The sequence below is a fragment of the Felis catus genome, chromosome X, assembly GCF_018350175.1.
Source record: "Felis catus isolate Fca126 chromosome X, F.catus_Fca126_mat1.0, whole genome shotgun sequence".
Classification (NCBI taxonomy): domain Eukaryota; kingdom Metazoa; phylum Chordata; class Mammalia; order Carnivora; family Felidae; genus Felis; species Felis catus.
This window is the reverse complement of record NC_058386.1, coordinates 33,779,288-33,851,092: the sequence shown is the minus strand read 5'-3', so window position 1 is coordinate 33,851,092 and position 71,805 is coordinate 33,779,288. Positions and strand designations below refer to the sequence as shown.

At 40.2% G+C, this 71,805-nt stretch overlaps 1 protein-coding gene across 6 annotated transcripts; it reads left to right on the top strand.

The window, feature by feature from the left end:
- Positions 1–15,992: 15,992 nt before the first annotated feature.
- On the top strand, positions 15,993–71,502 carry RPGR (retinitis pigmentosa GTPase regulator). 6 transcript variants are annotated; one of them, XM_006943651.4, is made up of 18 exons: positions 19,003–19,230; positions 20,945–21,070; positions 21,554–21,646; positions 23,098–23,160; positions 25,114–25,272; positions 26,569–26,718; positions 29,825–29,983; positions 34,491–34,646; positions 37,836–37,960; positions 39,246–39,431; positions 40,366–40,537; positions 45,731–45,828; positions 46,174–46,239; positions 48,600–49,532; positions 59,126–59,239; positions 60,486–60,543; positions 62,089–62,177; positions 64,686–65,790. In XM_006943651.4, exons 1-18 carry the CDS (start codon positions 19,068–19,070, stop codon positions 64,830–64,832), a joined length of 3,057 nt encoding a protein of 1,018 aa, XP_006943713.2. In that variant the 5' UTR covers positions 19,003–19,067; the 3' UTR covers positions 64,833–65,790. The 6 variants fall into 6 exon arrangements, with proteins under 6 accessions (XP_044907221.1, XP_044907220.1, XP_006943713.2 ...); XM_004000399.6 differs by lacking the exon at positions 64,686–65,790 and adding an exon at positions 70,859–71,502 and having other exon boundaries at positions 19,005–19,230; XM_045051288.1 differs by lacking the exons at positions 48,600–49,532; positions 64,686–65,790 and adding an exon at positions 70,859–71,502 and having other exon boundaries at positions 19,007–19,230.
- The last annotated feature ends 303 nt before the right edge of the window (positions 71,503–71,805 follow it).

The window sequence follows — 71,805 nt, the reverse complement described above, 5'->3', positions numbered from 1 at the left end:
ACCCATCACCATTTTAGCCCATCTCCCACCCACTTCCCTCCACCAACCCTCAGTTTGTTCCCTGTCATTAAGCATCTTTTGTGGTTTGTTTCCCTCTCTTCTCTCCCCCCTCCCTTCCCAAATGTTCATCTGTTTTGTTTCTTAAGTTCCACATATGAGTGAAATCATATGGTATTTGTCTTTCTCTGGTTGACTTCTTTCACTTGGCAGATACATTCTAGCACCATCCACTGTTTAAGTCACTTTGAATTGAGGTTTTTGTTACTTGCAACTAAACGCATGCTAACTCATACACAATTTGGCTTAGGTTTTTAAAGGTTTATTTCTCATATAACAATAGGGAAAGAATAATGTCCTTCAAAGATGTGGGTTCTAGTTCAGAACCAATCATTTATTGATGGAATGACGTGGGGCAAGTCAGTTTCCTCATCTACAAACAAAAACAATACTCTTTTTCTCTTCTTTATTTTTTTAAATTTTGGTTAAATGCACATACTTCATATATTTTGTAATTAAAAATTTAATTAGCATGCAGTGAACTTAATTTTTTTTTTTGGCACACAGAGCTATGAGTTGTAGTGCCTATATAGATTCGTGTAACCACTACCACAATCAGGATACAGAACATCTCCCCCCCAAATTCCCCCTTAAATTCTTTCGTAGTCATACCCTTCTCTCACCCCCAACCCCTGGCACACCGATCTTATCTCTCTCTCCTATGCTCTTGCCATTTCTAGAATGTAACTTAAATGGAATCATACAGTATATAATCTTCTGAGATTAGCTTCTTTCGCTCATGGTAATGCCTTTGAGATTCATTGTATTACTGTTTATCAGTAGTTTGTTCCTTTTTATTGCTGAATAGTATTCCATTGTATATACCATATGGAATACTATTGTATACACACACACACACACACACACACACACACAATGGAATACTATTCAGCAATAAATACACATGGATATGTATATATCACAGTTTGTTTATTCATTCCCCACTAAAGGATATTGAGTTGTTTCCTCATTTAGAACTTACAAATAGAGCTGTCACAAACATTTATATTTAGGTTTTTGTGTGAACATAAGTTTACTTTCTTTAGGGTAAATATTTAGGTGTAGAGTGGCTGGATTAGATGGCAGGTATACATTTAACTTTTGAAGAAACTGCCAAAATATTTACCGGAGCACCTCTGCCTGTTTGCTATTCCCCTGGTGACGCATGAGGGCTCCAATTGTGTTGCCTCCTTGTCAGCATTTGTTACTGTCAGTATTTTTCATCGTTGCCACCCAGATAGGTGTGTGGTCACTTCTGATTGTGGTTTTAGTCTGCATTTCTCTAAAGGCTGATGATGGTGACCATCTTTCCATGTGCTTATTTGTCATCTACATATCTTCTTTGCTGACGTATCTGTCAAATCTTTTGCCTACTTAATTTTTTTCCAGTTTCATTAAGAAATAATTGACATACATCACTGCATATATTTAATACAACATGATGGCTTGATTTACATATGTTGTGCAATGATGACCACAATAGGTTCAGCTCACATCCATCTTCTCATACACATACCATAAAAAGCATAGAGGGACGCCTGGGTGGCTCAGTCACTTAAATGTCTGACTTGGGCTCAGGTCACGATCTCACAGTTCGTGAGTTTGGGCCTCTGTCCTCTCAGAGCCTGCTTCAGATTCTCGTCCTCTCTCCCTCTCTACCCACCCCCCTGCTCGTGCTCTCTCTCACTCTCAAAAATAGATAAACAAGCATTTAAAAAAAAGAGAAATAATTTAAAAAAAGAGGGGAAAATTATCTGTGATAAGAACTCTTTTCTACATCTCATATAGAATGCCTACTTTATTTTTTAATTGAGTCATTTTTTATTTAGTTTTGAGAGTTCTTTATATATTCTTAACACAAGATCTTTATTGGATATGTGATTTGCAAATATTTTCTTTCAGTTTGCTGCTTGTCTTTTCATTCTCTTGATGGTGTGTTTTATGGAACGAAAGTTTTAAATTTGGATCAAGTTCAACTTGCCGGTTTTTCTTTTTATGGGCTACACTGTTGGTGCTGTATGTATGAGCTCTTTGCCTCACCCAGGGTCACAAAGATTTTGTCCTATGTCTTCTGAAAATTTTACAACCTTACAAATTACATTTAGATCTATGATCCATTCTGAGTTAAGTTTTGTCTGCGGTATGAGGTTTAGGTTGAGGTGTTTTGGGTTTTTTTGCGGGTATGGGGGGGTGGGACACATCTAGATATCCAATTTCCCTTTCCTTAAAAGTCTTCTATGTTCTAGGTCATATCCAATTTGCTGAAGAATCCAAAAACTCCATTTATGTCAATGTCCCTGGAATGCCCTATGAACTAGAAAGCTATGTCCTATTGTAAGAATGTATTTTTATGCTGTTTGGATCTGCATGGGAATTGACAATAGAAAATAAGTTAGAATTATGAGGGGTACCGGGGTGCCCCTCAGTCAGTTTAGCATCTGACTTTTGATTTTGGCTCAGGTCATGATCTCATGGTCATCATCTCAGGTCGTGAGATCAAGCCCTGCATCCAGCTCTGAGCTGGCCATGGAACCTGCTCAAGATTCACTCTCTCCTTCGCCCTCTGCCCTTCCCCCTCTTGTGCACATGTGCTCTCTCATACATAAATAACTAAATATTTAAAACGAAAATAAGCTAGAATTATGATTGTGGAGGAAATCATCTATCAGCTGGCTACTGTTTTTCTCTCCACTTGTATGTATGTCCCCCCAGAGTTCCTGCTTTACAGCAAATTTGGAATATTACTTTGTAATTAACAGATAGTAATAGGACTTTGTCAAAATATTGATTCAGGGGTGTTTTCTTGCTGCACCACTACTAAGTATTTGTTCAAACATGCAGGCCCCAGGGGAGATTGTGAAATCAGTGGAGATTATCTCTGACCCCCTCTCCACCTCTTTTCCCACCATATCCTTTCAAGTGAGGCATGTGAAGAAGGTAGACAGGGTCCTCCATGAAAACCAAAATTCTGAACCAGAGCGTGAAATGCTGATTATCAAATTCAAGTGTAATCTCTCTTTTCTCTTGTCATAAAATCACATTTCCATTGAAGTCAGTCTTCTGTTAATCATTTACTCTGGCAGTTGGTGATTTTAAGCAGGACCTAGCATTTTTCAGAGCTTGGATAGGGACAAAAATCTCAAGTTTTCCTACCTGGTGCTCTTCATTTTGCGGTCTGGTAAATGCTGGCAATGTTAGGAAATGCACACACAATTTGTGAGGTAGAGGAAGGACAAATAAATATGATTAATGATCCAACCTTAGTGTCAGAGGCACATGAGATGCAAAAGGTGAGTTTATCTTTCATGGGTGCCCTTTTATTTGCTTAAGCTCCCACCCAGAATCCTAGAGCCATCTGTTTCCCCATAGGCTGATTCTAATTCCTCCCCTTGGAAGCACAGAGGTCAATCTGTGCATAAAGAAGATTTATTAACAGACCAAGGGCTATTGGGAATTAAACAAACAGAGAAATCACAGAGGCTGAAAGTCCACCCAGTGCCTCGACAATAATACCTGATGCTCCTTAGGACTGCCAGGTACTTCTAGAGTTTGAGTGATATGGGGGCCCTGAGAGGCTATTGGCATTGCTTCCTGCTGCCCAGTGTTTGGTCTAGAAGCACTGTCCCAAGAGTAATTTCCATGGCAATATTCTCACTTGAGCCCAGGACACATTTCCTGGATGTCCTCAAAAATCACTGTGTGGTGAATGCCTTCCCCACCCTTTTCTGGTTCTTGATGAAAGCTACAGTCTTCTTTGTGGTTGGTGTCTCTCCCCAGACACAACCTGTGAAGTCCTCTTTATCTGCTCATGATTGTTTTATTTGACCACATCTTCTAAGTAGGGGCTGTGCTCTCACCTTCAGCGACAAGCGAAACCCAGCCTTCTTCTCTTAAGGCTGCTCTCCTGGTAGCAATTCTGTGGCCTATAAAACTAGGACCTAACCAGGGTCCAGAAGAGAATCTCTGAGAATCCTGTCTCAAAAGTGAGAAATAAGTCCTTTCCCTGGAGCTTTGTTGACTATTTGGAGTCTGGGTCATGGGGATTAGGCACTCCCCATGACCAATTCCAGCCTCCAGAATTCTTCCAACATCCTTTCTTCCAAAGAATCAAGGAGTTCGTGGGTTCCCAGGTCATCCTCAATTGTTACCCAGTGTGTTCCCATTAAAATATAAGCAAATTAGGGGCGCCTGGGTGGCTCAGTCGGTTAAGCATCTGACTTTGGCTCAGGTCCTGATCTCAGGGTCCGTGAGTTCAAGCCCCGCGTCGGGCTCTGTGCTGACAGCTTGGAGCCTGGAGCCTGCTTTGGATTCTGTGTCTCCCTCTCTGACCCTCCCCCGTTATGTTCTGTCTCTCTCTGTCTCAAAAATAAATAAACATTGGAAAAAAATTTTTTTAAGATAAGGAAATCATCTGGGAAGCCATACAAAGAATTAATCCAGAGATGGGGATGAATATGTGATAATGGATGTAGAGTACATATGCTACTGAGTACCATACTAAAGTACTGTACCTGGCTTTACTGAACAATAGTGTTAGCTTTTATTAGTTACTGGCATTAGAACATGCAGTGAGAACCCCCACACCTTGTCCCAGTTGTTGGTTTATTGTAGTCACTTTCCTGGAAATAAAAGAGAGGTGTCCTGGTTTTTCTTCCCAACATTATCCTCTAAACTAATCAAAATTAAGGAAGAAGCAAAACTGATGTGTCTCAGTGAGGACCTATGATGTGTTTTCTTCTCTCCTTTCCTTTTCCCCTTAAATGATGGGAAAACCAGGGAATTTGTTCTCCCTCAGTACTTCAACTGACTGACTTTTCATGTTTCTAATATTTTACTGTCTGATAGTATTTTCCTTCTGTACCCTGCCATGCTCACCAACCTATTCCATTTGAGATGGACATGAGATAAAGTAATTAATGATTAATACAAAGGACTCTGTAAATGCCAATAGTCAGTGTTGCTCTCCAGTATAATTGAAACAGTGGAACAAAAATGGATCATTACATCTTTTTGCTTCCATGGCCACTACTCTTCTGCCAGTTAAAATTTATAATTATTGCCTGTTTGTTCAAAGCAACGAGGGACATGAAGACAAGGCAGTCACTATTTTGAAGCAGGTGTCCCCAAGCAATTGAACACAAAACGAGTCTGGAGACATCAGCAATACATTTTGCGAAGTTCACGTGATAATAACACATCATGATCACCTTCGGTTTTCAATGACATGACTGACTCTTCCCCCCCACCCACCCACAAGCTCTTTTTCTGCAGTGAATGTGCCGTTCACATCTCATCTCTCCTATGAGTTAATTTATATCACTACCAGGTGTTTTTATGCACCTTGTGTCATAGCACAGGACACTGGACAGAGAGGATAAATAATCCAGGTAACTTTAGGTTAGGTAGGGGGCAAAGAGTAAATGCATTATTGAGTTTAGAACAAACTGTCTGATCAGCTTGAAGTAAATGCTATTTGCTAGTTTTCCTGTTGTAATTCCAAATGGGACAGCACTTTGGAGTTGCTAGGTGTAAGTGCCATACCTGGAAGGCCACCTATTTCTTTGTGTTTGGGGAAGCCTGGGGACCTTAGTATTATTCTACAAATGATTAAGACATAGCAAAGGATCCAAAGAATTGGGTTTCCATTAGAGGGTCTGGGTCTATTCACCACCCAGAATTCAGGGTTATTTTGGAACCAAACTCCTATAGAAGTGTGGAACAATTTTGAAATTGACCACAGTTTTCAGAATATTCTGTGCTATTTTTTTCTTCTTCATCCTGACACTACCCTTTCATTTAACAAAGTAATGTTGGCATCTGACACTATTCCTTAACTTTATTAAGTAAGTATAATTAAAAGTTATTTACGTTCAATTATTTGCTTATCTGCTTCTTTGATTGTGCCTTCTCTTTTCATCAATACCAATTTTAGCTTCATCTAATCAAAGTGGTGAAATAATTAGATAGATAAGAGATTTAAAGTAAAACTGATGCATCAACCTTGATAAGACCCTAAGGCTTCCCAGAATATTAACTTGCTTTACCACTGTTATCCCTAAGGTTCACCTTGATTTTTATGTGCCTCTTAACTTGGGTGGGAGATATGAGGAAGCTATTAAAATCAATATGAAATGTTGGGGCACCTGGGTGGCTCAGTCGGTTAGGTATCCAACTCTTGATTTTGGCTCAGGTCATGATCTCATGGTTCGTGAGTTTGAGCCCCGCATTGGGCTCTGTGCTAACAGTGCAGAGCCTGCTTGGAATTCTCTCCCCCTCGCTCTCTGCCCTTCCCCAGATTGTACTCTCTCTCTCAAAATAAATAAGTAAACATTAAAAAATCATAGGAGGAATTCCGTAAATATGATGACTTGCTGATATATGTTGAAGTTTCACGTACAGTGAGAAACTGGGTCAAAATGACCACTTAGAACTACTCATTAGACAAAAGGAAAGATTTGAGACTATGCATTTATTAAACTTTAAAAAAAATTTAATGTTTACTTATTTTTGAGAGAGAGCACAAGCAGGGGAGGGGCAGAAAGAGAGAGGGACAGAGGATCTGAAGCGGGCTCTGTGCTGAGAGCAGTGAGCCCAATGTGGCACTCGAACTCATGAACCATGAGATCATGATATGAGCCGAAGTCAGACACCTAACCATCTGAGTCACCCAGGTGCCCCAAAGATGCTCTTTTACTGAGGAGAGTTACCTTGTAAGATGAAGGCAGTTGTCTTCATCCACCCCCACCAATCCCCAAGATCATCAGATCTCATCATAATTCTGGGAGGGGGATGGCAGTGACAAAGTCTGAAGCAAAGAATGGCAAAGAACTTGTGGATCTAGTTTATATTGGAAAAACTCTGGCAAGTGACTATGAGAATAGAGTAAAAGTATGCTTGATCAAGGATGAGACGGGCAATTTTGGATTGGTCTGGATCCAACAGCTGAAGAGTCACTGTGGATTGAGCAGCTATATTGAATCTGAGGAATAAAGGAGGGAAATGCTCCCAAAGGGCAAAACTTCAAGTGGTATACCTTGACTCGCATTTCACTCGGAGGGAGAGAAGCCTTGAGGCATGGATCTATACGCATTCATAAGCAGTGGTTAATGGTTTGGCCAGATGATTAAGGACATGGAAGGGACAAGATTAAAGACTGAAGACAAGTGTTTTCCACATGAAGAGCAGCTGAAAAACACCAGAGTTGTATTGAGAGAAATACGTGTTCATTGAAGTTTTGATATGAACAGCCCAAGAGGTTTACGTGTTCTATTAGGAAAACAGTGATTAGTGCATTCTATTGTGTGGACTAATATATATCTTTGGCTTCCCAGCATTTGAACCCCCAAGTATATTTAAAAATCTTGTTCCTTTCCTACTCTCTCGTGTAAAGATCTAGAGACATAAAGGGAACTTCCTAAGATCAGGGAATGAGGGAAGGAAGGAAATGAGAGCGAGAGAGAGAACAGAGAACTGGAAATAAAAACCAAATCCATATACTCCCACTGATAGTCTTACTGTTACAAATTAATAAATGATACATAAGAGGTCATTTTTTAATTGAGATTTGTCTTTTTTTTTTAAAGAGGAGACAGAATTGTCTTGTGAGCTCTTTCCAGATACCTAGAAATCCCCAGGTGTGTGAGTTTTGAAAGAAGGCAGCAGCCCGGTTCCCATCAAGGAAGCCAAAGGAAGCAATACTCCCTATCCTCCCTCCCCTCGGCGAAAAGGGTTAACTAGTAGGTGAACTAGCCCTAACCAATTGGATGCTTCCACCCAGGACTTTTCTCTCAAGAGTGTGACCAAAAGACAAAGGGACAAGATTAGAAGCACGGTGAAAACAGTGGCTTTGTCTAGCAGTGAAATCCTAGCCAGATTGTTCCTGCTGGGTAGCTTTCCTTGATCTATGCCTTTTTTTTTTTCACAAGCCTCATTCCCCAGTCTTCCATTGATTCTCTGCACTAGTTGATAGCCTCAGGTGCTAGCTATCTACCCAGGAAAGTTGATTTGCATGGGCCACATCAGTGAGCTCAGGTCTTCTAGCTTCTGGTTGGATTTGGCCATTGGAACCCCAGCTGGAGAATGGAGGGAGAGAGTAGAATGAAGTCAGAAAATTTATGTGTTTAGATATGTAATACGTAATATTTCTGGCTTCCCATGAGGTCACCTTGGGTTGGCTGTTCCTCAACAGAAATGAACTGTTCCTCTCAAGATGGCCTACTCTACATAACTCTCTCTCCTTCCAAGTTTTTTTTTTAATGTTTATTTATTTTTGAGAGAGAGAGATCCTTCCGAGTTCTAATAAGCTCACCATGCCTTCAACTTCTGGGGCCAAGGGATAGTAACAGTTCTATTGCTGTCAGCACTATGCCTTGTGTTTGCCCTAACCCCCTTCCGACCCTTTGGAATTAGTTCCTTTGTAAATAAACCTTTCTCCAATTATCCTAATAAGAGAGTGCCATCTGTTTGTCAGCAAGCTGATATGCCTTCAAGTACCTTCATTTTCTGGTTAACTTTGTGCCAAAGAAACCCAACAGACTTAGCGTTCTGACAAGAGGATAGAGAAGGAGCAAAAGCCTAGAGTTGGGGTCAAAGGTGAAATTTTCAGTGAATGGTAATAAATGAGAGTGAATGTAGCCAAGGGACTCTGTTAGGAAAAAGTCACCCATGGAAAGGCATAGATAAAAATAGCTCGGAATCCACTTACAGTCTTCAAGCCTGACCCCCAATCACAAAGGGCAATGGCTCACAGTTGATGTAAAAGGAAGCTTCTGTTCATAAACGTACAATTGCTGAATAGTCAGGCCATTCATTTTTAAGTGTCTGGACAGTCATTAAGTCTGCCCTCCCTCCCTCCCAGTTCCTGTGGTGTTTTACACAAAGGAAAATGCACATAGGTTCTTCCACACGTCTCCTGTAGAGTTTTCTTTTCTGTGAGAGAAACACAGCAGCGCCATGTTTGCAATGATGAGGGTGAAAAAGCTATTAATCTAGCTCCACCTAGATGCACCAAGTCTAACTGCAGGGCTGCCTCCAGCTTCATTGTGTACAAAGTAATGAAATTCTAAAAGCACGGACCGTGAAACAAAAACCGGGAATTCAAGTTATGGGAGAAAGCAAATAATATGTGAAGAGCTTACTGAAAGCCAGGCACCACAGACTGTGTACACATAATCTCATTTAAACCGCACAATCCTGCAAATTAGGAGGTATTCTCCTGATTTAACAGGTGAAGAATCAAAGGCAGAGTAAGCAACTTTCCCAGATTATTCATGGAACAAGCGGTAAAGCCATAATTCACAGCCGTGCTAGTCCAAGCCTAGCTTTGAAACTGAGGTGCGCGGCCCCCAGGGGATGCTCGAGACAACCCATTTTGGTGGAGCAAGCCAAATATTAGAACTTTCGGTTCTGTTTCATTTTCATCAGCTTATCTGAAATCTTTTTGTGCATATTTTACAACGTACATAATAATATATGAGTACAGCAGTACATGCAGACAAATAGGTAAATACACATGTATTTCTTCTGCTGGGTAGTTTTCCTTGATCTTTGTCTTTGTATTTTCTGAGCTTCATTCCTCAAACTTCTCACTGATTCTGCATGCCAGCTGGTAGCGTCGAGTATAGGTATAAACCCAGGAAAACTGATTTGCATCGGCCACATCAGTGAGCTCTTACATCTTCTGGCTTCTGGCTGGCTATAAATGATGTGCGATCTAAAAGGTTTGAAGACCACTGCTCTGCGCCTCTCAAAAGGCAGTATAGTGTAGTTGTTAGGAGGATGGATTCTGGAGCTAGACTGCATGTGTTCCAACCCCAGCTACCACGTTTTAGCCGAGAGACGTTGGCTAACTTCACCTCTCTGTACCTCAGTTTCCTCGTCTACAATATGCGGATTTAGATAATTAATACATAGAGTGCTTTGGCCAATATCTGACAAAACTAAGAGTACAAGCCATTATCATCACATTACATGATCCTTCAAAGTAGTCATCTAGGAAAGTACCTTGTCATAGAACTCCTGCCATATTTCCCTTACAACTCTTCTTTAGGAACTGGCTCTTGAGTTAGTCTGTGAGCCACCTGAGATCACCAGATCCCTTTCTTTTAAAAAAAAATTTTAATGTTTATTTATTTTGGGGGGAGAGAGAGAGAGTGGGAGAAGCAGAGAGAGGGGGAGACAGAGAATCCAAAGCAGGTTCCACACTGTCAGCACAAAGCCTGATGTGGGGGCTCAAACCCACAAACTGAGGGATCATGACCTGAACTGAAGTCAGATGCTTAACCGACTGAGCCACCCAGGTGCCCCCCCAGATCCATTTCTTAATAGTCATCCTTTATTTGTCACCCCAAAGGATATTGTTCTTCTTGAAAATGTTTTTTTTACTTTATATCAACTTAAGTTTCATATTATTTTTGAAAACAAATCTATTTTCTAAAATCTAATACAAATGCAAAGATTAAGGGTTTACATTTCTGTAGTTTTTTACAGAAACATACTCTCAAGTTTCTTCCAAGACTATCAAAGCATGTTCTCAACAATTTCAGTGTCCTCCCAAAGAAGGGGAAATGTCTCATTTGGATGCCTAGTTATGTCTAGCGAAAATAATGGTCATTTTACTGCAAAAAATTAACCATTTTATTAGAGCATGGTGTAATATAGGGAGTCCAATCATCTACGTCAAATAAAACTAGGTTTGACTCCTGGCTCAATATTTGCTAATAGAATCACTTACAGATCATTAACATCTATGAAGTGATTTAATAATTCCTTGCTGCAGGTTTGGGGTGGAAAATGAGCTCAGTGAGGTAGAGAGCCAGATGATGTAGTCTGTTGTTAGGACTATGGCTTTTTTTTTTTTTTTTTTTTTCCAGTGAACAGGGAGGGTCTGTTGGAGGGTCTTGAGAAAGAAGAAGGCGTGTCATTTTCTTAAAAGGATTGTTCTGATTCCTGGGTTGTGAATAGTGTTAGGATGGAAGCAGGGACACCAATTAAGAAGTGATGGCAATGGTCCAGGTGAGAGGTGATGGCGTTTTAGGACAGGGAGGTGATAGTGGAGGTGATGAGATTGTAAGGAGCTTAGACGTATTTGATAGAGAGATAGAGATAGAGATAGAGATAGAGATAGAGATAGAGATAGAGATAGAGATAGAAACAGAGATAGAGATGGAGATAGAGACGGATCTCAATCAGGTAGATGTGTATAAAATACAACAAAGGGACACAATCATTACTACTTTATGCTCAAAACTTGTGCAATAATCGATGGATGGCTAGTTCAGGATTGGTGTGAACTAGAATCTTATATTTTTTCCTTCCAGTCAATTTTAATTTTTCCTCAATAGGCAGATAACATAGTCTTCCTGAGAGTTAGGGTTCTGTAGCCAGACAAATATGGGTTCAAATCTTGGCTCCACCTCTTACTAACTGTTTGACCTAGAGGAAGTTACTTAACCTCTCTGTACCTCGGTGTCTTTATCTGTAAAACGAGGACACTCAATAACATGTATCCTAGACAGTTTTGTGAGGATTCACTAAGTTAATGTGTCTAAAGTCCTTAGAACTGTGCCTGCCACATAATAAATGCTCATTGAATGTTAGCTATTATGATTTTCAGCTTCTATTATTGTTTGATTTCTTATTTTTTATTTTGAACCCTTTTGTTTTGATCAAAAAGCAAATTGTGTTAATTATATAAAAAAAATTAAAACCATACAGATAGGTAGGGCTTAGAAATTAGAAGGCCATGGGGCACCTGGGTGACTCAGTCAGTTAAACGTCCAACTCTTGGTTTCAGCTCAGGTCATGATCTCATGGTTCATGGGATCAATCCCCCAGGTCGTCTTCCATGCTGACAATGTGGAGCCTGCTTGGGATTCTCTCCCGCCCCTCCCCCGTGCGCGCGCGCTCTCTCTCTCTCTTTCTCTGTGTCTCTCTCTCAAAATAAATAACTTAAAAAAATTTTTGATGACCTCTCTAATTGCACACCCCAGAGGAAACTACTATTAAACACTGTAGTAAATATTTTTTTTAATTTGTTTAATGTTTATTTATCTTGGAGAAAGAGACAGAGTGTGAGCGAGGGAGGGGCAGAGAGAGAGGGAGACACAGAATCCGAAGCAGGCTCCAGGTTCCAAGCTGTCAGCACAGAGCCCGACGTGGGGCTCCAACTCATGCACGGGGAGATCATGCCCTGAGCCGAAGTCATAGGCTTAACCGACTGAGCCACCCAGGCCCCCCTAAAGAGTATGGTAAATATTGATCCATATTTTTACCTATGTGTTTATTACACCTATCCATATATGCATATATGTTAATTTAGTTTTTATGAAATGGGATAATACTCTACATGTTATTTTGCAATTTGTTTTTGTCACTTAAAATTTGATCTTAGATATTTTTCCATTTAAGTGCATGTAAAGCTATTATATTGATTTTCATGATTGCATAGTATCCTATTGTGTGGAAGCCCAATAATTTACTTATTCAGTAGCTTATTGAAGTCATTTATCTGTCTTTATCTATTTATTTATTTATTTTATTCTAACAAACAATGGAGTATTTTTGGTGCACATATTTTTGGTGCAAATTTCTATATTTCTGTAGGAAAAAATTCTGAAAGAACTTATTATAGAAATGGTTTTGATGAGTAAGAATGATATGCCTTTTTTAAAAAATTGTAATTTATATTGCCAAATGACCTTTCGAAAAGATCATATTTTTGTTGAATTCCCACAAACCGTGAATAAATGTGCTTATTCTTCTGCTAACTATATCCTGGCAATCTTTTTAATCTTTGCCAGTTTAATAGGAAAAGTAAATAAGTGTTATGGTTTTATTTACACTTTTAATAATACAGTTAACTGTCTTTTCAAATGATTAAAATTTGAATTTTTTGGTACAAACTTCCTATTTTGTCCATTGATTTTTTTTTTTTTTTGGCTGAGATCTTTTTTATTTATTTTTTCCTTTTCTCTCCTTTAAGATTAGGAAAAGGCAAGCTATAGGCTTGGAGAAAATATTCATAATACATAAAACTGACGATAGACACTGGATATCTATCCAAAAGAAGTTTTGGCATTTGTCCGAAAAAAAAAAAAACCAAAAAACAAAAAACCATGAATAGCCAAAGCAGCTTTATTTATGAAAGCCCTAATGTGGAAATGACTCAAAGGTCCACCAATAGTTAAATGGATAAATACATTAAGGTATATCCATAAAAATGAACAAATTACCAATACACACAACTTAAAATAATTTCAAAAACACTATGCTGAGCGAAAGAAACCAGACCTGAAAGAAGCTGTACAAAAGACAATACTAATCTATGACTGATGAAAAAATCAGAATGTTTTTTTTTTTTCCTCCTAGGAGGGGGGAGTGGGGAAGGAAATGTTCATCTGGCTTAGGCTGGTGGTTACATGGTATAATGGTATAAACATCTGCCAAAGCTCATCAAAGTATGCACTTAAATGGGTGCATTTATTCTATTTCAGTTATGTTCGATCAGGTTGACTTAAAAAGGAAAACTTGTTTTGTTTCTAATTACAAACACTTCAATTGTGCATTTAGGAAGAGAAAATAATATAAGTCACTCACATATCCACCACTCTGATCGAAAAGATGTCAACATTTTGCCATATTTGCTTTATTTTTTTAATGTTTATTTATTTTTGAGAGAGAGAGAGAGAGAGAGACAGAGCACAAGTGGGGGAGAGGCAGAGAGAGAAAGAGGGAGACACAGAATCTGAAGCAGGCTCCAGGCTCTGAGCTGTCAGCGCGGAACCCGATGCGGGGCTTGAACTCACGAACAGCGAGATCATGACCTGAGCTGAAGTCAGACGCTCAACCGACTGAGCCACCCAGGTGCCCCTTGCCATATTTGCTTTAGATCTCTGTTATTTTTAGAGAAGCAAACCATTACTGATGCTTGTTCCACCATTCATCCCTTCTTTCCTGTTCCAGAAGACATGACTCTCCCTAATGTGATGTACATCATTCCCATGAATGATCATATTGCATGTATGTCGCTCTAGAAATATTCTATTTTTCATGTTTAAATTCTTTTTCAACAGGGGTACCTGGGTGGCTCTTGATATCAGCTGAGGTCATGACCCCAGGTTCATGGGATGGAGCCCCATGTCGGGCTCCATGCTGAGTGTAGAGCCTGTTTTAAGATTCTCTCTCTCTCTTCCTCTGCCCCTCTCCCCACTCATACACCTCTCTTTCTCTAAAATAAAATTTAATAAAATAAATTATTTTTGATAAAATAGCATCATATAGTGCATACCATTTTGTAATGTTATTTTTCTCAACATTACATTTTTGAGAATTCTTCATGTCCATACATGTATAACTGGCTCCTTTGTTATACTGCTATATAATATTCATTCCGGTGTGAATAAACAGCCTTTCCATTCCTCTACTGGTGGACATTTAGGGTCTTTCCACTTTTTTCTAGGATAAACAGTGCTGCTGTGAACAACCTCATGTATGACACTTTGGGCATAGTTACCTTTTCAACTTTATTTAGTTTGGCAAATTATTTAAATAATGTGATCATACTAATTTGCATTCTCACTAGCAAGCGTCCCATATTCCTAAATACTCAAACACACTTAAAATTAATAATGTTATTATTTTTGCCAATAATATGAGTGTAAAATGTTATCTCATTATTACTTCTTTTGCATTTTCCTTATTTCCAATAAGGTTGAATATCTTTTTATATGTTTATAGGCTATTTGGATTTTTATTGCTGTGAATGAAATATCCTTTGATTATTTTATATTTCTTATTATTTTTGTCTTTTTCTTACTGCTTCATTGGTATTCTGTACATACTCTGAATACTAGATCCTTTATCCAACAAATTGTCTATAATCACATTTACCAGCCTGTTCATTTATTGCTTCCATAAACTACTTCTTATGCTTATGAGTTAAACTCTCGCTACATAAAGTGTGATCCATGGACCAGGAGCGTCAGCATTAGCTGGGAATTTGTTAAAATTGCAGATTCCTGAGGCCCACCCACAATCTGCTAAATCAGAAACTGCATTTTAACAAGACTACTGGATGATTTGTATGTGCATTAAAGATTTTAAAATAGCAGATTAAATGATTAAGAAAAGTGTAAATTTTCTTCCCTGAGTAATAGGATAGTCGTCCCCACCTGCCTTCTGCTGCTTTTCTATAAATCAAATTCCCTGGCTTTGGACCCAAATGTCCTCAGTTAATATATCCTGGAGCTGCACCACAAAATTTCAGCAAAGAAGCTATTAGAATCTGATTTGTAAATGTGGATGTTTATGGGATTTCAGAGTGGGGTTTTCAAAGTGGAGATACACCTGTTTATCTGAGTCCAAAGAAAGAAACAGTGGTGGCAGCTACATTGTTATACAACTCAAAATGCAAGCCTTGGAAGTTTCATTGAGTGCCCCCAAGAAAGGAACTGGTTCGGCGAGGAAGCGTGATCCGTCAACTGTCTTCCTTGTTTGTACATGCCTCTATTTTTAAGTTGACACAAAATGCTCCAGAAATGAAAAACAACTAAAATTAATAGGGGAAATCCAAGAGTTGTGCATATTGTCAGACGTGCGATGATTCCTGTATACCTACATGATTTCCTGAGGTTAGCCACCTAGGAAGGGGCACTGAAAAGAGCACGGGACTGTAGCCAAGAGTCAGAAAGTTATACCTTAGAACTCCCTGCCTTCTCCAACACGAGGGAGGTGATTCCACAGAAACCATCGGCCTATAGGGATGTGGCAGAGATATTTACCACTCCCTGAATGTCTCAGGTGCTCCCACATTTCCCCACCTGCCTGCAGTTCACAGGGGCACCGCTCATGGGATCAGGCCAATGGGTTGTAAGAAGCCCAAACGTGTCACCTGTTGCCTGAAACATTTCATTTCCTGCTTCCTCTCTCTCTTGACCTGCTATGGCAACCAAAGAGGTCAGGAGTCACAATGGTGCCTTTGTAAGGTTGTTGAACCTCCGTCAGTTGTCCTGGCCCCTGAGTGATCAGTGAAAGAGGATCCTCCCAGTGAGCCACGTTGGACATGTAGCATGAGTGAGGAAAAAACATTTTTGTTCATGTTAAGCCACTGAGATTTGAGTGTTTCTTACAATGCAGCATAGCCTGGGTTATGCTGATACAGGGAGCATAGATGACTCTGCCTTATTAATAACAGCTAACATTGCTGAGTGTTACTTTCTAGTCCAGGCACCGTAGTATAAGTTCTATGTGCATTATCTAGTATCTCACAATAACCTTCGGAGATAGAAAATAGTATCATCATATATTATATGACGTATGTGATATGTACCTATACCATATGTATCAGTTTTATATAGCTATAATCTACTATATGTGTGTGTGTATGTATGTACATATCAGTGGTATATTGTACAAGGAGGCTTTCTTCCTTTCCTCTTGTTATGCTAAACATACTGTCTCTCCTTCTAGCTAAGACTAGTCCCTTCACATGAGATCTGGATGCTATCTCTTCCTTATATTATTGGTTATTCTTTCACTCTCTTGAACCTGTGTTTTCTGTCCTATTCTGTTTGCCCCTCAGTATTCTCAAGTCTCCCCAAACTTATCAGAATCCCTCCATCTACCCCCTTCCTCCTCCTCCAAATACTATCTCCTGTCCCCTCCTATTCCATCTCAATCTCCTGTGTCTAAAGTGTTCACCCTCACTTGTTTCTTTCAGCTTCTCCCACTCTCAACTCCAGTATTATTTCTTCCTCCATCACTCTACCAAACACCTCTTTTCAGCACTACTGGTGATCCCTGCATTGCGAAATTCAGTGGGCAGCTTTCACCTTACCTCATTTCTGAGCGTCGCGTGACAACTGACCACACCCCTCCTGTTGAAACCCTACTCTGTCCAGCTCTCCCTCCGTGGTATCTCTCTCTTTTTTAGCTTCATCGTCTCTTGCTGGGCCATTAAATATTGGCCTTCATCACAACTCATCCTAGCCTCTCTTTTCTTTCCTTCTATAGTCACCATATAGCCAGTCTTTTATAGTCACTTTTATAGCCAGTCTTTCACCTAGAAGTCTTTCCCAAGGCTTCCTAGACCCAGGCACCCCCAAATATGTGCCTCTATCTGGGACTCCTACTTGCCAATTGGCTGCTCAGCTCGGCACCTCCAGTTGGATGGATGCCTTAGTGTGCTCAAGGCTGAACCATACTGTTCCCTCCGCCCCACCTACTTTACTCCACCCTTCCTTTTCTTTCCTCAGTGTTCCCCATCTTGGTGAATGGCACCACCCTTCCCCTATTTGCTTATGTTGGAAACCCTGGAGTAGAGCTACATCAATGCCTTCTGGAATGCTCAGGCAGCAAAATGTGCTTTCTCTTTTTGAAATTAAAAAAAAAAAACAACTAAAGCATATCATAACTAAAGTAAGTGTTTAGAAATTCTTATTTTCCCATAGTTACTATTATGATGCTTTCATAAAGAATATTAACCTTTTCCCAAAATAATTTAGGGCCCTTTGCTGTTGTTGTAAGAGCTATTTGGTAGCCCTGCACTGCCTAAGAGTCAATAGTCAGACACCATTCCCTGTTGGTTCTGCCTCCTAAGATATTTTCAAATCTGCCTGCTCCAAATTTGTCAGAACACCATATGCCAAGCCATGGTCACTGTTATCTGCACTAGCCTCTGAACCCTCCTCCTTGCTCCAATTTACTCCCCACAGATCAGCCAGGTAGAGTGATCCCAGGAATACACATGGCTGACCCTGTCACTCCACTGCTTAAAACCCCTCAGTGGCTTCCCATTGTCCTTAGGATAAAATCTCAGATCCTTAACAGGCCCAAGACCCTGCCACTTTGCCATGAGCCAGTGTTATCTCTTTGAGCTCCTAGAAAGGGCTACACTTTTTATGGGTCCTTGCCCACAATTTACTTTCTTCCCAGAGCTGTCTCACCTCTCCCTGCTTCTCCTTCTTCAGTTCTTAGATTTAATGATGTTTCTTTAGAGAAGCATTTCTTAACCTCTCACACCAGGTCAATGCTCTCCCTTAAACACTTTCTTGGTAACTCCCGCTTGATGGTTTGTGTATTGCATAGTTTAATCTCTCCTTCCCATTTTAATCAGACTCCCTGAGAAAGCCAATAACATGCTCTAGTACACACAAGATCCCTGAATCCAGCTTTGTTTATTTCTAGAGTCCGTGGCCACAACTACCACATGTGCATACATTTACTCCTCCTGGAGGATGGCTTTGTGCCTCTTTGTTTTATGATGAATGGGAAACTACAGTTAGTAGAAAAATACAACATTTCTGGATGAATTCTAAAGCAATGATGTGCTGCTGTTGGCGAATCTCTTTGTGGATTTTCTGTCAGTAGCAGATTGCACACCTCAGCCATCTTCTGTGGGAGGACAGAGGGGAACACTCAAAGGACAGGTTGGGCAGGCTAAGCTAGACCCCAGCTCTCCCCCATTGTATGACCTCCACATCCATAAAAGGGAGTAACATTAACTGCCTTACAGGACTGCAGTAGGGCTCATTAATTCAATAAAGATTTAATGAGCATCTAGTATATGCAAGGTCTCGATTTATATGCTGGGGATACAAATGCCTTTTGTGGATATTTAACATAGTGCCTATTTCATTTACAGTTATAGATGGTCACTTATTACTAGTATTATGACATTTGTGTGTCGACGTTTGCCTGTGTCACACAGCCTGAGTTAGACAGCAGGTGATATTTGTGACGTCTGTCACTACCCTTAACAGGACCCCGCAGGGCCTGGGTCTCCACATCCTCACTGAACGGCGTGGCCGCCCCTCCCCTCCTGGCCACCAGAGGGCGCGCGGCCTCTACCGCCCCGCCCGCAGCGTTTGCGCCTGCGCCTGCGCCGCGCCGGGCGCCCGGCGCCAGGCCTCCGCCCCCCCTTCCCCAACGGTCGCCCCGCCTCCCGCCCCAACGTTCCGCCCCCGTTGCCCCTAGCGGCTGTTTGTTGACTTCCGGGAACGCGGCAGTTGCCGATGTCCGGGGTGTCGCTATGGGGACTCGGGGGGCTTCCGCAGCCCGCGTCGGGGCTGAGAAGCTGCCATAGACCCCGCGGAGTCGCCCCCGCCACCTTTCCGGTTCAGGCGCAGGCTTCCCGCACCGCCTTCGGCATGGGGGAATCCGAGGAGGTGGTACCCGGTGAGTCGCGTCCGCGGTGGTGGCGGCGGGCCGGGAGGGAGGGTCCGCGGGCGGGCGGGCGGCCAGGTCCCGCCTCCGGGCCGCCCCGTTGGGGGAAAGGCCCGGGCGGCGGCCGCGGGACTGGGTCCTGAGCTCAGGCCGTGTCCGGGCGCAAGACTGAGAGGAGCAGAAAGGAAGGGGGGAGCACGGGGAAGCGGTATTTGTGTTTCTTCTTTCTTTTAAAAGAAGCTTTCGATGAGTTTCTCGAAGGCAGGGGCGGTTTTTACCTCCCAATAAACTTCCCAAAGTACCTCCTTCGAGGTCTCCAGGACGCAGTTGTGTATTGAATGCAGTAAAGAGTGGGTGACCAGGGGGTCGGGTGTGGGGTATAAAAGCTGTTAGCGAGTGCTCGGTGAAGACTATTTCCCTCAGTTCCAGAAATAACGTTTGACATTGTGACCCTGTCCCATATGTATAGCGTAGCAGAAACAGACGTTTCATGAAGTAGTGCTTATTCTAAGCACTTGGTCTGCACTCGGATCTTTTCTATAGTACATCCGTTTAAAAATGCTAATCGTGACCTACTAAATTGATTTTCTGACCCACTAATGGCTCAAGAACAAGAGTTTAAAATAACACTGGATTACAGCAGAATCAAGTATTCACTGAAATAAATAAATATGTATTGTGTTTTCTGCCATGCTGTTGGCTCTGACATGATTAGATTTCTGATCTCCTGGACTTCACAGCCTAGTGAGAGATACTAGAAAGTAAGCAAAATGACAATACCATTTCACAGTAAAAACCAGTGGACAGAGCACAGCCACCAAACCCTGTGTTGTGGTGAGGGGATCAGGGCGGCTATCTGGAAGGCCAGAATAGGACAAAACAGTTAAAATTATTCATTCTAGGAAAACCCAGAGCCTGTTCTAGAACCTGGGCTCTCACATCTCAATTATCAGTTTGAACTGACACGCCTCACAGTTGTTCTCAAAAGATTTCTCATAGTGCCTAGTCTTTCATATATTATTATTTATTATTAATACTTATGTTTGCTATGTTTTACTTTTTGGTACCCATTAGTTTCTTTCTGTGTGATTGTTCTTGAGATTTCCTCAGAATCTGGATCTGGCCTATCTGGGTGTGTGTGTATGTGTTTAAATGGTTATTGGGAACTAGTAGAGATTTTTGGTCTCTCTCCAAAATGGTACTGAACCAAAGTAGTTTGTGAATACTACACAGATCAGGTAGTGTTCATTCATTGAGAGCGTTAAATCTCAACGTACTGTATTGACAGGATGCTGATGATGAAACAATAGTGTCCTGTTCCCACGTGTGGAGAAAAGCCTTCATTGAGGGGCTGGACCATGAGGTGTTAACCAGGGTTAACAGCAGGGGTTGTATCAGCTCATTCCAGGGAGCAGATGGTCCACCTGGGGACAACAGGACTTTTAGTAACGGATGACTGCCTTATTTATTGATTGATTGATTGATTTTACTTTACACCCGTAAATGAATAATACATATACAATTTAGCAGATTTCATAAATAAAAGTCGAATCAAGTCTGAGGAATAAGACTGAAGTAAGGTAGAAAGAGAGCATAGACAGTGCTGGAGTGGAAGCAAAGTGGACAGGAGACAGGGAATCGGTATAGACAAATTACTGAAAATGTCTTTTAATAACAGGCCGCAGAGTGAAAGTTGTAAAATAGAAACTGTCGTATGTTTTTGCAGATTCAGGTGCTGTGTTTACTTTTGGAAAAACTAGATTTGCCGAAAACATTCCCAGCAAATTCTGGTTTAAAAATGATATACCTACAGTTCTTTCCTGTGGAGATGAACATACTGCAGTTGTTACAGGTTAGTATTGAAATCCTAAAAGAGGATAGTAAGGCTTAGAGCATCCTGAATCTTAGAGATGTGCTGTGTTTGAAACATGTTGGATATATACTCTGCTTTACCAGAAATGTGATTTTTCTTTCTTTTACCAGAGAATTCTTGACAATTTGATTCATCAAGAGAGTGTTTTCAATTTTAAATTCCCTGAGTATATTTAATTATGATTTTCTATGCACACTACTTTCTTGGAATATATTTATTTTACTGTATCTATATAATCAAAAGTGATTACTGTATAACCTTAGACACTTTTTACACCTAACAGAATCTGTAGATGGACAGTTAAAATAATTCGCTTTAACCTGGGCAAGGTAACCGGTTTCAATATGGAAAAGCAATACAACTCTTAAGTATAGCTTTTTTTATTGCTTTGTGATGACTTCATCTCTCATCACTTTATGTTAAAAATGTTTCACTTTCTTGTGTCTTTTTCCTTCCCACCAGGAAATAAGAAACTTTACATGTTTGGCAGTAACAACTGGGGCCAGTTAGGATTAGGATCGAAGTCAACTGTTAGCAAGCCAACGTGTGTCAAAGGTTTGGGGTCTTTTCTTTATTGCTTGAAATATTTAAACTGCATACAGTACTTTTATGCTGATTGTAATGTTCTTTAATATCATATTAAAAAGAAAAACCTTTAGTTCTTTTATTCTCTAGTATTTACTTGGCTGTTATTGGTGTTTAACTTTATTTTTTATGTGATATTCGGAACTACTTTTATATGTTAGGGTCTAAACATCACATTGATTTTAAGCCCAAAGACCACAAAGGAAGTGATGATTCTTCAGTATTGCCCTTGAATATCCTTTTATTTTGCCTGTCTGTAAACCTACTTAAATATTACTGTTATTATATATACAAAGAACAACCAATACAATATATTAGAATTTTGAGCTCTGTCTCATTTGTTACAAGTTATGGACATCATGGTTTTATGTGATTGCTGCTTTTAGAAGTTCTACTTTACCCTGCGGTATATAGTGAGTAGATGTACTGAGTGAGACATTGGGACTAGGGGTTGGTTAATACTGGTGTCCTTACAAGAACAGGACAAACTATTTTAAATCAGGACTGTCCTCAAAAACGTGGGGCGTATAATACCTTTACAAAGCTTTCTTGGCATTATGTGCGAAACTTCTGTTTGGCTATAACCTGTGGACATCAGCTAAGTGTGAGTGGTGATGGAGATTCCTTGGAATGTGACACCAGCAGTATTCTTTATCTTCGTAGCCAAATTTTTAATTTCAGCTCCAAATTGCAGTGTAATTTAGCATATCCATGCTATTCATGGAAGTTGTTATGGAGCTTTCACAGTATTCCACTTGGTCAAAAAGTATTTATGGAGCACAGTCTCCTAAACCCTGGGTTTATTCACAGTCCTTATGATCTTTACTCTCAAATATCTAATACATGAGGTGACAGCATTGCCTAGACTCTGAGATCCTTGACACCAGAGGCTCTGTCCTAGTGATCTTTGCAGCCCCTATGCTAAGCACTTAGAGGGATATTCTGTAGATTTTTTTGAATATGTAAATGAATGAGTGAAGAACTTTAACATAGGTGTATGCCTATGAACATGGGACTTGTAGCATCTCATTGTGTGAGGTAGAAGGCGACCTTGCTGATGGTGATAGCAGATGAGGGAATAGATGAGCTTGGTGGGAGGCATCATAACAGCGCAGTGGATCTCAGTACTTATTAATTACCTGTTTTGAAAAATATGTAGATGCCTAGGCCCTACCTCAGGCCTACTGGTGCAGATTCTCCAGGGGCGGGGCTGAGCTATCTGCATTCTCAAAGCTCCGCTGGTTATTCTGATGCACGGCCAGTTCTGAAAACTTTCAGTTCATTCGTCAACATCAACTCGGGAGTCCAACAGGCCTGGGTTTAAATCTTACTTCTACTGCTTAGTTACCCTTGGACCTGGGTTATTTATCATTCTCATAACCATAAAATAGTTTAATTGTCCTATCTTTTTGTATTTTTAGCTTTAAAACCTGAAAAAGTGAAATTCGCTGCCTGTGGAAGGAACCACACCCTAGTCTCAACAGGTGTAGTATTCAATCTGTACGACTTCCTGCCCTATCTGAGGACTGAGGTCGCACTGCAGTAACATTTGTGACTTTGTAAAATTAATAGAAATGGTACCTTGGCAACAGTAAGGTTAGGATTTTTAAAAATGTAAATGGTTGGTATACTTGTTTGCCTTTGAAAATATGTATTTCAATGTTAAATGGCTGAAGAAAATCCTCTTTTCTTGGATTATGTCAAGGGGCAGATCTCCTTACTTGTGTGCACACCTCAAGGGCCACTTGCTCCTGGTCTTGCCTTTCCCTCTTTTCTGAGGGTTAGTGGAAGCCGCCCCTGAAAGGCTATTAATGTGAGCACAATTCCAATCAAAATCCAAACTGTGTGTGTGTGTGTGTGTGTGTGTGTAGAAAGTGACAAGGTAATTTTAAAGTTTATATGGAAAAGCACAGGACCTAGAATAGCCAAAAGAGTTTAGAAAAGAACAGAATTGGAAGACTAGCACTACTGATTTCAAGACCTGTAAAGCCACAGTAATCAAGACAGTGGGCCATTTGCAAAAATAGGGACAAAGATTCACAGAACAAAACGGTCCAGAAGTAGACCCACGCGCATATGCCCAACTAACGTTTCACAAAGGTGCTGGGATAATCCAATGGGGAAGAAAGTCATCTTTTCAAACAAATGCTGCAGGAACAAATGGAAACCCAGGCACCTATCACCGAACCTCCTTTCCTACCTCCCTTCTGTGTTCAGGTTATTCTCACTGCCTCCAGCTTCTCCTGGGCTCTGTGCCCTCATTCATACTTCTTCCTTGCTGAAATGTCCTTCTCTTATTCAGGTTCTTACCGTTTAAGATAAGTATAATTCTTCTTCCATGGAAGTTTCCATGGCTATTCAACTTTGACTCATGCAGCTCTCTGAACTGCTTTAGCATTCCACCAGCTCTTGTTCATGCCATATGTGTTAAATTGTGTGGTCCTATTCCACTTGGCCTTCTAGTATGTTCCATTTGAAAGCTAGTCTTGCTTCCTCAGTTGGGTTTCATTTTTTTCCTAAAATTCTTTAAATTTTTACTGATTCAGGCTGATTTTGCCCTCAGTTTCCCCTATAATTTAATTTCACGTGCATTTTTATGACTAATTTTTAATGCATGTATGTTTTTAAAAAACTACTTTAGAGCTTACTGGCAATTTTTATTATCTAGGCATGATATACTTCATAATTAATGAAGTAAACATTTATATAGTACTTACAATGAGCCAAGTGCTGTTCTAAGAATTTTATGTCAGCTAATTTAATCTTTATAACAACTCTGTGAAGTAGGCAGCATTTTTAGCCCCATTTTACAGAGGAGGAAAATGAGCCACTGAGAGGTTAAGTATAGCTTGCCCTAGGTCACACAGCTGGTAAGTGGCAAGCTGGCATTTATACCCAGGAAATCTGGCTCTCCAGTCCTTTGTCCTAAACACAATACTATACTGCCTTCCTATTTAGCTTGAAAATTAAAATAATTACACAACATAGAGTTTTCATGTTTCTAATTATATTCTTTGTGGATTTGCCTCATTTTACTTGTTACATATTATATCTTAAATTTAATGGGCATGGAAGTTAAAATTAATGAACCACATCTCTTTTAAAATAGTTAAATTTGGATTATAAACTAATTTGGGAATTACTTTCCCCTTTTTTGTTCTGAATTAATAAACTGCTGCATTAGCAAGGAAATATATTCCCCACATTCTGTGCATTTCAATTGCTACTTAAGCTCTAGACTGATTTAGGAAATCTCACAAAAATATATAACCCTGCCTGTTTTGCTTCGTTTTTGACAATGAATTGAAGTTCAGCAAATTGTAGGATAATGTCAGCTTTCATCTTTCTTCACTGTTAACAGAAGAAATATCTGGTAACTGGCCCATCTTGTAAAGATGGTGACTCTGGTATGCTGATGTTTTCTTTTCCGTGTGCAGAAGGAGGCAAAGTGTATGCAGCTGGAGGAAATAATGAAGGACAGCTGGGACTTGGTGACACCGAAGAGAGAAACACTTTTCATCTAATTAGTTTTTTTACTTCCCAGCATAAGATTAAACAGCTCTCTGCTGGATCGAACACTTCAGCTGCACTAACTGGTGAGACTTTGTTCCATTTCAAGCTGGGATCCATCCCTTTCCCTTAGACCAGGTTTTACCAACTCAGTAAACTGACAACAGCATTGCTATTTAGTTTTCTTTCATTAACTGTGTTTTCGGAAGACACTTAAAATCGAACTTTGAGTCATGACATATATTACAGTTTTGTGCTTAGAGTCAGACGTCAACACTTAGCTGCTGTGCCATCCATCTACTCCTTTAGATGTTCTTAAATACTATCTTCATTGTATAGTGAAAGTTTTATTTGCAGCTTAATGAAGTTGCTATCAGAAACATGGAAATCTATGGGATGTATGTTATTAAAATACAGTCTGTAACGGTCATTGTATCTCTCTGGCCACCCTCTCAAAAGCCCATCTGAGAAATGTCTTCACAATTGGAGCCAAGATCTCCCTGGTGCCTGTGAGGGAGCTGCCGGCAGGCTTGTGGGCTCCTGTCGGCAGAGCCGGTGACTTCCCGCCCGGCTCCTGGCTGTCAGGAAGGCCAGGCTCAGAGCCGCAGCCCCACGCCTCCGTCTCTGTCTGCCGTCCACTTAGCAATTTGACATCCTTCTTTTGGTTCTTGTTCTCAGTTTTCCTTTTATTTGCCTCATTATTACACCACTTCAGAGATTTAAAAAATTTTCAATTTAATGAACAGATATAGGTCTTGATAATTTACTTTCTAAAGTATCATACCCAGCTTAACTTTTTCTTCCATCGAAACCCTTGTCAGAAAGCACATAAGCTAATGTGTTTCAGAGATGCTGTATGTCCTAATTCTCTGGAGCTGTGTTACATGTTTTCAAGTATAAATTATATTAAAAAAGTGAAATATATTTCTATGTATTTTTGTCTTCCTTTAAAACTTCATTTCTCACAGTGCTCTCAAGAGCAAGGTCCTCCAGGCCCTTTTGACCTAGGACTTGCCCAGGAGATGTCCAGTGCCAGTCATGCTGTCATTCAGTTGCAGGCAGACTGCTTGGAAGGAGGAACCATTTTCTGTTTAGAGACGGTAGACTAGGAAAAGGTTCTTGTAGGGAAAAACACTCTGTCTTTGCTAGTGAGATCAAGATATGGACACGATTTGCATCACATTATTCTCTGTCCTTTACCTCATAGAAGCATTTCATAATAGAAATTGAACTCTTAAGTGGCTAGCTGGTGTGAATACCTTAGCATTTTCTCTCAAGACACGTAGTTTTTCTAAATTAAAAAATCAATGGTGTGTTGGAAATAGAATGACTTGATAGCATTGCTACCTCTTAAAACCTTCTTCCTTGTGTTTTCTTTATAGAGGATGGCGAGCTTTTTATGTGGGGTGACAATTCTGAAGGGCAAATTGGTTTGAAAGATGTAACTAATGTGTGTGTCCCTCAGCAAGTGACCGTTGGGAAGCCTATTTCCTGGATCTCTTGTGGATATTACCATTCAGCTTTTGTAACAAGTAAGAAAGGACATTTTGGATTTATCATGGTCTCTCCCATTTCTAAGTGTTTACTCAATAATAAAATGAGCTAACATTCTACAGTTCTGTGGAAATGAGGCCATGGCCGTCTATTTAATGAAATAATTTTGGCCTGCTTTGGGTCACAGTGTTTCTCCATTTTAGTGATGAGGGTTTATAATTTCAAACTCACTCCGACAGGCTAACTTTTCAGTGAATATTAGGTCTGTGAGAAAAACAAAATGCAGATGTTAGAAACTCTTCTCAACTTTGGTTCTCAAACTTCTTGGATTCCTTGGCGTTGGAAATGAGACCTATGGGCCGGTTTCCCCTGGGTGCATTTGCCTGTATACTTAGACCTACTCTACTCTTGTCCTGATAATTTGCTTTTATTTCAGCAAGAGAGTCCCAGGCTTTCACTGTGAGAGCAAGGATATAGAGTAGATGAAAAAAGAAGATTGCTCAATATGGGATATGATTTCCTTTGCTGGGACTTTGCTCAGTATCCACAGTCTCTCCCTTTCCAGGGCTCCCTGGCAACCCTTTCTGCCGTAGTTAAAATATTTAAAATGTTTTCATCTGCACCTACACCAGGAGTATTGAAGTATGATCCTTCCATCTTATCAGAGGTTTTTCTAAGCACGAAAACACCTAGAAGAAGTAGTTTTGTGGCCCCTCTTACATATCTCTAAATCTTTGTTTTATACATTTACTCCGTTTTTCATGCACGTCAGATTCAGATTTAGAAAGTGCTTATTGGCCCATCCCGGTGGCTCCAGATCTACCAATGACTTGGTAGCATCATGGTACCAAGAGAGGGCAAACTCCCAACTCACCTGGCATTGTTCACCACTATATCAGCTTGTGTCTCGAACAAGCTAATAATAAATATCACCGAATGAGGGAGGGAGTGAATGAACAATTAGTTGTGTTCCTTGGGGCAATGCAACCTACCAACTTACTGGCAGTTTCTGGGCTTGTGGGGTGGCTCTAGTCTGTGCTCACTTTATGAGACAAACAAAAAGAGCACACAAATGGAAAAACAGTCCAAACAAAAACCCCAGGCAAAAGCATTGTCTTATATTTAGATTTTAATAAAAGTGCCAGATTCAATGTTATGAGCAAACTCTGCTTTGGCCAGTAGGAAAACAAGGGGAATTGCTCGTCATAACCAGCAGGCATTACACTGAGCATTTTTGTTTTGTTTGTATTTATGCCTTTTTAAAAACAGCTTTATTGAGTGGAATTTAAGAAACAAATGAGCAAAGGGGAAAAAAAGAGACAAATTGAGAAACGGACTCTTAACTATAGAGAACAAACTGCTGGTTACCAGAGGGGAGGTGGAGGGGGTGGGGATGGGTAAAATAGGTGGAGGGGATTGAGGCGTGCACTTGTCGTGATGAGCACTGGGTGATGTATGGAAGTGTTGAGTCACTATATAGTACACCTGAAACTAATACAACACTGTACGTTAACTGGCTGGAATGAAAAAACAATTGTTTTAAGTCAACAGACACAAAACCAGCTTTATTGACACGTAGCTCCCATACCATACAATTCACCCATGTTAAGATGTGAGGAGCAGCAGGAAATTTATAGACAGAAGTGGAAAGAAACTCATTTGGACTTAGTGACTCCTTTCACGGGAGAGGAAAGAGGCATGAGAAAAGAGGAAGGGAGCTGACATATGGGACACTTCTATGCCAGCGTTTGCTACTTGATTTTCTATGCTGATCAGTCCAGAAAACTGGTACAACTATCTTTGTAGTATTTGATCAAGTTTTAAGTGGTGCATACCAGGCATGTCCCACAACTTCCCTAAGTTCTGATTTACTAGAAGGACTCTCAAGCTTCAATAGCAGGTTATACTCACGGCTAATATTTATTACAGCAAAGGATACAGAGCAGGAGCAGCTGGAAGAAGATACCTGTCTTCCAGAGAAGTCTAGCATACGCTCCCTAGTCCTTTCTCTTCTGAGGCTGCACAGGACGTGCTTTCTCTTTGGCAGTGAGCTACAGGGATGTGTGTGTGATGTCCCTGCCCAGAGAAGCCCACTGTATTCTCAGGGCCTGAGGCTTCTTTGTGGGGGGCTGGCAGTGTAGGTATAACCTGCTGGCAAGTAGTCACAGCAACTGAAACTCAGGTCCCTCGACAATGAAACCAGGTGCCCTAAGGACCCACGCTGGCATAAATCGCTGCCTCAGGTATACAAAACAAAAATGTCAAGCACTAACAAAGAATACTCCAAGGGCCTCGTTCCCCGGGGTTGGTCCGTAGTCAATCGTGGTTCTCTTGGAGACATGCAAGTGATAAGCAATCAGATGTACCGTGTTCCCTCTTTGCTCACACCAGCGGTGATATGTTCTGTGTCAGATTACATTATATATCTACAAAGATTTTTAAGTTCCTGCCTTGTAGAATTCAATTATTATCCATTTACAGAAATGGGTAAAAAAAAATGTACCTGCCTTCAAGAAGCTCATAGTCATAGTGTGATAAGTATAGCAGAAGCAAGTCAAGACTACTAGTACGGACAAGACAGTGACTAAACATCAAGAGTTCCTTGATAAGAGAATCTTTCTGGAGGAAGTGCCATCTACTTGAGTAAAATCTGCTATCTTAAGGCTTACTCAGCATATTTACTTCACACATAAATGAGTTTTTTAAAACAAATTTCATAAAACATTTAACAAGTATTCATTAAATATTTCATATACTGGACACTGCTAGGTTCTTGGAATACCAAAATGGACAAGACAAAATCCATGTCCCTATGTGGGCTTAATGTCTAGTCGTTTTGCTTTACTAAAAGTAAGTGGAAGTAAGATGGTCTTCTCTATGTCTTATGAAAGAGCTAAAATCCTTTTCTAGTTCATTAGTAGTGATGGTTGTGAATTCATGAACATTTTGGGTTAGAATAATCAAGGGGAAAAGAAAACCTTAGCTTTATTTCCTTACCATGCAGTAAAAATATCTCAAGAAAGGTTAAATTTATCCAGTTGTCATTGAATGCATTTTTGGTTGAACGTGAGAACGTGTACCTCAAAGACCAGTATTTTGTCCGTAGGTCTGTCGTCATTGACTACTGTTCTTTTCCTTCAATAGCGGAGGGAGAACTGTACACGTTTGGAGAACCAGAGAGTGGGAAGTTAGGTCTTCCCAATCAGCTGCTTTGCAACCACAGGATGCCCCAGCCGGTGCCTGGAATTCCCGAGAAGGTGGTCCAGGTAGCTTGTGGTGGAGGGCACACAGTGGTTCTCACAGGTACGTGTGGAACTCGCTGCTGCGTTCCCAACTTTCTGTGCTGGCTAATGAAAAAAACATTTACGTTCATTTTCTTTTATTGTGATGAGAAAGCTTCACACCTGATCTACCCTCTTCACAGATTTTTAAGTCTGTAATACAGTATCGTTATCTCTAGACACAGTGTTGCACAGCAGATCTCTAGAACTTATCTTGCGCAACTGAAACTTTGTACCCATTGATAAGCTGCAGTGCTTTCCCCTCCCAACCCTGGCAACCACCATTCTGGTCTCTGCTTCTATGAGCTTGACCGTCTGAGATACCTCACATAGGCTGGCCTTGCATCTGGTTTTTACTAAGATCCCCACCTTTGATTTCCATCGTTAACACACATTCCTGGCCTATGGAAGAAATTTGTAAGTAGAAAAAAATGAATCTTTTTGAATTGTTTTGAATCTTTTGTTTGAATAGTGGACATTTTCATGATCTTAACACCTTTAACGGCAGCAGATAACATTGTTTTAGCTTGTTTTCAAGGACCGTTTTCCTCGCCCACGCGTGTGTGTATATATATTCCATATTTATCTAAAATTGACGTTATTGGGCACGCCTGGGTGGCTCAGTCGGTTAAGCGTCTGACTTCAGCTCAGGTCACGATCTCGCGGTCCGTGAGTTCGAGCCCCGCGTCGTGCTCTGGGCTGATGGCTCAGAGCCTGGAGACTGCTTCCGATTCTGTGTCTCCCTCTCTCTCTGCCCCTCCCATTCATGCTGTCTCTCTCTGTCTCAAAAATAAATAAAAAACATTAAAAAAAATTTTTTTTTAAACAAAAAAAATAATAAAATTGACATTATTTTTCCTGAAACATTTTCTTTTCTCTGTTCATGCTATTTTCTACATGTCATTGATGATTCTTTTCTTTGTGATATTCACAATGTAGAAGTTGGTAATTTCTTTGTGATTTTTATGTTCTGTTATAGTAATTCATCAAAAAATGTTAAGTTTTAAATTCTAGATAATAAAAGAAAGTTACAGCCTTAAACGCAATGTCACTTTTGGCTTTTGAATTTCGTATTTGGTATGACATGTCACTTTTCAGGATCCTAGTCAATCCGGTGAAATATATGTACTTCTTGATAATACACTTACTAAATTGCTGCCCCTAAATTTGTTCGGCATCAGATTTCTTTATGACGAGTAGTACACAGGTAATACAGTCAGTGAATTATGGGTTTTTTTTGGTCAAAAAGAAATGAACAGTTTCTGAAGTTACCACTTAATCGTCAAGTAACCCAAAGTTAGCATTCTAGACAAATTTTGAATAATATCCAATTCTCAGATGATCTGCTTAATGTTGCAAGGTGATTGAGCAACATTTTACCTTTAGATTTCCCTCCCTTCTATCACTTTGCCTTAAGTTTTTGGTCTAAATCCCAGTCATGCTTATTAAGCTATGGTTTTCCAGAATTACAGTGCCCCGATGGGGTCCTTTTTCCAGGTTAGAAATATTTTTTTTCCAAGACCTCCACTCTGAATTTTGGAAATAATTCTGGGGTTTAAGATTTCTTTGAATTTCTGCTAACAGAATGAATTTTCATATGTTTTTGGAAAGATTTATTCTAGCAGAGCCTGGGTGGCTCGGTCAGTTAAATGTGCAGCTCTTGATTTCAGCTCAGGTTATGATCTTCCAGTCGTGAGAGTGAGCCCCTCATCTGGCTTTGTGCTGGACATGGAGCCTCTCTCCCTCTCCTCCTCCCTGTGCCCCTGCCCTGTGCACATGCTCTCTCTCTCTCTCTCTTTCTCTCCAAAAAAAAAAAAAAAAAAAAAAGATTTATTCTAGAAATTAAACTTTTAAATTAATCTTTATAAATTATCTGAAAATGTATTCTATAGGCAGAAATACAACTTATTCTTTATATGTCATATATTTTGTATAGTTTCTACAAAGATTATAGAAAGAATTTATTAGGAGACTGAAGCTTATTCTAAAGGACACAAATATTGATTATATAATAATAATGTCATTCAGCCATATATTATAAAATACTGTTATAGAAAATGAGCACCCAGATAATCCATAATACTTTTAATTATACTTAAAATTTAAAAATGCACTGAAGCGTGATATTTTCTTGCAGGATTATAGAAATTTACCTTTCTGTGGATTTAATTTTGAGGTTAAAAACTTTGCTGCCAGAAATTGTTCTCTCTAGATTCTTGCAGCCTTCAGGATGTCATAGAGCAGTAAAGTTCTCATATTCAAAATTTTTAATTTTGTGAAATGAATAGGAGGACCATCAGGGGTGCCTGGGTGGCTCAGTCAGTTAGGTGTCCACCTCCAGCTCAGGTCATGATCTTGTGGTCCACGAGTTCGAGCCCGCGTCAGGCTCTGTGCTGACAGCTCAGAGCCTGGAGCCTGCTTTGGATACTGTGTCTCCCTCTCTCTCTGTCCCTCCCCCACTCACACACTCTGTCTCTCTCTCAAAAATAAATAAATAATAAATAAATAATAAATAAATTTTTAAAAAAAAGAATACAAGGACCAAAAGACAGTTGCCATGTTCTGATTTGCATTTGGCTAAATATGGACATTGCATAAAAAATGTAAGCGTTCCATCATTATACCATAAATAAGAGGCATTTCAAAACAAATATTAATAAGCTCTCAATTCTATTGTAAAACTCTCTCTTAAATTATATACATTTATCTGTATGGAAAAGTCACTACTTTACCTGTTTTTCACATATCTCCACGGACCTGTGACAGCTTTATTATGATCCAGCCCTGGTGAGAAACCTGTGTCCCGGAGTACAGTGTGGAAAGAAATGTTTAGTCCTAACTGATGAAGAAATGGACCCGAAGCATGTATTGATTATCGTTGACTAAGTGCTAAATTGAATACTTGAGAGCTATAGAATACTGTGCAAGACCTTAAAGGAAATAATAGCTAACCATCTGTTCCAGACCATTCCCTTCACTAAAGGAAAGGGCTTGGATTAGGTGATTCTATGGGGTCCCTCCCTAGCATTCTTTTTCCTTTTGTCTGTAACTCTGATCTTAAAAGCTGTTTGGGTATCATTCATTAAAATACTTTAAAGGTAATTTCAATTACTTTATTGCTGATGAATTTATTTAAAACATAATGTTTCTACATTGACTGTAATAGGTTAGAAAATGAAACTACTGGTTGTAGTGAAGGTATGATTAGTTTCTTCTTAGAATCAGGGCGACAGTGGACTCCTGTTGAGAAAGTGTCAGCCTGGAACTTGGGATACACTGAGTGAGACAGAGTGATAGATGTAATCTGGTATGTCATCCACAGCGTTCCCGACAAACAAAACAGGCCTGCTTATAAGATGGGGTCCATAGTGAAGTCTGGATCCCAAGGGAAGTAAGAACTTACCTTAACTTCTCTAGATTATGTTTGGACAAACTCAAGTTCTGTACATGGCAGCAAGCTACTAGTCATGAGATCAAGTGTATTCTGAGAAATCAGAATAATATGGAAGCTAATAAAACTGGTTTTCCTAATAGGGTATTCTTAATCAGCGTCAAATTACATTGTTAAATGTTACAAAGGTGATATGACCAAAAATATATTAGTTGTGAAATGTAACGTCCTTAGTTAAAAGAGTCTTAGGTCATTTTTTAAAAAATGGAAACTGTTGTCATTGCTAATCATCCAAGTACCCAAGAGCGAACCCAATAGGGTAAGGAGCAAAACTTGTGTAGCCTGATTCAGGCTGCCGAAATGGCTTCATTTCCCAGGCTCATCTCAGCCTGCGCAAGCTAGAGTGATTATCGGCCAGCAAGAGATAGGCACTTGGTTTTTTATGTTTATTTATTTTTGAGAGAGAGAGAGACAGACAGAGTGTGAGCAGGGGAGGGGCAGAGAGAGAGGGAGACACAGAATCCGAACCAGGCTCCAGGCTCTGAGCTGTCAGCACAGAGCCTGACACGGGGCTCGAACTCAATGGACCCCAAGATCATGACCTGAGCTGAAGTCAGATGCTTAACCAACTGAGCCACCCAGGCGCCCCTGGTGACTTGTAATTCTCATGTAAATTCTCCTCTGAAATTGTTTTACAAAATATATTACTCTGTTAAACTACTTTTGAGAAGTAAGGAGTTTTTCTGGAGGAAACACTACTCACGTTTTTATTTTAAGGCAATGAAAGGAATTAGCTTAATGACAACTGATGCTATTTTTAAAAAGCTGAGTGCTAATTATAAGGACGTGTTAGGTAGTTCACTGAGTTATGTGTCTTTAGCAATTCTTCTTATGGTTATACGTAAAAGATAAAACCAGGCCCATGCCCTAACTTTTAGAATTGTGTGCCTTGTCATTTTTCTCTTCCTTTGTCATTGAGAATGTGTACCTAGGTATTAGGCATTCTTATATGGGTATTTCAGAGGCACTTAACTTTCATCATGAAAGTTTGATTGTGACAGTTTTTCTAGCTATAATGGTGACTGTGTCTGCTTCCCTGCAGTCCTTTTCTTATATTTATTTGCTCATTCCCTTTCAGAGAAAGCCGTGTATACCTTTGGGCTGGGACAGTTCGGTCAGCTGGGTCTTGGTACTTTTCTTTTCGAAACTTCAGTACCCAAAGTCATTGAGCATGTTAAGGATCAGAAAATAAGTTCTATTTCCTGTGGAGAAAATCACACAGCTCTGATAACAGGTACAGATGAGAATTTCTGTTACATATTTATAGAACTGGGTATGTTTTAGTACAAAATAAAAACTATGTGGAATGATTGTATCTAACTTAAGCAAAGGAATCAATAACTGACAAAATAGAAGTTCTTGTTTAATATGCCAAAGTGTAAAGTTGTAAACTCTTTTTTAGTATTTGTTCAATTTAAAATCAGTGTAAATGATCCAAAGATTTAGAACCTCAAAACAAGTCAGTGCTATAGTAGCACTTTCTGCTCTGGCAGAAAGCTGGAATCTTTTTGAAATTGCATCAGTTTGCAGGCTCTTAACTCTGCTCAGGCCAGAGGAAAAAGTCTTATAAGAAAGAACCTACTATAAAAGAGTCTCCACGTTCAGTCAGACACAGCTATATTCTGGCTGAGTCGGTTCCTACGAACCTTTTGCCACTAGGAGGCGTTTTCAGGAGTGACTCTGCTACTTTCTCCCCAGTGATCGAAGGGCACCTCAAAGGCTGCTAAGTGGACACCTGAGTCCTCGAGATCTTTCGCTCTGTACTTTCTCCATCATCCATGGAGACTGCTTTGGGCCTACTTCTCAACCTTAGAAACCATGTGCTGCTAATATGGACTCAATATAAGATTCTCCCTTAGAAATGACTCCCTTACTTTACCTGTAGATAATTGATACACTGCACAATTATCATTGCTTTGGAACAAAAGCCTCTGTAATTTCAGTCTTTCTGGCTCACATTTCTATCTAAAAATGAAGTCAAACATAAAAAGGCAGAAATCAGACAGTGTTTTGAAATAAACCAGATACTGGTATTTCCACATTTGTTTCCTTCTTTCTAAAAAAGCTACTGCTAAATGAAGCTCATCTAATGATATCTAGTTGGGGGAACTGGTAATCTGCAAACACAATGTACTACCGTACATTGCCCTTCTTCCCCGAAGAGCCTTTCAGAGAGAACTACCTGCCCATTTTCAAGTACCAATGTCCTTTTTAATGTAGCATGAAATCAAACTATATAGAACATAAAGAATTATTATTCATTCATGGTCCCACAAGGGTTGTTGATATGTATCCCTTACTGCAGGGTCTTTATGTCAGTTTTTCATCAACTGTCCTTACTGCTGTTTTTCATCAACTCTAAATTGCCATAGATGGTAAATACATACTTTTTATGGATCATCTAACATACAATTAGACTAGTTGGTTAAATTTTGATACTACCTTTCCTCCTGATGGAAGAAGTCATAGCACAAATAATTGAACATTAACTTGGTTTGTCTTTTTGCTCATGAAGCCTCCTCAGGGGGCAGGTGTTAGGAATTTTTTTCTTCCAGGACTAATGAGAGGTGTGTAGTGAGTTATCTGTAATTTCTTGCCAGTTCCCCATTATGTAGCCAGTGGCTTATGTTTTAAACAGCTCTCAAGCTGGAAGTACAATAAAGTAGCTTGGATCAGAGTTTATTTTTTCTGGCTATAGATCATCAAGTTAAAACATAGAGCCTAAAAAGCACTTTGGATAAAAAAATGAGGGGTCAAAAGAAGAGGAAGAAGGGAAAAGGATGATAAGGAGGGTATCTAAAGAAAAGAAATTAGCTAATACTAAGTATTATAAGAGTCTAAATTCAGGGTGTAAATACTGCTTATTGCTTATTTATGGTTTTTGAACTTGACACTTTACTGCATAATGTTATTTCTCATTTTTCATTTAGTTCTCTTGAATTTTCTTAGGATGACATTACTTTGCCCTCTTAAACTAGAAGTTCCCAAATGAGATCTTAACATGTCCTAGCTCAAAACCATTCATTCAGGGGCGCCTGGGTGGCTCAGTCGGTTAAGTGTCCAACTTTAGCTCAGGTCATGATCTCGCGGCTTGTGAGTTCGAGCCCTGCGTTGGGCTCTGTGCTGACAGCTCAGAGCCTGGAGCCTGCTTCTGATTCTGTCTCCCTATCTCTCCGCTCCTCCCCTGTTCTCTCTCTCTCTCTCTCTCTCTCTCTCTCTTTCTCTCTCTCAAAAATTAATAAACATTTTGAAAAAATTTTTAAAAACCATTCATTCAGTTTATTGCCCTTAAGATAGAGTTTAAAAATTCTTAATATGAACTAATTGGGTCCTCTGTGGTGTGGTTTCTTCTTACCTCTTCAGACTCATCTCCTTCCATTAGTTGCCTTTCAGCTTCTTGACTGTGTTATGTTTTCTCTTGATTCAGAGCCTTTGGATGTGCTCCTTTCTTGCAGCTAAAATCCTAACCATCCTGTAGGTTTCAGCTTGAAAGCCTTCCTAACCCCCACACTAGAAAGAAATCCCCTCCTGCCCCCCTTTCCTTCTGCTTCCATGACCTTTTCCCCCACCTGAGGGAGAAAGTGTGAAGGAGGGCTTGAGAAGAGGAGCAAAGGTTCAGAATAGCCGCTGTGCATATGGGCAAAGGGTTAACTGCAGAGAAGCAGCCAGATGTCTCCCCATCATCAAAGGGGTCCTCGGTTATTGGTATAGGGACTAGTCCACCTGGTTGGTTTACGGCACTTCCTTCAGGGGCATTCCACGGCCCAGGGACCGAATTAGTAAAAGAGACAGTTGGATTGGTCCAAGCTAGTAGTTCTCCACCGGTGGTGATTTTGTCCTGCAGGGACACATGACAGTGTCTGGAGGCATTTTTTTCTTGTCCCAACTGCAGAGGCAGGGTGTTTTCTGGACATTTAGTAGGGAGAAGCTATGGATGCTGCTAAACACTCCACAAAGCACAGGACAGACCCACACAACCAAGGATTCCCTGACACCAGATGTCAGTGGTACCCAGGTTGAGAAACCCTGATGTAATCAGTGGCCTGAGGGGGAAAAATAGGTTGTATTGGAACATAGGGGACTCAGAATACAAAAATCTCCTTCCCCTTGAGAGTATGGCGCACATCACAAGATCGCTCCCGCTGGGTTGCTGCTGTTGCACACAGTGCCTCACACGACCGGGCTTCAAATTCACAAACCGCCAAGGGCTTAATGATTTTTCTCAGAGTATCTGTTGCCTAACGTTATGTGCAGGACCACGGAGACCACATAGGGTGTGGAAATATCAGTGAATCAGAGTAAATGTGGTGTAGAATTTGAGGGGGGAAAATCACAATTGCAATGTAAGTAAATATGTCTGTCTATTTACAAATAGATCCATATAAGTAAGGCTTTTATAATTCTCTCTTTTTTTGCATTTTAGATATAGGTCTTATGTATACTTTTGGAGATGGTCGATATGGAAAATTAGGTCTTGGACTGGAGAACTTTACCAATCAGTTCCTTCCCACTTTGTGCTCTCATTTTTTGAGATTTATAGCTCAATTGGTAAGGGTACCACATTTCCATGTTTACATTTTCATATTGTAATACTTGAGTTTCAGTATTTCATAGAAACTAAGGAATTTTATGTTTGTATAAAAGAATATCATGCCTATATCTAATCAGTATACTCGTTTCCTAAAAGCCAAACGTCAGACATCATGCCACTTGGAAAATCTGTCCCTTTCCTACTTTCCCTCCTGTCAGCATCTTCCTTTTCGCCCTAATCTGGACTCTTCTGCTTCGTTCTCCTGTGTCTCTTGAGAGCCAGAACAGTGCCATGCCTGGAAGCTTTGTGGCCTCTGCCAGTGCCCAGCAGAGTATCTGACAGTAGTCCACTGTCAATATTTGTTGAATTAGATCTTACTGAGTCTTATTTGAAATGATAATAATTTCAGGGCCCCTGAGTGGCTCAGTCGGTTAAGTGTCCGACTTTGGCTCAAGTCATGATCTCGTGGTCCTTGAGTTGGAGCCCCACATTGGGTTCTGTGCTAACAGCTTGGAGCCTGGAGCCTGCTTCGGATTCTGTGTCTCCCTCTCTCTGACCCTCCCCTGCTTGTGCTCTCTCTCAGCATAATAAGTAAACATTAAAAAAGAAATAATATTATTTGAAAATAATTTCAAAATATTATGAAGTAAAGGTTCAGAGTATGCTATTCTTATAACCACCACGTTGAACACTATAAAGATACTAAAAATCTGTGTCTTGCAAATGCTACACAATGGTGGTTTAGGCATTTTATTGAAAATCAGCTATTTCTGAAAATCCTTTGGATGTTGGTTTCATTTTTCATTGTTGCACCATTGTGCATGCTTACCTTTCACTCTAAGGACTTTGAAGCATTAAAATAAAAAAAGTGTTCATGTAAAGAAAAAGGTTTGGAGATTTAATTTCCCCAAGAGACTGATTTATGCTTGGATCACTTTTTTCTAAGTAGAACTTCTTGGAGTAATTTTTTCAAGGTGTTAGCGTTGCTCCCAAATTAAAATAACATTTTCTAACTAGTTAGGAGAAATGTAATGTGCCAAATAGTTTTTTTCTCTATACTCTACTAAATTGGAAGTAAAATGGTATGTTAAACTTGTTCTCATTTTCAATTGCAGTGTTTAAAGAATATATATATTGCCATCCGTGTGTGCGTATGTAACTTGGGAGGGGGGCAGACAGACTGACTGACTGACTACCTAGGAAGTCTACCATTAAGTAAACGTTTTGTGGCTGCCAACTGTTAAAAACCCATTTGCATTTGAAGCCAGTGTTGATTGATTTATCTGTGGTTTTATGCTGCAGGTGTCTTGTGGTGGATGTCACATGCTAGTTTTTGCCGTTCCGAGACTTGGTGGCACAGAAGAAATTGAGTTAGAGGAAGTTAAGGATGCTTGCTTCCATGCAGAGGCTTCTCTGCCCCTCAGCAATCTGAACTCAGGGAATGTTTTGCAAACAACTCTATCAGCACGTGTGCGGCGACGAGAGAGGGTACAAATTGTGGCCAATTCTATATCGTGGCACTACAAAGAAAACAAAAAAATTCATTTTCTTTTTAAATCAAAGAAGGGTCTTTTAAGACAGATTTACTAAATAAAATGGTTAGAGTTTCAGGCTTACAAACTTGAAGCAAATTCAGAGTTAAGCTGTTACACACACAAATGAGAAAATTCAAATGATCATGGATAACCTTGACTTACAGAGAGTGGATACAAAGCAAGGATACAAAGCGTCCTTTTAGAGGCCTATCTCAGCTCTTCACGTTGAATGCTGAATTGTTTTCTCACCTCTATGTGCATTGATTCTACTTTGCTTTTTATCTGTTGGCTATACCTCGTGAGCTGTGGAAGGTTATCCATTATAAACAATGAAATGTAGGAAACAGAAATAAGGACTTCCGTTCGAGATAGGGAGTGTTCTTTCTCATTGAGATTTAGAGGTTCTCATTCAGCTTTAAAATGATTATTTCAATAACAATATTTAAAAAAAAATGTCAAATAATTTTAAAGGGGACATTCTTTTTTACAAAAATTAAGTTCCAAAACATTTTCCTTTTGAAGTAAAAAGGTTAAGTTTGACTTTTTGTTATGAAAAAGCATATATAGAAAGATTGAGAAATATCAGTGTTTTGGAGTTACTCTTTTTGTTTAGGCCTCATGACTGATTTTTTGTTTCCTAGCAGAGAAAATACATATACGCTTTTCCCCATCATGTGAAAAACAGGCTTCTAACTTAACAATTTAGAGCAATTTAGATACAGAGAGAACAGAACAAAACATTTTTGAGTTCTTGGGGATTATTTAAAAATGAATGTGGGACAGTGGGCAACTTTGAAGTCTCTTTCTTAAATATTTTTAGCAACTGGAGAACAGTTTATATCAATATTAAAAACATCCTCTGTTTATTTAACCTGTTTATTTTAAAGGAGAAATCGCCCGACTCTTTTCGAATAACACGAACACTACCTCCACTTGAAGGGATTCCTGTGCCACCTGTTTGCTTTTCCCCCATTCCATTTCCTTTCCATATGTCTGCAATTAATCTGCCAGAGACCATGATACCTGAAGATGAGGACCTCATGCAGCCAATGGAACCAGGTAACATCTGATACTCTGCAGGCTCACACAAGAAATGTACCTTTTATTTCTGTTGTTTTCATGTTTATCTTAAGCTGTTTTTGTCAATTAGTTAAATTGTCTTCCTAGTTAGAGGCTGACATCTCTTATCTGAGCTCAAGTCCAGGAATACTCTTACAAATACAGAGCATCGTAAGTGACCCTAGAAATCCCGTGTAACAATAGCAGTGTATTTTTATAGAGCAATGTATAATACACATAGTACCTTCTCTTATATCATCTCCTTTAAATCCTGAAGCAATTCCATGAAATAGGTGGGAGTTAATAAATTTGTTATTTTTATAGATAAGAAATGCAAGGTTTGAAGAGACTGAGTGACTTGGTCACAGCCACTCAGCTTATAAATGAAGTGAGCAGGATTTGAATACTAGTCTTCTGGACCTATGTGAAGTCCTGCGTTTAGATAGTATAGCATAGTGGTTAAGAGCATGGGGTATGGGGTTCAGTTGACCTGGAGTGGGATGTCCGCTCTGACATTTATTGACTGTGTGATTTACTTTGGGAAAGTTACTTAATTTCTCTGAGACTTAGTTTCCCTATCTTTGAAATGAGTCTAATACTTCTTTAGAGAGTGATTGAGATTAAATGAGATACGGTATATAAAATACTTAGCATTGAGCCTAGCACCTCTAGGAACCTCTTTGTAAGTGTAATCTTGGTTATTATTAACACCTCTACCTCACTGCCTATTAGATATACATTTTATGTTTTATTTTTTTAACGTTTATTTATTTTGAGATAGAAGGAGAGCGTGAGCAGGGGAGGGGCAGAGAGAAGGGGAGAAAGAATACCAAGCAGGTTCCGTGCTGTCAGTGCAGAGCCCGACATGGGGCTTGATCTCACAAACCATGATACCATGACCCGAGCCAAAATCAGAGTCGGACGCTTAACTGACTAAGCCACCCAGACACCCCCATTTAATGTTTTAAATTGTAATCCCAGCTCCTTGGCTATGTAGTCCTCTTCTAGGTAATTTTGTTTACAGGTATTTATGTATCTTAAGAGGGTATGTATGTTACTGCAGAGAATGTGCTTGGATAGTAGGGGCAGGGTAAGAAGCCAGGACCCAAGAGATCAGAGTAAGCAGTAGGTTTGGAATTAAGATAATTTGGGCATCTGGAATTAAGAACCACGGCACAGAGAATTTTTAGTGTCTTTGGGATCAAGAACGTAGACAGAAGTTGAGGTCATAAAAGCAAGAATTGTATGCCATGAGAATAGAATATTATCTACAACCAGGACCTTTGTAAGGAGCTGGTTTCTTGCATCTCACACACAACTTTTGTATGATTCCTTTTGAGATAAGAATCACTGGCACCATTCTGTCCTGTACATGGAAAAAGCCGAGTCTAACAACAGTGTGTACAGGGAAAAGAGAAGTTTACAGTTTGGGGGAAGTCGTTTCCTACCTTAAGAGATTTGAATGTGAACATGTACAGAGTTTTGTAGCTAGATCCAAAAGAAAAGTGATCCCTTATCTTTTTGTGGCTGTTTGCTAAAAGTGTCTACAAAGTATTCTGAAAGTTACGTCTAACATATAATGTGACTTTTTCTAAATTATTTGCAGACTTCAGTATTTATCGGGGAGGTAGAAAGGTCAGGGAAGATCTTGCTGAGAAGGTGACATTTAAGCTAAAACATAAAGAATAAGAAAGACAGCCACATGAAGAGAGAGGATGATATGCATTTTAGGCAAGGAAAATAATGTAGGCAAAGGTTTGGAGGCAGTTTATAAGAAAAGGAAGGAAGACCATTGGAGCTAGACAGTGGGGGAAAAGGCTAGAAAGATGCTGAAGAAAGAATGGGAAAGTATTCATGATTTTATAGGCTGTGAGAAGCCTATTTTATTTGAGTGTTTTTCTTAAGTGCAATAGAAAGTCATTAAAGGGTTTTAAACAGTGGAGTGATGTGCTCCAATCCAATTTACATATTAAGATGCTCCCTTTGCCTCTGTATGGATTGTAGGGAGGAAAGACCAAAAGTAGGAAGAACATTTAGCAGCCTTTTGCAGGAGACATCAGTGTGTGGTCCAAGGTGTTTGCTGTGGAGATGGAGAGAAGGGGGCAGATTGGACATACATTTTAGACAGAACTAACTGGATTTGCCAACCTTATTAATGGATTACACATAGATATGAAGGAAAGGGAAGAATCAAGGATGGTTCCTAGGCAAGAAGATGGTTGGCAAGCTTGAAGGAAAAATTAAAAATTGAGTTTGAGATACCTGTGAGACATCGAAGCAGAAATATTGAGCAGGCAGTTGAAGATGCAAGCCTAAAGTTCAGAAGAGAGGTCTGAACTAGAGAGATAACTTTGGAACCCAGACAACACAGAGATGGTATTTGCAACCCGTGGGACTTGGTGAAATCACCTGATAGGTAGAATCACCTATTAGCTAGAGAAGAGAGCCCAGGATTTCGCCCTAAAAACATCTAACATTTAGAGTGTTTGGGAGGAAGAGCCAGCAGAGAAGCTCCATCAGCCAGTAGGGTAAGAAGAGGGAAATCAGGAGAGAGTAGGGTCCTGAATTCAAAGTACTGCTCAGAGGTCATGGAAAAAGCTCAAAGAAGCATCCCATGGATCTGGCATCGTGGAGAACACCGGTGATCTTGACACAAGTAGTTCCAGGGGAAGATGAGGGCAGAAACCAGAGTGTTTAGAGTTGATGCATGAATGGGAAATGAGGAAGTGAAGAGATGGGGTGTGTAGATAACCCTTTTGCATATTAGTCATGAAGAGGAGTGGAGAAAAGGGCTGGCAGTTAGAGGGAGATGTGGGGTCAATGGAAAATGTTAGAGCATTTTTGTATGCTAATGGACACGAGCCAGTAGTCCCAGATGGATTGGTAGCACACGAGAGCGATAATCTCCAAAGTGCAAAACTCTTGAGGAGAGTGGGGCTGGCATACCGAGCAGTCTTGGATAAGAGGAAAGACACATCCTATATTTTAACAGGAAAGTTGAGGTAAATGTGTACATTTGTTGGTGGGAAGATAAGGCAGATCAGGTCTGATGACTTCTATTTTCTCAGTCAGGTATAAGGCAAAGCTTAAATGATCTACTGTCTCTTTTCCAAACCTCCATTCTCTGCCGTCTCCAAACTATCCTGCTTAGCGTTTCCTATGTTAACCTTCCTCAGGCACAGTTCATTTCCTGTCTGTTCCAGTGTCTTCTGAGAATCCCTAATATTTTTTTAATTAAGTGTAAGTTTCCCCATATAACTCCCAACATGCTTTTCTAGCTTCATCTGTCAATAGTCTTTTTCTTATAACCTTAATTTAGGTCACAGGTCTGTAATCTACAGCTCATGAGCCGAATCTAGCCAGCTGCTTATTTTTGTAAGTAAAGTTTTATTGGAACTCAGTCGTGCCATTCCTTTATGTATTGCCTATGGCTGCTTTTCCACTACAGTAGCAGCGTTTGAGTCATTAGGACAGAGACTATATGGCCACAAGGCCTAAAATGTTTGCTATGTGGCCTTTTACAGAAATAGTTTACCAGCTCCTAATCTTGATCAAACCGAGCTCTTCACAGTCAGACTTAGCGGAAAAGCTGTGAAGTCAAGACAGACCTGACATTGACACTTGGCACTTAATAATTTGTGAAACGGAGATACACTACTTACCTCTCTTGTTGTCATGGAGGTCACTCAACATGTATGAAGGCATGCGCTCCCAGCACATGGAAAGCCTTCATTACAAGCCATTCTGCCACTTCTCTTAGTGCTGGGCTTCCTTTTCTTCTCTGCCCACTTCATCTACTCCTCTCAGAATTCTGCTCACTCTTCCCTGCACCTCTTCAGTGAAATATTTCCTGATTCCCAACATTCGGGTGTGATTTCTCATGCCGATATATCACATATTTTATATTCCCTTCTAGACTGTAAGTTCATTAAGAAATAGTAGTTACTTAAGTTGATTATCTCCCGCATAGTACCTCACATGGAATAAGCACAAACTGGTTATTTGCTCATTTGAATTGAATGTATTTACAAGGAACGGATCAGTGGGGACTGGTGTTTTCAGCGAAGACTTCATTCAGAAGTTCCTCTCAAATATGTATACAGGTGCTAAATGCAGGCAGAGTAAATGAGAAAAATGTAAGGTCAAGTAGAGCTCATAAGTCTTTTTTTTATTGGTGTTTATTTTTGAGAGAGAGGGAGGGACAAAGTATGAGCGGGGGAGGGGCATTGAGTGAGAGGGAGACACAGAATCCAAAACAGGCTCCAGGCTCTGAGCTGTCAGCACAGAGCCCGACCCGGGGCTTGATCCCACGAGCCGTGACGTCATGACCTGAGCCGAAGTCGGATGCTTAACTGACTGAGCCACCCAGTGCCCCAAGCTCATAAGTTTTAATGATCTGCTTTATGATGTAATAACCTTACAGTTTTCCATGCAAGTTTGTAGGTGCTTGTACTAGTTATCTTTTTCTACATAACAAGTGACCTTAAAACTTATCTAAGAGTTTGTGAGGGCCAAGAATCCAGGTGCAGCCCAGCTGAGGGGTTCTGGCTCAGAGTGTTTCCTGCAGTTACAATCATGCTGTCAGATGGGGCTGTAGTCATCTGAAGGCTCAATTGGGGCTGAAGGATCCTCTTCCATGTTCACTCATGTGGCGATTGGCAGGAGGTTTTACTTCCTCAGCACGTGGACTTCTCCCTAGGAATGCTCCTAGCATGGCTTCCCCCAGAGAAAGGGATGCAAGAGAGAAAGACGGGGCGGGGGGACCAAGATGTAAACTGCATTGACATTACAATTGTGTCAGCTTTATTTTATTGGCCATACAGATCAGCCTGGTAAAATGTGGAAGGGAACAACACAAGGGCACACATACCAGGAGGATGTGGGTCACTGGGGCCCCTTTTAGGGACTGGCTGTCACAGTGCTTGATACCTGGGTAGTACATCTCCCAAAGGAATAGTGTTTGCCCGTTCATATGAACGTAGCAGTTGTTATCAGCATCAAAACCTTTCAACTTTCAGAAAGAGACTTTAAAACCTGTTATCACTATGAATGAATTCTGTTCAGTTCCCTAAACATGAAGTTAAAGGACTTTAGTAAAATTATGTCTGCACTTTACATTATGGAATAATTTATTGTCTAGTTGTCTTTCAGTTTTCCATTGAAATCTGGTTTTCCCTTTTCCCTTTGAATCAGATTATTTTCAAGATAAAATGACCACAGAGAAAGAGACAGACATTTCTTCAGCAACAGATTCAGAAAGCCTTGGAGAAACTACTGATGTCTTAAATATGGTAATGGTTTTCTTATTTATCTATATAGATTTCTTTGAATTTTAGTTCATCATGTATTCATATGTGTGTATACTTCCTATACTGTTAAATGCATCACAAAAGCTTTTGATTTTGGTTTTGTTTTCATTTTGCTTGTTATTTTTATGTTACACATTATTTTATTGAGATACAGATTTCATACAAATACAATTACTTTCAGTCCTCATAACATTAGTATGCAGTTGAGAGTTGATTATATTACTATCTGAACTGTTTTGTGTTAATTTCATATATACATTAGAATGTGTAAATGTGTAATTCTATACATAGTATTCTTTTTAGAACATATTTTTTTATTTATTTCAGACACATATGATGAGCCTGAATTCCAATGAAAAGTCATTAAAATTATCACCAGTTCAAAAACAAAAGGTAAAATATGGAGACTTATTTTCATTATTGTGGGTAAGAACAGTTTAAATTACATTTTTTGTTGAAAGGTTTCTAGAAAGAACACATGAAAGATAAGTATTCACTTACTTTAGATTTTAACAGACACAGGAATACATTGTAGATAACCTCAATTTGGGTCTGTTCTGTTGGAATATATTTCCTGTGGTGCAGAAAGAGTGACAGAATTTCATTGGTATCACTAACAAGTCATAATAGCAGTATTTTCTTACCATCAAAGCAAAGGATTATTACGGCACTTCCTAAATACTGGAAGAGGCTACTGTTTATCGGAACAATTCTCAGACTTGGGTTGAGTAGGACTTTGGTTGAGTTACCATGCTGACCTAAAAGGTCTTTTCTAGCTCTGAAATTTGCTGGTTTTAGTGAAAATATTTGATAATTGCTTTTCCAATGTGTGGAATGGGTTTTAATCTGTCAAGGAATTGCTAGCATAAAAACAGAATTAAACATTTGGAAATTAATCAGAAACCATGCTTGGGTGATAAAGGGAGGCTTTTAATGAATAACAAATGAACAGCAAAAGGAAGGGATAGTCTGGTTTTCACAGCCCTGTCAAGATAAAGGCCTGCCCTAAAATCCTTTGCTTCTCCTGGCTTTGAGGACCAGTGAGGTGAAAGGAGGAGAGGGGTTTGGCGATTAGAAAAGTAAATTGGAGAAATATAAATTGAAGGAAGAAGGCTTATAGAAAACATTTCATTTCCATTTTCAGTGCCTTTGCCACATTAATAAACTAAAACTCCTTAACCAAAATGCAAGAGAGTCTCGCTGAATTATAAAAATTTAGTGCCAGTCTTCATTTAGTCTTATCTCTCGTTTGCTGAGAGGCCTGGCCAATAACAACATTCCTTTTGAATATGGGAGAGCTGTTGTCGTCATACACCGAGGAAGCCCAGCGAATGTTGACTGACTATACTTCCACGCAGATATCTTTCCTGTGTATTTTCTTCCTCTTTTAGACCCGAGGCTCTCCTCTTCCGTGCTGCCTTACTGTACTAGGGAAATAAAGACACATGCATGTAGAAATCATTTCTGGCATCTGGGCCTCCGTCTCTCTTTAGGGCTCTGGAAAGAATTGTGACTTTGTAAATAGGACCTAGAACAAACAGAAAAGGAAATCATTTCCTTTTAAACTGAGATATATTTTATACACATAGTCCTTTTAAGTAGAAGCCTGACAAGACCTATTCTAGTGAACAGAAAAAGATTTATTTTAGTGTTTCCATATATTAATTTTTAACTTGTGCTGTTTTAATAAATTTTTAAGCAAAAAAAAAAAAAATGACCTCTTCCTAGGCCTAGCACTCATGCCAATTTTTAAAACTTGATTTCATGAGATTTTACAATCCAGAGAGCTGAATTCATCAAATATTTCAATTCATTAGCTTGTAGAATTTAGGCCAACAATTTGATTTTTACCTTATTTTGTCCAGCAGGAAATTAATTTTATATTCTTAATGTATCATTTGAGTCACAATGTTTAGTTTCATAACTTTTATAAAAATCTTACATTTTACCTGAAGTATTTTTTCCTCATAGTGGTTTCTTTTACATATGCAAGTTTTTATAATTAAAGAATACAATAGATAAAAGGAAAGGGTTAAAAATTTGAAAACCCAAAGAATTGTTTTGAAAAGAAAGATGATATTATCTAGTATGTGGATAAGAAGATTTCATTTGTTGTTTTCATTTCAGATTTTTCTTGTAGAGATAAGCTATTCATTTGTTCTATTTTGTAACAATTTCATGTTTTCATTTATTTTGTTTTGGGAAGTTCATGGAATCAAAAGACCAATCACAGTTTGACAATTAAAATACTAGGGAAGGTAGGAAAAAACGAAACTGCACTGCATGGAAGAGAAGTGTACATTTTTAAGTGTACATTTTAAGTGTACATTTTAAGTGTACATTTTTAAGTGTACATTTTAAGTGTACATTTAAGTGTACATTTTACTATTCTGCAGAATCAGTCTGGAAGTGTACTCCATTTGAGAATTGATTCAGGATGAGAAAAGGGGTAGGGAAGAAATATCGATGGTACTGTGTGAGTAATGGCCAAACGGAAGCAGGTGGTAAGAATGTGCAGGTTAGACGCAGAGATACGGTACCACAGCAGAACCGGCTGCCCCGTAGACTTAGAGAGTAGCATAAATCATCTCTAGAGAAAGCGACACCTGAGCAAAGCATCTGGTCAAACTGGACGCTTTTTATTCTGCCAGCGACACTTAAGAGTGTTGCAGAATCTTGGCGGTATTTTGTAGCAGATAAGTTAACCTTTGTCAATTAACAGTCATATGACAATTATTTCACAAAATTTGCAGAAACAAGAAACAGTCGAGAAACTGGAGCAGCATAGTAAAGAGCGTGCAAGTGAAGAGACGTCCAGAACGGTGAAAGAGGGGAAAGTATATAGACAGCTGGTGGCAAAGGGAACGTACATGCTGCCAGTACCTGGGACTGGGCGCGCGTTTTCGTATGAGGACTTAGGTGAGGAGTGGGGCCAGCCGGGGCCTCAGGCTGACACCCATGCCAAGGGTGTGCGCAAAGAGATATTTAGATGTGAGAGCAAGCACGGTATTTACCCACCTGATGGCAGAGAGATAGAACGGGAAAGTGATGGAGGCAAAAGTCTGAAGGACTCAGAAACGGAAGAAGCAGTGTCTGAGAGAGGAGCTGAGCTGCCGGAAATGGCAGGTCTGAAGGATATGAGACAAAGTGAAGAGAATTTAAGAACTATGAATATGTTCTTTGACGACTTACCAAATAGAGATGTGGATATTGAGGATGAAGAGAGTAAACGCTTTGTTAAGCACGTTAAGAGGAACAAGCAAGATGGGATCTTTGACAGTGAAAGAGAATCTATAGGGTCAGACGGTTACATGGAAGGAGAAAGTGAAAGTCAGCAAGGTATCACTGATGACTCTGAGCAGCCCGAGTCAGTAGAATTTAGTAGCGGAGAGAAAGAGGATGATGAAGTGGAAACTGACCAAAACTTGTGGTATAGCAGGAAATTTATTCAACAAAGGCATGAGGAAGAGACTGAACACAGAATGTCCACATTCATCACAAAATATAATTTTAACTTTGGGCACTTGTCAGAGATCCCAGAGGAGCAGGAAGGCACAGAGGAGTCAGAAGGAAGTGAAATAGAGAAGCAAGAGGTAGATGCAAATGAGGAAAATGTGGAGGTGCCCGAAGGAAAAGAGGAGAAGGAAATAGAGATCCTGTCAGACGACCTTACAGACAGAACTGAGGTGAGTGAGGGCAAGGGAAAGCCAGGGGGAGAGGTGGAGGAGGATGTGCCTGAAGCTGGAGGTGAGGGGGGAATCCAGCGGGAGGGAAATTCTGGAGTGGAACAGAGTCAGAGTGAGGAGGGGGAAGAGGAGGAAGACGAGGGAAGAGGAGAAACAGAGAGCCTGGATAAGGGAGAGAAAGACCTAGAAGAGGAGGAGGACCAGGACCAAAGGGAGAGGGAACAAGACCATAAAGGGACAGGGGAAGGGGAGGGGCAAAGAGATGAAAAGGAAGGGGAGGGGAGAGAAGGGGAAGAAGACAGGGAAGAGGAAGAAGAGAAAGAAGGCAAGGAGGAGGGAGAAAGGAAAGAGGAAGAAGCTCAAGAGGAAGGACAGGGAGAAGGGGAAGAAGAAGAGGAGGAGGAGGAGGAAGGGGAAGGAGAGGGAGAGGCAGAGAAAGGAGAGGAGGAAGCAGAGGGGGAAGGGAAGGAAGGAGAAGGGGAAGGAGAGGGAGAAGCAGAGAAAGAAGAGGAAGAAGGGGTGGAGGAAGAGGGGGAAGGGGAAGAGGAAGGAGAAGAGGAAGGGGAGGAGGTTGGAGAGGAGGAAGGAGAGGATGAAGGAAAGAAAAGAGAAAGTGAAGGGGAAGAAGAAGAGGGAGAAGCGGAGGAAGGAGAGGGAGAAGGGGAGGAAGAAGAAGTGGGGGAAGCAGGGGAGGAAGGAGAGGAGGAGGGGGAAGAGGATGAAGGAGAGGGGGGAGAGGAGGAAGGAGAGGGGGAGGGGGAGGAAGGAGAGGGGGGAGGGGAGGACGGAGAGGAAGGAGAGGGGGGAGGGGAGGAAGGAGAGGGGGGAGGGGAGGACGGGGAAGAAGGAGAGGGGGAAGGGGAGGAAGGAGAGGGGGAAGGGGAGGACGGGGAGGAAGGAGAGGGGGAAGGGGAAGAGGGGGAGGAAGGAGAGGGGGAAGGGGAAGAGGGGGAGGAAGGAGAGGGGGAAGGGGAGGAGGGGGAGGAAGGAGAGGGGGAAGGGGAGGAAGGAGAGGGGGAAGGGGAGGAGGAAGAGAAGAAAGGCGAGGGGGAAGAAGAGGTGGGGGAGGAAGAGGAAGAAAGAGGGGGGGAAGGGGAGGGGGACAAGGAAGAGGAAGAAGGGGAGGAGGAAGGAGAGGGGGAGGAAGCAGAGTGGGGAGTGAGGGAGAGGGAAGACAAAGAGGACGATGAGGAAGAAGAAGGGAAATACAAGGAGATAGGAGATGAAGAGAGGGAAAAGCAGGAAAGGCAGGGTGAAGGAAGAGAGTCCAACAAAGTGAGCAAAATCAAAGGGTCTGTGAGATATGGCAAAAATAAGGCATACCCCAAAAAGTTTACTACTAACACAGAGGGAAAGGGGAAAGAGCACAAGGTACAGAGGTTCAAAATGCCAGTGCAGTCAAAACAAGTTTTAGAAAATGGGCCACCAGGTTCCGAAAAATTCTGGAACAATGTATTGCCACATTATTTAGAATTGAAGTGACAAGCTTTAAATTTGACCTGATATTGTCCAGCCAAATAATTTGAACATTTTACACGTAATAGGCGCTCAGTACATTGTATTAAATTGATTTTATGTCATGGTCACTTTATGTGTGGTACAGTAACGACTGATAAGACAGCACAAAGCACTGGTAAATTTGGCTCCTCTTAAGCCAATATTTTGGTATATTTTCCCTCTAAACTATAAATCTATCACTAGAAAATGGTCATAGCAGATAGTTAACATTATATATTCCTCATTAAGGGCAGAGTGAGAAAATCGGAGTATACTATAGGAGTATTGCGTCTGTATATACAAACTGGCCCCTTTAAAGATGGCACAGATCCTTAAGGGCTATGAAAACATCTCATTTCTTACACATTTCTTTCAGTCTCTGATTACAAGTTGCCTATACATAGAATAATTTTATAAGATTTTCTGAAGATTTTTTAGGGCTTTCTAAAGCTAAAATGGAAGATTCACATTTTTAAAAAGTGGTGCTGTCTTTTTACCTTTTATGTGTCCTTTTTGCAACAGTTTACCAAGTGACAGCTGGATTCAGGGCTCAGGTTGTAATGTGATGTCTTTCAGTTACTGTCTGGGCAACTGGCAGTGTATCTCATGAAATGGAGATGAACTTAAGCATCTATTCTGGAAGTATGTACAACTTTTAAGTATTTATTGCCCAGGCAGAGCTCCTCACTGGGCTTCAGTTTCCTCATGTGTAAAATGGAGTAGATTGGATGACAGAACTCCAATCCCTTTTAACTCTCAGACTCTTTCATTCTAACAGGCTGATTTACTCCCATCGTGTTTGTTATTTGCAGAAGAGGTTTTTAAGGAAGAAAAATTATACTCTAAAATTAATTGAGTTTCTATAAAATATTGTTCTTGACTCTTAGAAACTTAGGACGGCTTTAATGTCTCTTCTGTCATTCTGTATTTCTAAACTATAACTTCTGAGCTTTAACTGTACTGTCAGAATCTTCATTCCCAGTGTCTATGATGTACCCTCAACCTGTTTTTCGCTGACTGTTCTGTAATTCTCAGTTTATTGCTTGTCAGAATGTTTTAAGTAAAATAAACATTAAGTGTATTCCATCAGTAATTGTTTGTGGAAAGAGAAACTAACATCATGTATTGAATTTTAGAGAGGCTGGATTTCTATTAGTGTAAATTCAATCTTCCCTTACAATGTTCAGTTCGTGTAATGCAACCAGATCGTTCTTTATTCATAGCTCCATTTTCAATGGGTTCACTGCTCCAGTCCCTTCCATATCTTGGGCATTAGGGATTTCTTATACTTTCTTTTATCAAGGAAGATCTTGATGGTAAACTTCCTGTGAATTTTGTGTAATGGGATCCTCTGTGCATTTGATTCTCCGTGAACAAGAATCTGGGGAGAGAGACTAGAATACAAAGAGAAGAAACTCCTAGGAGCAATTGTAGATTTTGTTTTAGCTGCAGGGATACGTGGTTGCTGCCCCTAACTAACCAAATATGCTAATCTGGCATTGCAGGGTTCTACCAAATTCTACCACAGTCAGTAAGTGCCAGTGGGGTAGAGTTGGTACTTTGACAAAGTGTATGTGCCGTGTTGTCAATTCAAGGGCCTACCATGGTTATTGAAAAGTCGACTTAAAATGATTAAGTGAGATGGATGATTGAAGAGGAGTTCATAAAGGAAAAGCCTTCAGGGAGAAAAGAAACTCTTGCACTCAAGTTACTAATGTAAAAGGTGTGGACATTCTTCTTGCACCAAAGACGTCATCAGCCAGCAATGCTGAAATGGAGTTCTTACCACGTGCCCATCTCAGTATTGGAACTGGTCTAGAGAGCCGCTTTTAAACAGCATTTCCTGCCCATTTCTTCACATTGCCCTGGCCAAAAACATGTTCTGTGCTCTTTTAGGAAGGGTAGCTCGTGCAGGCACGGTGTTCTGGTCGGAAGAGCACAGGCCTAGTCATTTTGAGATGTGAGTTAGTACTTGGTTAAATAGCTTGGAATAATCGGTTCCATTCCTTGTCATCGCCATCTGCTGGTTGATCAAGCTTTTCTTGTCATTTATCACTGATCATTACTGAGGCCAGTGTGAGTTGTGTGTGTAGAGTCCATTGAGTTACAGTTCCAGGTGAGGACTCTGGCAGAAAAATAGTTTAAGGTAAGCTATGAAGGAGTACCACAGAAACATCTGCTGCCGCTGAATAGCAGCTCTTGAGGTGAGTGCAATGAAATGTCTTCTGTTACTTCATTATAGAGGTAAACTTGCTCTTCACGTATATAAAGATAAAAGACTGCCGTAGAGGAAGGCACTTTGATTCCTCCTTCCTTCATTCCTTCTGTTGTGCCTGACATATGGCTTCATACTTGGTGCCTATGATTCACTCAACCAATAAGCGTGTACCTAAGCACCAAAAAGGGAACAGAAGCTTTCCAAAATCAGGTAGATCTCCAGAAATGAGGGCTGCTTGTAGTCCAACTCCTGTGGCCTTTTTACCTGTCAGGGACATTAGGTAGGTACAGATTGCTTGCAAGAACACCAGGTAAAAGGAGTTCCTCGGGCTCTGCCTCTAACTGTGGCTTAACAGTGCCCTTGTGTTTCCCAATACCCCCGTGTTCTTAGCTAGGACTACCCAAACAGAAAAATAGGATCTGAAAACAAATCTGTGGCTTTCTAGGCTGATGGGAGCCATGAGCGTGTTTCAGTGTGACTGCAGCCTAGAGTATCTTTTGGTCCTGGATAAGGAGGCAAAGGGCCTTATGTGTTTATAAAAGTTGTTAAACAGCAAGAGTAAGATGATCACACTTGGCCTTTTGCAACATTCTGGCAGCAGTATGGAGGGTGGGTTGGAGAGGAAGAGGACCAGAGCTAGGGATGCCAATTAGGCTGCTCTAGGGGACCAGACAGAGACAGAAGAGGGGCTGAACTAGAACAGTGTGGACAGAGTCGGGGACATGTGTTATCAAGAGAACTTCAGGCATAGAATTGGAGGGCTTAGTAAAGAGATGTAAGTTGGAGGGAGGGAAAAGGCCAAGCTTTTCTTGTTTCTGTTTGAAGAACTGGGTAGGAAGTGTGCCATTCACCAAGGCTGAGCACAGAGGAGTAGGGGTAGATTCAGGAACCTGCTGGGCCCTGTTCATCCAGGAGGTGTTCAGCGGATAGATACACGTCTGGGCCTGGAGCTCAGGGGAGATGGCCGGGCATTACCGACTTCCACGGGGAGTTAAAAGCACGGAGTTGAGTGAGAGGCGGCACTCACAGTGTGCCAAGGGAAGAGAACTGAAGACAGAGTTTGAGGAAACATCAGTAGGTAACGGAGAGGTTGAGCGAGGGAAATCTGAGAAGGAGGCCAGGTAGGAACACTTTCTAGGAAAGCGAGGCGCCGCCCAAGCCAAGGAAGCAGTGGTGGAGGGCAGCAGAGAGGTCTGGGAGAGGCCCGGCAGAGGCCAGGCAAGAGCCCACACTGCCTGCTAAGAGAGATCCCCAGGAAGCCTGCCTTGCAGAGAAAAAGGGTCAGGGACTTTGGTGCCGTGGGAAAAACCATCTTAGACTTTTACCTGCGATTACTCTATATGAGGCTATATAAGCATAGGATCTTGAAGTGAGCTTATCATCAAAAAGGAAGAGCCCACAGTGCCCTGAGTTTCAGCAAGTGGGGGAAACAGCTCTGAGGGTGGCGGTTCTGGTTTTCACATTATTTGAGCAGAGCTGGGAAAGAGCCTGGGCCCTGGCACCTGGTAGGCCTGCATTTAAAACTCCAGCCCTTCACAGATTAAGCTGTGTGAATACCTGGAAAAGCTTTTGTTTTCTTTTTCTTTTTTCTTTTTTTTTTGACTTTTCTGAGTCTTATTTCTTTTTATAAAGAGAAAGGTCTTTGGATAGTTAACACATGAAACATGTTAGTGGTACTCAGCAAATGGTAACCTGTGTCACTCTGTCCCCTCTGACTCCCATCAAGTCAGGTGCAGAACTACCCTCGTGCATCTCCAGGTCACTGACAGATATGTGTGAGTCTAGTCCTGTGAACCTGACTTCTGTGTAAATACCACATAGCTACCCTCCCTGCCCCCCCAAATTGGCTTAAGACAGATCTGTGGGAATGAAGTGAGTTGCAATAATGATAAATGTACCCTTAAATATGGGGTAGAGTGAAACTATGCACACCGTCCATGGGTCATCCTCAACATTTGAAGCATGGTGAGAGCTGATGGTACTCACACAGTTAGGCATCACTGCTGTCACAGGACAACAGATTTCCCTGTGTCCTAAAGTTTTTTTTTTTTTTTTTTTAAATCAAGATAGGTTAAAGAATAACTCCACACATAACAACTGCCTACCAACAAGAAGTTCTGTATGCCGGGCATTATATTCACTTTTGCAGGCCTGCTTGTCAGAGTCAAACTGGAATGGATTTGGCGGTGAAAATACTGGGTTAGGAATGAGCCAAGGGTTTTGGTACATAGAAAGAAGGAAACGTTTAGGGATTATAAAGTAGTGACAAAGCCAATAATTTGGAGGTCCACCTGGGAGCCCATAGGTGCAATCTGGCCTGCAGACTTACTTTGTTTGGCATACACAGTGATTTTTTTTAACATTTGAGGCCATTGCCAACATTGAAATACCCAGGAATTCTATACTGAAGCAGTGTTTTTCAAACTTCTCTTGGAAACCTGAGGCACCACTGGCCCACAGCCCAGTCAGAGTGGCCCTCCACTTCCGTGTCATCCTGGCCTGCTCCTGACAGGCCCTGCCTTCTCCCCTGGGCTGCTCTAGGTGCCGGGCTCCTGGCAAGAATCAAGGGGTATGTCTAAGAGGGTAGAACAAATAAGTGTACACTTTGAATCAATTACTTTCTGATGATAAGATCTGGGACATTATGGTGAAAAGGTGTCCAGTCATCTTGGGGTTTTTTTTTTGATAGTCCTCTGTGTATACTAGGGAGTCTTACATCACAAATATGTTTTTAAATCGCTTATATTTATATACAGATACTTATCCTTTGCTTTTGTTATTTTCTCTGTAAATAATCTTTTTAATCTTGATATAAACCCGCCGAGGTAGGTGTTGCTAGTGTCATCTTCCCATTTAACAGAGAAACTGTTACATTAATTAGGCACCTTGCTCAGGCCGTGATTGGTGGAGCAGAGCTTGGAAAGCAGTAGTTAGGTCTTTGTATTGAATGCCCTTCCTTCTCTCCTCCTGCCTCAGTGATTTCTAGGGTAGTATAAACATGAAGTTACATATTAACCCCTCTTGTCCTAAAAAACCTTGAAATTGAGCTTTTAGGATATACGCTTCCCCACCTGGTATGATGTAGGTACAAAGTTTAATGCTCTATTAACCTAGCTGGAAATTGTCTGCCCTATATGACATTGAGTCATCTCACAAATCCAGAATTGTAGCACAAAATTTTACACTTTACAGTGTCTTTTCAAAACTTTAAAAAAAAAAAAAACTCTTTATTGGAATATAATATATACAGAAAAGATCATATCTCATGCATGTATGTCCAGCTCAGTGTATTTTCCACAAATTGAACCTGTTCGTATAGTCAACATCCAGATCAAGGAGGAGCACACTGTCAGCTCCCCAGTAGCTCCCCTTCAACCCTCTTACAGGCATTTTCCATCCCCCCCCAGGGTGACCACTGTGCCAGTTTCTGATGGCAACCTCTAGTTTTTCAAGTATACGATATGATGGTATTCTTAAGCCAGCTGAAACCTCACGAGGAACGTTTGGTTTCTTGGTATTTCCCGTAAGAAATGTAAAACGTGTGGGCCCTGGGCCAGATCCAAGACTGCAGCTCCCCGTGTTGTGTCTGACCAATGAGACAACGGTCCTCTTGCGAGAGCCAGGCCTAATCACTTCTTCACTGTGGTCCCAACACAACATGCGTTTCCACTGACCATCCTAGACTGCTTTATGTCTTATGTGCTTCTGGTGACAAGAATGTATTTAAACTTTACCCTTTCTCTTTGTAAAATGATAGTGTTCTGCCAGTCTCTCCTAAATTGTTTCGGTTTGAAGGTAAGTACTGTATGTGATTTAAAGTAGTTGTCCAGATGTGAGTAGATTAATTTTCAATGTGCTTAAGTGCAACATGCTACACTTGATGTGATTTCTAGTGAAAATGGTTTCTAAGAGCTTTCTCAAATTGAGAAGACGGTATCATTCCAGCAGTTGTTCGTTGTTGCAGATTTTCATAAAGTTAATGAGTAAATTTATAGTTTATTATAAAAGAGATGAGTGTTTTGCTTATTTCTGAAATAGGGCAAAATGTCATGTTCCTTTGTATAATCTCATGATATTGTCCTATGGTTACATTAATATCTTAGTTAACTGGCATGGCTAGAGTTGACCCAGGTGCTAAACTAGCAGAACTTTCCAAGTGAAGAGGACTTTGCTGGAACACAGCACACTGACCCTCCCTCTGGGAGACAGTCAGTCTGAAATTGTCCTTCTCAGGAACACTGTTCTTTTCTAGTTGGCCTTCATTTATGTACATTCATGAATACATCTGTCTATCAGCCATCAATCCTAAATCCAGTAATCCTGCTTCCCATTCCCCTCCAAAGTAGTCTTTGATCATTTTACATACTCATAATGTGCTTATGGCTAGGCATAATATACAATAGAAGTTGCTTAGGAAAAAAAAAAAGAAAGCTTTAGAAATTCTTGGTAAATGGTAGCTACCTTGTAGTTAACCCTACCCAACCTAAATGTGCAGCGCATCCTTTAATATAGCTCTCTACCCTGGCACCCTGTTTTCCTCTCCCGCTTTCCCCTCTCACATGCACTGACCTTTGCTTGACCTAAGTCAAGCCCTCCCAGAGCAACTTCTGAAACTCTTTTAAATCTCAAGCCTTCACTTCTGGATTGCTTGTCCTTAGTGGCAGTGCTGTTAGGCCACACCCTTTTTGCTACTGGCCTGAGGATGCCACTTACATCTGTTACTAAGGTGCGAAATCTAAACATATCTTCTCCCTAGCCCGAGTTCTCACATTTTGTATTTTTGCCAGAAAAGAGATGAGTTAATTACAAGCATTATTTTCAAACCACCCACAAAAGATTCCTTTGGGTGTCCAGCTTATCCTTGGCCAAATAGTGACTAGGAAGGTGACCATAAGAAGCTAGTTATAGTGTTGAAGGGATATAAAGGGTGTGTATCGTCTGAGGCAGGTATGGCCCATGTGAACTTTGTAAAAACATTCTTCATGGGAGTAAGTGGCACAAGTTACTTACTGCCTCACCTATTTTAGGGGCCATTGTGCCTTTAGTGAAGTGCATAAATGAAAAGCATAGGGAAAAAGTCCAGTAAGGAGCCTGATCCCTTAATGACAAAAAATAAGCAGTATTCCACCCAAAATACGAAACTGCAAAAAAAAAAAAAAAAAAAAAAAAAAAAAATCTCAGTATAGGGTAAAGTTACTCGGAACATAACGAATATTTTTCTGCCTATACTTAATATTACATGATTTACTATGTGTATCAAATCCATAGACAGGTTATCTTATAATTTGGATTCGTTGGACAGGAGCCAGATGGACTAAGTTCTGCCTCTGTTTGGGTTTTCCCTCTGCTTTAAATTACCAAGAGCAGAGCATTTAAACTGCCTCTGTCCCTTTATCTTCTTCCTGGAATGTAAGTAATTATACTTAACTCTCTCTCATGAATATCGGTGAACTGTACTTCTGGAGTGATTTTAAATCCCTATGTTTTGGAAAATAAATATAATATATAGATGTGATCATGTTATGCTACAGTAGAAAGCTTTTTAACTTCTCTAAAGTTTAAAAGCATTCTTTTGAGACAACTCAAAAAGCATATTTAATTTTTTCCCCCGTTTAACCTTGTCATAGATGCAGATAGAATTTTGGAAATCCTGGCCATTGAAAATGTTGAAATAGAACGATGTGCATAAAAGCCCTGGTAATACAGTAACTTGACATGCGTCATAGATTATGTAGTGTTTTATTTCTTTGACTTCAGCATTTGAATCCATATTCTGTGTGTTCTTTGAGATAGTAGAAATTATTTATGACAGCAATATCAAATCTCTTTTTTAAAAAAGAAAATCTTAACTCCTCCCTGATTATCAATTTTGACACAGGATCATGAATTTTCGGAAGATGAAGAGCTAGAGGACGTGGATGAAACTGATGAGTACCTGAAAGGCGAGAAAAAAGTTGCTGTAGATGAAGCCAGTGACAACTCAGTTGAAAAGGTATTGACACCACTGAAAGGTATGATGATATGTGCTTAAATCCTGCTATCCTGCCCAAGAGAAAGTATGTGGGTTCCATGGTCTCTACAGAGGGCAGATCCCAACTTCCTTTGGGAGCAGAAATACTTCTCTGAATAACTTTGTTCATGTGCTGTAGGAAAAGCTTTGGGCAAATTTATGAATTAGGCACACTTTGTTTCTGACGCTTTCCACACTTCTTGGTGGCATTTGGATCCCCACTTGAGTGGAAATCAACTGATACAGGCCAGTATAGTACACTGTTGAGAAATTAACCGAAAAGTTCAGCACTGGGTTCTTGAAAGGATGAAATTACAAAGTTAGGAGCCCTATACTGGTGGCAGAAAGGGGAACGTGTGTGTGCACACACATACTAAGTGTATCTTTACATGTATGTGTGTTAAGTGAAAGCTGTTCACAGCAGTGTTGGAGGCTGTGATCACTTCTGCACAGATGTGATGTAGAAGCAAGGATTTATAGGAGGATAAGGAGGCGCTATCACCGAGGAAAAGAAAGTCAGCCTAAGAGTGGAGCTAGGAATCCCTGAATCATCTCTTTTTGGCAGTTTTGTCCACGAGTGACACTGCTAGGAGACAGTTGGTAGGTTTGAAATCATTCATTTGCTAACACTGCTCTGGATTAATTTCACAGGCATGGAATTCAGAAACCCAAACTGAACAACACTATATTGATTCAGTTTTGGTTTCAGTGTCTGTACCTCTTTTAAAACGTGTGTTGATTCATGTCCATGTATTTTTAATTTACAAAATGGGATTATGCTATAGAGGTCATTTTCTTTCTCAAGACTCGTTCCTCTCACTGAGAAAAAAAAGTGTTCTAGCAATTACTATTTTCTTTCAGAGGGAGGGACAGATTTATAAGGGATGTTTATGAGCTCCAGGTAGGGGGGTCCCTAAAACTCTTTAACATAGAACAAACTCCAGTCTGACAGTGTAAAATGTTGAGCTAATTCATACACCAACTAACGTTCCTGAATCGTCTTTGAGTAGGATCCTGCCACTTTTTGTAATCATAGAACTTTAAGCTAGAAGGGACATTAGCAACCACTCAGCATCTAAGGCAGAAGTTCGGCAAAGTGAAGCAGTAGTCGCCTGTTTATGTTGTTAGCCGGAGGCGAACTTGAGAACCCTTGCCTAAAACCAGGATGACATTTTCTAGGCCATCACAATTATGGTTTTTTATTACATTGTTTCTTTATCGCTTATAGGACAAGAAAACCAACCAAGAGGAACGGGCTATTTGTGAATACAATGAGAATCCAAAAGGTGTGAACACATTTGACTTCAAAAGCATGCTTCCAAAAGGCTAGATACCTTAACACACACACACACACGTACATACACATGCATGTGTGCACATGTATGCCGTCGCTGAGTCATTATAGCTTATACACCTGTATTCTATTTTATCCTTTTTACTGTCACCTGGCTCTCATAACAAGCTAAGAAATATGTGCCACAGGCTTATTTGTTCTCATGAATAACCACCACAATTTCTTCGCATAAAATATTCGCATTACTCATGGCTACTCGTGTGTCAGTGTGAAGTGGTTTAGGACAGCCTTTTCACTGTCTTTTTTTCTTTTCGATCAGTAGTAGTAAGTTAGGCTTTTGTCCCACATCTCAACTTACATGCCTGATGGGCACTGCCAGACCCCATTGCTAGAGCCACGGCCGGTTATCCCCTCATGTACCCCCCAGAGCTCAGACCTGAGTCGTTGATCTTATTGCAGACATTTAAGACAGGTCCTTCCCCAAGCCTGACTGTTGGTGTCAGAGAACAGTTGCCACAGAATAGAGGGGACTGTGGTTACCCTTGAGACCTACATTCTCTACACCGAAATCATCTGTTTTTGCTGTACAGCCCACCCCTATATCATGTTTCCACACCGCCACATCAAAGTCTGCTTTTTACTGTGTTCTCATTAAAAATAACCGTTCATAGCGGTGGATATCTGATCTGAACTTAGGCAGAAGGAGGCATAGTTCCCTTGATACTTGTTTTCCTTCTGACTTCTGCAGAAAGAGTAGTAAGTTTTAGAATATTTTAAGCAAAATGTTAAAATATTTATCATCTGTAAGTATTTTTAGCATGTAGTCTAAAGTGTGAAAAAGAAATTAAAAGTAAGATTTAAGTAGTTGATAATATCAAATTAAAAGAATGCATGTGCTTCATGAGTGTATTTAAAAGATCATTTTTTGGGGCACCTGGGTGGCTCAGTCGGTTAAGCATCCGACTTCGGCTCAGGTCATGATCTCGAGGTTCGTGAGTTCAAGCCCCGCGTCGGGCTCTGTGCTGACAGCTCAGGGCCTGGAGCCTGCTTCAGGTTCTGTGTCTCCCTCTCTCTCTGCCCCTCTCCTGCTTGCACTCTGCCTCTTCTCTCTCTCTCTCAAAAATAAATAAACATTAAAAAAATTTTTTTAATTAAAAAAAAGGATCATTTTCCAACTGTATAACTTGTGGATCAATTTGAAACACTAAAAAGTAACATGTCCATTTGTGTGCAAAGAATTTAATTTAAAAAAGGAAATTTATATTTTCCGGAAGTCTTTCCTAACACTGTTACCTTTGTAGCTGTGTTTGGGTACTGGTCATGCAAACGTCTACATTGGTCAGGTCATTCTGGGCTTTTTGCCTTAACTCAGCCTTTCAGAAAATATGCATTGTAGACCTTGTTCAGTGCTCCAGTGTCACGCCCTCTTTAGTATTTACCCCGTAAGTCAGGCTTGATGGAGTTGCGCTGAGGGCATCAGAACTTTTCTTCTTCTCATTACTTAGAAAAAAATATTTCTAAATATATCCTGTTGTAGGAAGCATGTATGGCCGCGCAAAGAGCAGTTCTGCAAAAGACCTGGAAGACACTGCATCAACAAGTAAAGACCTAAAAAAATCAATGAAGGTAAGTGAAATTTATTTTTCATTTTAGTGGTAAGACCAAAGTATTGAATTGCCTCCTCCTGCTTTTTATATGGCGATCCACATAATTTAACCCAAAAACGTGAAGAATTTCAAGTGATGTTTCACATTTTAGCATGCATATCTATTTGCTGGACTTTAGATGGAGTCAGGTTGCCCTGCCAGAATTCAATAGCATGTTCCTTTCAGTAATCCCATTCATGCTGATTCGACTTACGGTAAAAGATAATGCAAAAGAACTTTCTTGCTTGAATTATAAGAGTATAATCATCATGAGAGTCTGGAGAAAGTAAGGCAAAACCGAGAATTAGAGAGGATGAATGCAAAAATCAAGATACCCGTGCTTAGGAGAACTTACGAGCTACTCCAGTCTCTCCTGCCGAGTACCTGTTCTGAAGTCGTTAACAGTCTGGGGGAGATGCCGCTGCTTTTTGGAAGTTACTCTTTCCACTTGCAGAAGAACTTTCTTTACCCATGAGGCCACATTTCAGGGTAGAAGCGTTACAAGGAAATGTGGATAAAGGGTAACGGAAAGGCCTTGTTAATTCCTCTTCAGCCTTCAGGTTTGGGCTTAAGTTAGTCACTTCTGTATAGAGGCCTTTTGTGACCAGCTGCACTTGGGTAAATTATGTCCCCTTACTGTTCTCTCACATAACACCCTTTTCTTATCCTTTTTTGTATTTCTCGTAACTGGCAATCGCACAGTGAAGTGTATGCTTATTTGCCTTATGACTGTCTCTCTCTCCACTGGCCTGCTGCTCCATGGGATAGAAACTATTTTCTGTTTTGCTTTCCGATGGATCTTTAGCAGGTAGCACTGTCCCTGGTACATGGTAAATGCTTAGTAAATAATTTTGGTTGACAGTGAACTATAGAACATAAGGAGGTGGGAAAGAGGATAGGGTGAAGGTAAAAGCAGGGGCAGCCCTTAGAGCAGTAGACGGTTTGTCTCTGGCTACTCTGAAACTACTTTCACGGTGACTTCTGGCACAGGTCCCACTGTGGTCATCTTTTACTAAAAATTACTTGGTGAATAATCTTACCCTGATGAAAATGGCCTTCTGTTTAGATTATCATATCCAAGAGAGAGTTGTGACCTGGCTCAAAAGATACTCCAGAATTACTGTCCTTCTCAGAATTGTAACGTGTGTCATCAGCATATCCAATCAAGTGTTAGGGACTTTTTAGACTCTCTGTCTAGTAAAAGAACATTTACCAGATATTCTACTACACAGCAGTCCCGTGAAGACTTTTTTCCAATTATAAGAACTCAGGAAAAGACTCTGGAAAAGGAAATGAAATGTGAGGGAGCAAGATGAAAAGTAAAGGAGTCAGGAGACGGAGGAGCCTGATAGGAAAAGCGAAGTGAAGCAGCAGAAAGAAATATTTGAAACATACCTCTGACCAAATGAAAATGTGTATGCATGATTTTTCATGAATACATGATTGAGTTTCGAGAAGTTTTCAGGCTCTCCAGTCTTAAGCGTTGCAATTGCCCATAGGCGGTAGGATTTGGATACACAGGACTAGGAGAGGGGGCCGAGCCAGGGAAGGAGTGCCCTGTGGGAAGCAGAGTGGTGCCTCCCATACAGAGCAGGCCAAGCAGGGAGCTCTAGCGCCAGCACCAGGGGATGGGACAGAGGTGAGGTCAGGCCAGGGTATAGTGGGCTACAGGTGCCAGGTTGAAGAATTCAGTCTTAAACTTGGATTCTGCTTAAATGCTCATTGACACCTAGTGGAAAAATGTATTTCAGTAAATGCATATGTCCTTGGTTAAAGAAAAGAAAGTAATGAAAATCATATTTCAAAAGTCAAGCAGTAATAAATGTATTTCCTACTTAAAGAATATCCTGTTGTTCTACATATTTTAAAAAGGAAATAGATGATTTAGGTGAGATTTTCTTTCAGTCATTCCCACATGACCTTTTTTTTTAATCTACAGTGTCTCTAACCTTTTTATACCATCTGAGACAAATCAGACAGTTTTTAAAACTTGGAAAATGAATGATGCGTTAAATCATATCAAAAGAAACATGTTTGAGATTTTGCATTCCAACTCCCCCCCCCCCCATTCCCCCAGGTAATTAGACATCCCAAAGATAATCTGAAAAAAAAAAAAAGAAAAGAAAGAATTGTTCTCTTGGCACCTACAAAACAGAATTCACCACTGAATTTTGTTTTGGTGATTTTAAATGTTTCAGGTAGACAAGTTACGACCTATGATTTTAACGGGTGGCAGAGATCTTTTGTTAGGTGATTGTTCTATCTAGAGATTACCCAATATTACTTTTCCAAACTATAGTTAGTGCTGATTATTTGGATCCACAGTTAGTCACTAAGAAAAATATGTTATCGGCCTAATTTCCATCTAAGGTAGCTAAGGAAAAAAACGATAAACTTTTCAGCTATTAAGAAGAATTTTACATTATAGAATGAGTTTATTCATGTATTTATTTAGCATATACTAATCGGTTATCTCTTAATGTGCCAGGCACAAGGCCAGAGGCGGCAGATTCAGAGGTTAAAGATGCACTGCCTTCCCTCAGAAAGTAGCTGGAACATGCCAGATTCTCTGGATAGCTCCCAATGCCCGTTAACAGTCGATAGATTTTTTATCCGTTGTCACTACCATAAATAAAGGACGCTGAGATGAGAACTTCTCCACCAAAAAAACATGCTTGTGAATTCTTGTCTTTCCTAGTTGCTATCTTTTCTCTGATGGTATGCTTTGTTCATCCATTGCAAGCTACAAATGAGCACTCGCCTCAAGTACACAGTTAGCTTTACTCTGTATTAGGAGAAAACTTCGAGGTAGATTACACATACGGTGTCCTATCATTGTCAGTTTTTCCCAAGCTTGAAACCTGAGACGGTCTCAGGCTACCCAATAATGACTCCCCTGCTTTTTAAAAATAGCTTTATTGAGGTATAATTGACATATAATAAACTACACATATTTAAAGTATATAATTTGGTTAGTTTTGACGTGTGTGCACCTATGAAACCATAATCACAAGAGAGTGAACAGTGCCGTTATTGGCGGAAGGTTCTTTGTGCCTTTTTGTGATCCCCGTCTATGCCCCTTGGCCCCCTGCTATCCTTAGCAAACCTGCTTTCTATTATCATACATTATTTTGCAAGCTCTAGATTTTTATATAAATGAGATCCTACACCATGTACTCTTTTCGTTTGTTGGCTTCCTTTGTCCAGCCTAATTATTTTGAAACCCATCTATGCATGTATCAGTAGTTCATCCCTTTATGTTGCTGAATAATATTCTAAGTGAATTTTTATATGATGAGGGTATGAATTGAAGTTATTATTTTTTTTTTGCATATGGACATCCAATCGTTCTAGCACCACGTGTTGAGAAAAGATGACCCTTTCTCTACTGAATTGTCTTCACAGAAATCAGTTAACTTTTCCATGTGTGGGCATATTTCTAGAGTCTAATCTCTTCCTTCCACCTGTTTATCTTGTGCCCATATCACACTGTCTTGATTACTGTAGCTTCATAATAAGTCTTGAAATCAGGAAGCGTTAGTCCTCCAACTTTGTTCTTTTTCAAACTTGTTTTGGCCATCCGAGGCCCTTTGCATTTCCATGTGAATTTTTAGAATCAGTTTGACAATTACTGAAAAAAAAAATGTCTGCTGAGATTTTGGTTGGGATTTCTTGGTATCTACAGATGAATTTGAGAAGAATTAACATCTTAACAATATTAAGTCTCCTAACTCATGGAGATACCTTTCTATTTATGGATGTCTTCTTAAATTTCTGTCAGGAATGTTTTGTAGTTTTTAGTATACAGGTCTTACACGGATTTTGTCAGATTTATTGTATGTCTTCTGTTTTTTATTCCCTGATTAACTGGTTAGAAGTTTATCATTTTTATTCATCTTTTCAAAGAACCAGTTTTTGGTTTCATTGATGTTTCCGTATCGTTTTCTATTTTATTTATGTCCACTCTAATCTTTACTAGTAAAACCTTGGTTTGTGAGTATAATTAGTTCCGGAAACACGCTTGTAATCCAAAGCACTCATAGATCAAAGCAAATTTCGAGAACCGTTGGCTCAGTTGTGATCATGTGACGTTTGGCATCCCGTACTACTCATATTGCAAGACATCGCTCATTTATCAAGTTAAAATTTATTAGAAATGTCTGCTTGTCTTGCGGAACACTCGCAGAACAAGTTACAATCCAAGGTTTTACTGTTGTATTTCCTTTCTTCTACTTTCTTTGGGTTAATTTGCTCTTCTCTTCCTAAAGTTTTTTAACATGGAAGTTGCAGTCACTGATTTGAGACTTCTCTTATTTTTTAAAACAGGCTTTTTGTGCTGTAAATTTCCTCTGAAGTACTTGTTATGTTGTGTTTTCATTTTCATCCAGTTCAGAATACTTTCGGATTTCTTCTTTGACTCATGAATTCTTTAATTTCAACTTATTTGGGGATTTTCCATAGATGTTTATGATATTAATTTCTAATTTAATTACATTGTGATTGGATAACATACTTAGTATGACTTGAGTCCTCTTAAATTTATTAAGACTTGTTTTATGGCCCCGAATCAGGTCTATCTTGGCAAGTGTTCCATGTGCACTTGAGAAGGTTGAGAAGAATACTGTTGTGTCCTGTCAGTACCAGTTGCATCAAGTTGGTTGACGGTGTTGTTCATGTATTTTCTATCCTTTGAGTTGCTGTCTACTTGTAAGATCTATTATTAAGAGAAAAGCATTAATAATCCCTGAATAGGGGCTCCTGGGTGGCTCATCGGTTAAGCATCTGACTCTTGATTTTGGCTGAGGTAATGATCTCGTGGTTCGGGAGTTCAAGCCCCACATTGGGCTTCACGCTGACAGCGCAGAGCCTCCTTGGGATTCTCTCTCTCTTTCCCTCTTTCTCTCAAAATAAATAAATAAGCTCTAAAAAACCCTAAATATAATTGTGGATTTGTCGACTTTCTTTGTACTTCTATTAGTTTTTGCTTCACGTATTTTAAAGTTATTACTAGGTTCTGTAACATTTAGGATTGTTATATTCTCTTAATTAATTGACCCCTTCATCATGAGATGGCCTTGTTTACCCGTGATAATAATCTTTACTCTGAAATCTGCTTGTCTGATATTATATAGCGATTCAAGCTTTCATTTGATTAGAGTTATCATGTTATATCTTTTTCCATCGTTTTGCTTTTAACCCACTTGTGATTTTATATTTGAAGTGCGTTGATGCAGGCAGCATCCAGATGGGTTTTGCTCTTTTATCTAATCTGACAATCTGTGCCTTTTAATTGGAGCACTTAGCCCATTTGTATTTAATCTGATCATTAATGCAGTTACATTTAAATTTGTCATCTCACTATTTGTATTCTTTCTTGTCCCTAAAAAATGCTAAAGTTTGTGTTGTCTGTTAATAATATAGCCATACTCTCTTGGCTTTGGTTAGCCCTTGCCTGATACATCTGTTTTCATTCTTTGACTTGTGTTTTAGATGAGTCTCTTGCAAATGGCTTATAAGCTGGATTTGCGTCTTTGAAATTTTTAATATACGTACCTAAGATCTAAAGCTAATTAATGTTCCTGTCCTTTCCCCAAATAATAGCAAGATCTTAGAGGAGTCTTCTGTCACCCCTTCCTTCCCATTTTACATGTTATAGTGTCAAGTATTTTAAGTTTTTAGCGTCACCAATCACATGTTAACTATTATTTGTTATACCACTTTCTTACTCACCATTCCTTTTTACATCTCAGATGTCCTTTTTGAGATGCTTTTTCTTCTCCCTGAAGAAATCCTTTGGAGGTTCCTGTCAGAACTTTGGAAGTTCCTATCCATTTTGTAGTTAACTTTGTCAGTTTCTGTTCACTTGCAAATGAACATTGAGGTGACTGGGCAATGCTCACTTTCTCTTGGTATCTGCTCCTATGCTCCTTTTAAGAAATTTGCTCTAGTGTAATTGCTGATGACTTTGTATATAATCTGTCATTTCTCTCTGGCTGTTTTTTCACGCTGTTTACCTTTAACGTGCTTCAGTTCACTACTAGATGCCCAGGTGTGAACTGTTTTGCTTTAACTTTCTTCTAATTCATTATGACTCTTGACTCTTAGAATTCAGGTCATTCATCAGTTTAAGAAAACTCTCATCCATTGTGTATTTGAGTATTTCCTCCCTCCTCTTTGGAATTCTGATATGAAATTTTTCTTTTTTTTTTTTTAAATTTTTTTAATGTTTATTTTTGAGAGAGAGAGAGGGAGAAAGTGAACGAGCTTGAGCAGGGGAGGGGCAGAGAGAGAGGGAGACACAGAATCCGAAGCAGGCTCCAGGCTCTGAGCTCTCAGCCCAGAGCCTGACGTGGGGCTCGAACTCACAGACCGCGAGATCATGACCTGAGCTGAAGTCGGACACTTAACCGACTGAGCCACCCAGGCGCTCCCTGGTATGAAATTTTTCATTCTGTTGTCCATGCCTTTCAATGTTACTTTCCCATTGTCCGTGTCTAAGTAATATTTTGGGGGAATGTCACAGCCCTCATATTTCAGAGCTCTTTGATGCCATAGTTTCTTTACAGCCAAAACTAATCTTTTTAACCTACCTGTTGAGTGTTAATTTCATCGATTATATTTTTCTCATTTTGAAATGAAATTCTATTTTGATTCTTCTTCAAATCAATCTGATCTTTTAAAAACTAGTATCTTGTTTCGTGCTCATGTTTTTTATCCTGGTCCTTTAAGCACACTTACATTGTATATTTAGTCATCCCAACGTCAGACATCTTCAGGAATCTAAATCTGTCTGTTGCTTTGGTTGACTTGCTGGTAGTGTCCTGCTTCCTCATGTGTTTTGAAATTTGGATTCTGGGGGCGCCTGGGTGGCTCAGTCGGTTAAGCGGCCCACTTCGGCTCAGGTCATGATCTCACGGTCCGTGAGTTCGAGCCCCGCGTCGGGCTCTGTGCTGACAGCTCAGAGCCTGGAGCCTGTTTCGGATTCTGTGTCTCCCTTTGTCTCTGACCCGCCCCCATTCATGCTCTGTCTCTGTCTCAAAAATAAATAAACGTTAAAAAAAAAAAAAAAGAAATTTGGATTCTGAGTTCATGTTCAGCTGAGACTTTTTGTGGATGCCCCTTAAGGCTTCCATGAAAATCCATCCATAGAGAATTTGTCAGAGCCTCTGGTAGCTCTCCTGGGCATTACCATTCCGGGAGCACGAAGCGTTCCTCACCGGCACCGGTAAAGTAAACGGGAGCCCAGCGTCACACTAGGAGAACGTGCTTCTCCCTCACTCACAGCCTAGACCAAGGGACACAGGTTATTTGGCCGTCTCCCAGTGTGTGTCAGTGGACTTAATTAAGGGCATAGTCCCTAGAGGGTCCTCACTTTATGTAGGGGGGTCTCAGCCCGATTTTCCACATTTTATGAGATCAGATACGTTTACCAAAGCGAGTCTAAGTTGTGAGATCAATAAATGCCATTTTATTGCTTGCTCACCTCTGAGGCTTCCTGCACCCTCTTCATTTTGTGGCCCACAGGGATTTCCCTTCATTTTTTTCATGAACTTCTGTACACACCATAAAATTAGATTTTTTACACTTAGAATTTTTTGATGTTTTGTAGTAGCAGAATTTTCATGATAGGGATTCCCGCACAAAAGCAGAAACGAAAGAGGGGTCCCCCCGGTTTAGTCCATAGACCCTTTTCTAGCTAGACTCTGAGTTTTTGGGTTACACCTTTTTGCTTTAATTCCTCCATTCTTCAAGACTGACAGCAAGCAATTACTTGCATCATTTTGATTTCCGAAGGAGCCGAGTTCTCACCTGTTTTTTGTTTGGGGCATCTTGTCAGAACTGATATTTGTGCTGTTGCACTTCAGGAATCCTGTTTTCTCTCTGACTAAATCCTCAAAGGGGTTAAGTCAAATGGAACTTTCCAGTCATCATCTATCTCCCTTGATTTCTCCTGTCTGTGCTCTGTTGGCCACTCCCTTCTTGATACATTTTCCTCCCTGACTCCTGAGGTGCCTCTTTTTCCTGTGTTCCTACAAAGCTCTGTCCCCAGTGCCGGCTCTTCTTCCTCCACCTGTGTCTCACATTTGGCTCTTCCTCAGTCTCTTTTCTTCTGTTCTCTTTTCTGCCTGCCTGCGATCCTGGGTTATGGCATCGACTTTCCTCTCTCCAGCTGTTGTGTGTGTTCTCCCTGTTCACGGCCCCGGACTCCCCCGAGTAGCAGACCCAGGTATCCAGCTGCCTGCTCAGGCCCCTGGGCCCCCAAAGCCATCATTCGGCAGCACCAGCGTTTTCCCAGAAGGTCCCATCTACAGGAATGGGGAAATCCTCCAGGATACCCTACTTTTCTTTTTTTTTTTCTCTCGTCACAACAAAGTGAAATAACAAATCTGCTCTTTAAAGAAAAATGGTAATGTATTCCCAAGGCACTGACAGTGTTGAAAGCTAAACCCTGAAAGGTCTTATATTAGGGAAGGGGCATGATTGCCATTGGTAAAACAAGGTGCTGCTGGACACTAAGCATGTCCCTTTGTACATGTGACGCCCTGTAAGGGTGTGATGAAACAATGTTCAGACTAGTTGAAAATTATCCCCCCTAAATCCTATTAAGTGGCTATTCACTTACTGAAATGAATTCTTTGTGTGTGTGGGTTTTTTTTCTAGATTTTCTTCTTTAAAAGGATGTCACTCACGAGTCAGAAAAGTATGCAGAGTAATAATGAGCCACTCTCAGAGATAAAACCAATAGGAGATCAAATAGCTTTTAAAAGCAATCAGAAAGATGCCAGCCAGAGCCACATGGGGCAAAATCATCAGGATACTTCACCCCCAAGTATGGCGAGAAGGTCAAAATCTTGTACGATACTATAAATATACATTTATGTCTCCGTGATCACCAAGCACGTTGTAATTTATACTTGAAAACCATTCTGACTTCTGAAGGAAAGTTTCTGATAACAAACCCTTAAACATAGAAGTTAATGTTTTATTTTGAATGTTACGACCAGTTTTGCTGTTTATTTATGCTAATATTTTTGACCAGCGATTTCAAAATATGTGTATCTCAAACTCTCCTTCAAGTTCTGTGGCCTTAACTGTTCAGTGTTGCGTAAAATATATATTTTTATATGTGAAATTTAAATTAAGATATTTCATAGTTTTTACTGAACAATTTCCTTATCATTTCATAAGGCAATATTTGCAATCTCATGACACTGTAACAGTTTTTAATGTATTTGCAATTTTTCAAAACTGAGTCAAAATTGTTTTTGATGAACACATTTTAATAAACTATATCTGGTCGGTTCCACTGTTTAAATGTGTGAATATCAATAAAATTAAGAGGTACTTGGAGTTCTCTATCAGTTGACAGAATGGGGGCCAAAAACAACCTGTTTAGTTTTAAAATACTGAGAGACACAAAATTCGTTTACCTCTGAGTAAAGAAAATATCAGCGCACCCGTGTCAGCGGTACGTCTTTGTGGAGAAACTGTTGACATTTCTTTGCCTCCCACTCTTGTTCAGGGAGGGGATTTGGCATGGAGGCGTGGCAGACTGTGTGGTAAGATCTGCAGCGTTTAACCTGCCACAGATCACCACCGTGGCGGAA

Bases quoted from the DNA above. Each gene is read 5' to 3' on its own strand.
- RPGR (XM_045051285.1), top strand. From the start codon at position 19,068: ATGTCCGGGGTGTCGCTATGGGGACTCGGGGGGCTTCCGCAGCCCGCG. The intron at 21,071-21,553 runs GTTAGTATTGAA...CCTTCCCACCAG, and splicing joins ACATACTGCAGTTGTTACAG to GAAATAAGAAACTTTACATG. The intron at 45,829-46,173 runs GTAATGGTTTTC...TATTTATTTCAG, and splicing joins CTACTGATGTCTTAAATATG to ACACATATGATGAGCCTGAA.